At 34.7% G+C, this 72089-nt stretch overlaps 5 protein-coding genes and 1 pseudogene across 12 annotated transcripts in view; 4 read left to right on the top strand and 2 right to left on the bottom strand.

Annotated features, from left to right (window-relative positions):
- LOC107625467 (putative caffeoyl-CoA O-methyltransferase At4g26220) overlaps window positions 1-3510 on the top strand; it is a 3775-nt gene extending 265 nt beyond the window's left edge. For 4 of the 7 annotated variants that reach the window (XM_016328115.3, XM_016328111.3, XM_016328114.3 and 1 more), the window contains exons 2-6: window positions 1923-1974; window positions 2083-2162; window positions 2492-2636; window positions 2737-2868; window positions 3016-3510. In XM_016328115.3, the coding sequence (XP_016183601.1) occupies window positions 1933-1974; window positions 2083-2162; window positions 2492-2636; window positions 2737-2868; window positions 3016-3306 (690 nt within the window). In that variant the 5' untranslated portion in view covers window positions 1923-1932 and the 3' untranslated portion in view covers window positions 3307-3510. Of the gene's footprint in view, window positions 1169-1922; window positions 1975-2082; window positions 2163-2491; window positions 2637-2736; window positions 2869-3015 lie in introns of all 7 variants that reach the window. The other 3 variants (XM_016328113.3, XM_088503482.1, XM_088503483.1) reach the window with 3 other exon arrangements.
- A 750-nt stretch (window positions 3511-4260) lies between these two features.
- On the bottom strand, window positions 4261-6439 carry LOC107625466 (sporulation-specific protein). Of its 2 annotated transcripts, XM_088503484.1 has the most exons (4): window positions 6183-6439; window positions 5814-5916; window positions 5412-5553; window positions 4261-4572 (listed from the first exon to the last, which is right to left on the bottom strand). In XM_088503484.1, the coding sequence occupies exons 3-4, from the start codon at window positions 5538-5540 to the stop codon at window positions 4471-4473; spliced, it is 231 nt and encodes a 76-aa protein (XP_088359610.1). In that variant the 5' UTR covers window positions 5541-5553; window positions 5814-5916; window positions 6183-6439; the 3' UTR covers window positions 4261-4470. The 2 variants fall into 2 exon arrangements, with proteins under 2 accessions (XP_088359610.1, XP_016183594.1); XM_016328108.3 differs by lacking the exon at window positions 5814-5916 and having other exon boundaries at window positions 6183-6436.
- A 4262-nt stretch (window positions 6440-10701) lies between these two features.
- Window positions 10702-11249, top strand: LOC107627403 (protein FAR1-RELATED SEQUENCE 11-like). The gene is made up of 2 exons (XM_016330236.1): window positions 10702-10758; window positions 10866-11249. Exons 1-2 carry the CDS (start codon window positions 10702-10704, stop codon window positions 11247-11249), a joined length of 441 nt encoding a protein of 146 aa, XP_016185722.1.
- An 81-nt stretch (window positions 11250-11330) lies between these two features.
- LOC107627402 (protein FAR1-RELATED SEQUENCE 5-like) lies at window positions 11331-12926 on the top strand. The gene has a single exon (XM_016330235.3). The coding sequence runs from the start codon at window positions 11331-11333 to the stop codon at window positions 12924-12926; it is 1596 nt and encodes a 531-aa protein (XP_016185721.3).
- An 11962-nt stretch (window positions 12927-24888) lies between these two features.
- On the bottom strand, window positions 24889-27919 carry LOC148574850 (uncharacterized). Its single transcript, XM_088505972.1, has 3 exons — window positions 26978-27919; window positions 25129-26812; window positions 24889-25028 (listed from the first exon to the last, which is right to left on the bottom strand). Exons 1-3 carry the CDS (start codon window positions 27917-27919, stop codon window positions 24889-24891), a joined length of 2766 nt encoding a protein of 921 aa, XP_088362098.1.
- A 7281-nt stretch (window positions 27920-35200) lies between these two features.
- Window positions 35201-37722, top strand: LOC148574849 (uncharacterized; annotated as a pseudogene).
- Window positions 37723-72089: the final 34367 nt, after the last annotated feature.

Raw genomic sequence — 72089 nt, 5'->3', positions numbered from 1 at the left:
GAAGGTTTTGGCGATACACTCATACCCCTATGTTTTGGAACAACACGAATTAGCTATGACTTTTACGGTCAATCATTAATTCATCATTTGTGCTCTCTTGTCGGTGTCATGATATATTTTGGGATTAAATTGTCAATAAACGATTTATAGAGGAAACTATAAATTTAACCCGAAACATATGTGATACAAAAATGCTATGTGCAAAAAAAATAATATCAGCCACTAAATTAACTATTATGTATTTGTGTATAAATACATATGTTATTCAATCTATTTTATTTTATACAGAGATAATTTATTTAGTAGCTGATTTTTGTGTACAGAAAACATGAAAACATGGTTGTGATATTTGATAGGGTAAAGTACTAAATTAATTCCCTACATTGGGGCTTTGGGCATAATTTTATTTTGTTCCTTAAGGTTTAAAGTGTCTTATTTGAATAAAAAAAATTTAACTTAAATGTAATCCCACCGTGAGGTCAAAGTTAAATAATTAAGAGAATGTCCTACATAACACCAATAGTCGATAATTTGGAGAACAAATAGGAGCTTCATAGGCACAAAATCAACCGTGGATGTATCAATATATTTATTTATCATTTTTTTTAGTTCTATAGAAAATATTTCATTTAAACTATAAGAAGAATGATAAATAAATGTATTGATGCATCCACAATTGATTTTGTGTCTCTAGAGCTCGTATTTGTTTTCCAGATTATCGACCTTGTTTTTGTACTGTTGTCATTTAGGACATTTCGTTAATTATTTAACTTTGACCTCACGGTGGGACTATATTGAAACTAAATGAAATTTTTTTGAATTCAAATAGAACACTTTAAACCTTAAGGACCAAAATAGGATTACCCCCGTAGGGGACTAATTTAGTACTTTACCATATTTGATATGGACATTTTTAAGTGCCCCGGTATATCTATTCTCATTCAGCATAGAAACATACCTGGTTTTGATCCTTGGCTCTCATTTTGCCATTGCCAGGCAACATTGCAAGGCTTTGTTGAATTCAAAGTCTTGGAATAGATTGGTTAGGTGGTTTGGTGACAATGGCACGAGATGAGCTCCTTTCTCTACAAATAGAGCTCTCAAAACCACCGAGGGAGAAGAAGCAAAAATAAAAGCCTTTTTGTGAGAGTGAGCTCTCATAGTGAGTGTAATATCCTAAGGAATCTGTCGCACAACTAGAATGTACTGAATAATATATACTGGGTTTTTGGTATTCTCTAATGTTCATTAGATTTTATAAATTATATTAGAAAAAAGTTTTACTAGGATACACTATATTTAAATTGTAGTAAAAACACATCTAATATTAGCAGAATGTTCCATTGGTAGAAACTCATATAAGGTGGTTTGGACATATGGAAAGAAGATCGGTAAAACATAGAGTTAATAGAGTAAATGAGATGGAAGGTAGACAGAGACGAAAGGTAAAAGAATACCCGAAAGACAATACATGAGGTAGTCAAATAAGGTCTACGTACAAACAGTCTCATTGTATACATAATACATTATAGGACTTAATGATGTTATTAGATGGATGTAACTGATCTCACATAGTGAGATAATACTTTGTTGTTGCTGTACCTTTAAATACTGTGAATATCGGGTTGGCCCATGAATTTTTGTCCCACCAGAAAATTTTTCCATGTTAAATAATAAATATTAGTGTCTATTCTCTTTCTATTGAACCATTTGTTGGTATTACCAGTGTGAATGTGTCTTGATATAAAGTATCAATAGTGCGTTATTCTTCCCATCACTCTTCATGTAAATTTTTGTAGTATGCTCCCACTCCTGGCTTTGACTCTCTTTGTTTTTCCCAAACACCTAGAACATGCTATATGATGATTTAGAAATGATTACACACTCATGATCTAAACTTTCATATTCCTTGGTGTGTGTAGTTTGAGGACAATGGCATCAAAGGGTTTATTGCAAACTGAAGAGTTGTACAAGGTATTACTGCTTCCATAGTCCCATTGATCTCTTTTCCTAGTTGCTAGATATACACTATAGTTGTATGACTTCAATTCCATCGTCTGAATTTGTTTATGGATATGGTAGTATATTTTGGAATCTAGTGTCTTCCCACGTGAGCCAGAGCCTCTCAAGGAGTTAAGGGATGTAACTGCTAATCATCCAAGGTATGCCCTTTTTTATTTTATTAGAGATTGTTCTTTAACACTTCTTTACAACACTATTAATTCTTGCCATACATATTTTAAGACTAGTAGTAACGACTAGTAGTTCTATTAATTCTTAAAGAATATGACAGAAATATTTTACTCTTTTTTTATCAAATAACATTGACTTCTCCAATGTATTATTACCTAAATTCAAGGGAAGTCAAAGAATGTTTTTAGAAACAGAGGAAGCACGATTTGCTCCAAGATAACATAAAAATGTAATTCTGCATGTTTTACATATCTACATGCTGATTGTTGAATCACATTTCACTTTTTGTGTTTGCCAGGAAATTAATGGCTACAGCACTGGATGCAGGTCAGATCATTACCATGCTTCTACAACTAGTAAATGCTAAGAAGACTATTGAGATCGGAGTCTTCACCGGATACTCCCTTCTACTGACAGCGCTTTCGATTCCTGAGGACGGGAAGGTAGAGTGCAACTTTGAATTTTATGTATTATATTTGAGCCTTATTGAACTAGTTCATGGTGAAATTCATTTGAATTGACAAAGATGTTGTTTCCCTGCAGATAACCGCTATCGATATAGATCGAGATGCATATGAAATCGGATTACCGATAATTAAGAAAGCCGGCGTCGAGCACAAGATTAACTTTGTGGAGTCCGAGGCTTTGCCGGTTCTAGATCAGCTCTTGACTGATGTGAGAATCTTACATTTCTCCATTTTTGTAGGTTTTATGAAGGGTTAAACAAGTTTAGTTTTCATTGCTCTAAAAAATTTAGTGATTTGGGGGTATGGTTTTTGTTAAATGTTCTTTATGGTTAAAGTGATCCTTTTGTTATTGCAGCATGAGAATGAAGGGAGTTATGACTATGCATTTGTTGATGCTGACAAAGTTAACTATTGGAATTACCATGAGAGGCTATTGAAGTTGTTGAAGGTTGGTGGGATAGTAGTCTATGATAACACTCTCTGGGGAGGCTCTGTTGCAAAGAATGAAAATGAGACTCCGGAATTCTACAGACCTGGCAGGCATCTGACAATCGAATTCAACAAACAAATTGCAGCCGATTCTCGAGTCCAGATTTCGCTTGCTCCATTTGGGGACGGCATCACCATATGCAAGCGTATCATGTGAAAAAGTCTAGTGATGCCAAGGTTCAAATGTGTATAGTTTAGTTTATGATGAATCTAATAAAAAAGACCACATATGTGAATGTGGATGGTCTGCAGTTTATGGTAATAAGAATAAAGCAAAGATGGAGTATTCAGGATTGTCATTCATAAGAAAACATGATAAGAAAAATTCTCATCTAGAATGTTTCTATAAGTTCATTCACAATTTCCTGTAGCAAAGTCTTAAAAATGCGACGCTCATACACCAAACCAATCAAACCTCAGTTTCACACATACCCTTTTGTGTGAAATGTAAATCTCTCGTATCATTTTCAGTTAGGTTGCGAAGATTCATCTCTGATTCTGAGAGATACTCTTTTAGTTCCCTATTATGTTATTATTTTGTTGCATCAGTTGAGGGAGAATTTTCCCACTCTTTCTGTTCGTTGTAGAGAAAACGTTATAAAGAAAAGGATTACAATGTTAAAAGATAGCATTTTCTATAAAATTTTATTTTCAGCGCTCTTTCCTGAAAGTAGATATTTAGATCGTTGTTTGCAATCAATCTCTTATCTCCCGAAGAAAAAAATTGTAAGAACCTATTTAATTATATACTCACCCAAATTTCAAATATGGATCCCTTTTTCCCCATTAAATATAATTAGATACACATAGATAAAATTCACAAATTTTCAAATATCACATTAGTGGACTTTCATGGAGAAAGGTTCTTCCTATCCAAATATCTTCGACTTTTTCCAATAAATAACACCTATCACTCAACAAAAGTTATGAATAGAAGTCATTAAGATCTTATTCACTTTTTGTTCTAAGCTATAGCGGGCGCATTCCTTCATCTAATATGCAAAAGTAGTTCAATTATGAACAAGTTTGTTTGTATAATTTTCCATTAAAAACAAAACGATATTTTCATTAAAAAAATTTTAGCTATCAAGGCACATATTAAAATTACTACTAGTAGAAATTTTTTCAAACTTTTTATTTTAATAAATACACAACATATGTATTAGAAATTAAACTTTGCATCTTTTCCTATAAAAACCTTCTTATTTGATAACTTTAACATAGTTAAACCCTATAAATTATCACTACACAACCATATGTATTGTATAATAATAATACTACTGGGCCGTAACAAGTAGAGCACAACCAAATAGAAGGAGAATCATGGATTATTCCTTTTACGAGCCAGCTCGCGAGCCTTCTCCCTAAGTTCCTCTGGTGATGGCGGCCTTGGTGCCTCCGGGGGATATTCGATGTATGATTTCTGTAACATTACATTACATTACAAGACAAGCAAAAGATAGAACAAGTAGTCAATAATTTTTACCACATGGCATTCATGCTAGCAAGACAAAATGACAAGAAATTAAGAATTCAAAGGTATCATCATTTCATCATGCAGTGCAAATTATAAATAATATGACAAAGTATTGGCAGCTGCTCTGTCTTTAATAGCATATTGAAACAGAAGTGAAATGTTATAAAGATCTGAATTCACATCTTCAAATTTCAACCATTCAAAGCAAAGTAATCTCAACCGATTTTTATAGTTTACTCTAAAGTGATATAACTGTAAGAAACTAGGAAAAAGATCCTTTAAAGTGAGGAGAATTGTAAAGTGATAAAATCAGGGGTTAATCACCATTGAATTGTAATTTTATTATGTGTGGGCCCCATTATCTTGATTCAAGGATGATTAAGTTTTCACTTCCTCACTTTAGAGGAGCTTGATCCAATAAACTAATCACTAACCAGTTATGCCAATCATGCACCTACAATTTCCTGTCTGACCAAAGTATTGCTTATTGGGGCGGGCATGCACTGGCATGTCTGTGTTAGCATATATCATATATTTAAGATTACTTTGGTCCTTGGACAACAGGAAGGGAGCTATGAGTCCATAACTAAACCCTACTCAAACGGTAACCGTCAAAGATGCAAATCAAAACCTCTTCATCCCCACGACACCAACACCGAAGGTTTTCTACTTTCAAACAGTTCCAAACCCCAACTCAAGCAGTTAAACAAGAAGCAAGAAAAGTAAACATTCGGTGTCATAAGCATAATTTTATTGAAAAGCGCAGCAAGGGACAAGGAGATTACATTTCCCATGAATTTTTGAAGGTTCTTGGTATTGTTGGCGAAAGTATACATAAGAACAATGGGGACAGTGACATACACCCCAAACTTAGCAATCTCAAGAATCCCCTTGGACGTGCCGAGAGATGACATTGTTGCCGAAATCCTACGAGAAAAAGCAAAAAAAACAGAATGGTGAAAACTGTGCTTGCTGATGTAAGGAAATCCAAGCAAAGACACTTCAAATAACCACATGTAATGACTGTGCTTTGATTGAATATTATTAGCTACAAGACTATATAAAATTCGAACCGATAGTGCAGATTAAGTTACGAAGAGCTATTAAGTCAGATAATTAGAATACAAACATGAAATAACCAAGCACAGTAAGTTCATAGATAAATGATGAAACTCCATGTGAAGTACCCTGTTCACTTGTCGTTGATAATTGAAGAAGGCTCAAATCTGAACTGAATGTAACAGATGTTACAACAACACCTCAAAAAAGAAGGATTCTACAAAGACAAGACTGGAAAGAAAAAGAATAAGAAGTAGTATCTTCCGTTGCTTCATTTATCTAAATTAGATTGTACGTGGACTTAATATTTTCTGCGATTAGGAGCATAAAAAGCCAAATGAAAATAGCTTAAAGATAAACTGATAAAGGAGTAAATTAGATCAGGAAAATTAATTCAACACATAATTTGCATCTCTCTTTTTCTCATTCATTCATCAATCATCATCAATAAGATTGAAGTGAACATAACAGCTTTAGATAAAAATGAAAAAGCTAACCTAATTTGATCAGAGAGAGGAGGAGGTGGCGGAGCAAAGAGGCGCAGAAGAGAAGGAGGCGGCGGAGCAGAGGCACAAGCAGAGAAAGGAGGAGGCGAGGGCAACGGAACGAGCGAGCAGAACACAGAGAGGAAAGGCAACGTGCGACTGTGGAACAGATGCAACGGCGGTGAGCTTTGGGTGAGGAAGAGTGGGTGGGGTTCGGACTTTCAGTTTTGGTTTTTTCTATTTAAGAAAACCACACAAATCTTCAATTATTAAAGTTAGTGTATTTCAGATAAAATAAAGAGTACCGCACTCTTACAAATTAACTTATTATCAACTACGTAAATTGAGTTTATTTGTTATTATTGTTTTTTTATTATTAACTATGTAAATGGCCAATGAGTTATAGTTCAAATGGCATAGACTTTTCATATTCAATTAAGGAGTTGCGGGTCCGAGTCACATATCTTTCCAAATTTTATGCCAATGAGCTATTACTTATAAGTATAGAGTATTGCATACATACTTTGTTAAATTTAAATTTTTTATTTATTATATTTTATTTAAATAGTCTAAATTTAAAAAGATAACCTATTAATCAAGTTAACTATTTTTTTATAAAATTTAATTTTTTTTATAAATTTTAAATATTGGACTAAAGTTCAAAATAAAAAATAGCATATAATTAATTATAACATGTTTGTACAAAAAAAATATTGTGCTTTAGAATTAAAATAAATAATACATAAAAGATAAGTTGAAAATTCATGCACCAAATTCAGAAAAGAAAAAGATATATTAGAATCTTAGAAAAAAATATTAAATATATTTTATGTATATAATATTAAAATTTAAATAAATTTTATTTTGTGTGAAATAAATTATAATATTAAATATGAACACAATAATAAAAAATTTTGTGTTATATAAATTTAATTAATATATACTCACATAAAAAGCAAACAAATATATAACAATTTTATTTTGTGCGAACAAAATTATAACATTAAATATGAAGACAATAATAAAAAATTTTGTATTACATAAATTTAATTTAAAAGAAAAACATATATACTCACTTAAAAAGCAAACAAACATATAATAATTTTATTTTGTGTGAAACAAAATTATACTATTAAATATAAGGATAAAATGCATAATTAAACCAAACCTAAAATAATATTACACAATTTACCAAAAAAAAAATATTACACAGATCACCCAAGTGCATATTTCTATATAAATCGAATGAGATACATTCGGTTTATCTCATTCGATTTGTAGATCCGCATTGTAACTGATTGAATTTACTGGGTGGTTGACATGCATGCATAAATCAGACTCTGACATTAGATTTACATTCGTCATGGTAATTCAAATTTACTATGGGGATTTATAAATCAAATGCATCTCATTTGATTTATATAAAAATATGCACTTAGGTGATCCATGTAATGTTTCTCTTTTTGGATGAACGGTGTAATATTGTTTTAGGTTTGATTTAATTATGTATTTTACCCTAAATATAAACACAATAATAAAGAATTTGATATTATATAAATTTAATTAAAATATATATATATATATATATATATATATATATATACACACGTAAAAAGTAAACAAACAAACAAACAAACAAATAATAATAATAATAATAATAATAATAATAATAATAATAATAATAATAATAATAATAATAGGGAAGAGGGGAGTTTGGTGTTCAGTTTTCGCTTCCCATCTTAATGGCGAAAGCTAGTGCACTCCAGACAAAGTAGAGAGTGCAGCACTCTTTAAGAAGTAACATACTATCAAAAGTTATCAGGTAAATTAATTTATTTATTATTATTATTTTTTTTATTGTAATGAGCTGAACAAACAAATTGATACATACAACAAAAAAAACTAATCCTTTCTCTCAACTCTCAACCCTGGGTTATAGCCTCCACCACCGCCGTAAGGAGAGACTCAGCACTGCTGCCGTCCATTGTGCTCAGGGGCCACCGCCGCAGGGAGTGAGAAACTGCCATCGTTCACTGCATTGTGGTCGTGCTCCAAGTCTCCCCCTGTCCACTCTCACGATCTCAAAAAATCCCCAAACAAAAATTAAACCCTAGCTTCTTCAAAGGTTCTGCCGTCGCCGTCCGGGGTTGTCGGCGCCTCTGCGTCTCCGGCCTTCCCCCTGTCCCGAACCCAGACCCTGTCTCCTAGCTCGGCGTCGTGTAGCCCCTCGCTGCTCGCTGCTCGTCGTAGTCTCGCCACTCGTCGTCCTGTTGTCCGTCGAAGGTTAGTGGCACTGCTTTCACTTTTTCGGTTATTCCTTTTATGCTATGTTTAGTGATTTGAGTATTTGACTGATTTCTGAATGTGAATTTGTGAATGTAAATCAAATAATTGATTTTGTGTTGTTGAAATTATTGCTAGTTTTGGATTTGTTGAAATTATTCTGCTGTTTTCACTGATTTCTGCTTATTCTATTTTTTTCCCTTTAAATTTTGAAGTTTGAATGAAGTCTGATCTGATCTGCTACTTTTTTGAATTTTAATTACCTAAAGTCCTAAATAAATGTTTTCTTCTTTTTGGGTTTTCTTTTCAGTACGCTCATGTTTTTAGAATTTTGCTGGTTAGACTCATTAAACAGAAAGAAAAATAAACTTCAAGAATGTTTAGTGCATTTAAATTAATTTAATGTTGAATCTGTTGTGCTGTTGGTAATAGTTTTTTTTATTGGATTTATCCTTTGAGAGCTGCTGTTAGTGTCATTTGGTGTTGCCTTATTGATTTCAGTTGTGGTTTCAAGGATGATTATTTGATTTTTGGCTGTGTTGCTGCCTTATTGATTTCAGTTATGGTTTTATGGATGATTATTTGATTTCTGGCTGTGTTGCTGCTGTTTTTAACATTGTGAATGACTTATTGATTTCAGTTATAGATGATAGTATTAATCAATAAGCAATATGCTGGTAATAAGCAAATGATGCTGCTAATCCTAATCTTCCTAGTTCTAAGATACTCAGTCACAAGGTTCTAATTTATAGCTTGGAAATATGTTGCTCTGGAAGTAGTGAATGAAAAACTACAATATCAATGTTTATTTTGTCTACAACCATTTAATATTTAGATATTTCTTTTTACTATTTAATTTTTGAGTTTGTATTTTGATAATATCATATAGATTTGGTTGATGACATTTCATGTAATGTTTTAAATTTAGAAGATATTTTAAGATTTATATTAGACTATAATTATGAAATTTTGAATGGTTGATTTTCTTGTGATATGGGAGTGTTCAAATTGGTATTTTGCTTGCTCAAAAATGGTATAAGGCTAATGTTAGATTATCAACTTTACTTTTTTTTTTATAATTTCTATAACATTTTTATACAATTTGTCTATAGACATAAAGGAACAACTAAGATTGAGGGCTTGTCCAATTTACTGTTTTTTGAGTTGTTACGAATTTGTGGAAATGTGTCCCGGCTTTCTTGCTATGTGATTCTCAAATTTCTAATCCATTAAAAGAGAACATATATGGTGATACAATAAACTAATACCCCTTGTGATGGCAGGAGCTCTTGGATAATGTATAGTCAACAATTTTGTAGAATTATGATGCTAGGAGCTCTTCTTTCTTTATCTCTTTAATAAACTAATATCTCTTGTGTTAAACTTGAATTTTTCTAGCATTTTTGTTACAAATTTTTTATTTTCATGACCTTTTTTATTCTTTTTTACTCTTTATGTTTGATTCTTGTGGATTTAAAATTTTTCTCATTAAGGAAGACTTTTGTTTCGCCACGTCTTTAGTTCCACGACATTGCTAAATTTATTGTCGGTTATCTACTTTACATTCAAAATTTGAAGAATAAAAACTAGAGTTAGTTTTTTTATGTAGTTATATTTATTGTTTCGAGTCATATTTTGGTCTAGAGTTCAAGAACTTGTGCTATGTTATTTTTTTTTCTTTATTTTTTTTCAAGTCATTTCATTATAATAGTATTTTAAACTTGAAATATACAATAATATTGAATAATACAAAGCCTCTATTTTCAAAATATTTACTAGAATAATAAGTTTATTATTATTTTCATTCATTGCAAGAAGCTAGTAACAATATGAAAGTGGAGTAGCATTCATTTCTCTAGTAGAGTGCTAGGAGTAAAGGAAAGCAATACGGAAATGTATTTTATAGTAATATTGATTCATGAATGCTGTTTTTATGCTTTGTTATTATACTATTTGCATGATTTGGTTGTTGTACTTTAGAAGTGTGAATGTTGTGTTAGTAAAAATTTATTATTTGTGATATATCCTTGTGATTTATTTGTAATTGTTTTATTTTTTATTATTTTTGTATTTTGAAGAAGAGAATTTTGGACTTCATAGGTGTCTTGTGCCTATTTTTGTCATATGGTACTTACTTTCATAGTTGTGAATATGTCAAATATTTTGTACTTTTGTCATTTCATAAATATAAATATTTTTCGTTTTATTTTATTGTAATAGTATGCAGTAAATATAGCATTCGACAAAAATGGTTGATTTGATTGGAGAGTCATTGTATAACCAAATAGGGAATGTTTCAGTTGAGGTACATCTTTTTAGCTGGATTATTCCAACACTTAGGATGTTAAGCTTTATTATTGTTTGAAATTATGTTTAGAACGTTGAGGTCTATTGTTGTTTAATGTCTTTCAGGAAATGGACGAATTGTTAGTTGATAGCGATGGCAATGATGTTGAAGACCTGTTATTGAATAGTACAAGAAGTATCGGTCAGGTTAATTTCGTAGGTTTGAGCGTTGATGCTGCTAAGAAGTATGTATTTTCAGACCTTAATGTTGCCTATGCCTTTTACAATGCATTTGGGAGGGTCAATGGATTTTCAATTAGGAAGTTCAAGGTTGGGCGAAGTGAGATTGATAAGCACATACTCTGGCAAACATTTGTGTGTTCGAGACAAGAATATCATATTTTCAGAGGGGTTGATGAAACAAATAGGAAGAGAGCTCCAAAGCCAGAGACTAGGTGTGGGTGTGTAGCACAAATGCGAGTTCACATAGATGTTGGCAGGGACTGGTAGTATACAACATTATTTCAAAATGAACATAATCATGAGTTAATACCCCTAACTTTGAGCCGGATGTTGAGATCGCAACGGAGAATGGCTAATGAAGAAATTCGAAGAATGAACGACATGAGAGATGCTGGAATTTTCACAACCCAAATCTATATGCATTTTGCTGAGCAATCTGGTGGTTTTGAGAATGTTAGATTTCGAAGAAAAGACATGTACAACCAAATAGAAAAGCAAAGGCAATTGATGGAAAGTGATGTGACCGAAACGTTGAAGTACTTAAAGAAGCGGAAGAAATTAGATCCAAAGTTTTACTGGAGCTACGAGGTGGATAACAATGGTGTGTTTCGGCACCTAATCTGGATGGACGGGAAGAGCCGTGTTGACTTTGAAGTATTTGGTGATGTTATGGCCTTTGATGCAACTTACAAGAAAAACAAGTACAAGTTTCCATTGGTAGTTTTCTCAGGAGTGAACCATCACCTTCAAACACTAGTTTTTGGTAGTGCAATTGTGGCTGATGAAGGAGAAGGAACTTACATATGGCTATTACAAAGATTCGTGGAAGCAATGAATGGTAAACGACCAGATGCTGTGATAACTGATGGTGCCAAGGCTATGAAGCTTGCAATTGAAAAGGTCTTTCCAGATGCACACCATAGGTTGTACGGATGGCATTTGTTAAGAAATGCCACAGCCAATGTCTCCAATCCCAAGTTTACCCAACAATTCAGGAAATGCATGCTTGGCGATTATGAGATTGATGAGTTTGAGGAGAGGTGGGCGTCAATGGTTGATAGTTTTGGGGTTAAGGACATGGAGTGGGTTGAGACCACTTATGGGATTAAAGATATGTGGGCTACAGCACATATGAGAGGCAAGTTCTTTGCCGGGTTGAGAACTACATCGAGGTGTGAGGCACTACATTCGCAAGTTGCTAGGTTTGTAAAATCTGGCTATAGCATTAAGGAATTCCTCCATCACTTCCGCCGGTGGATGGGTTTGTTGCGGAATAATGAGGTTGAGGCTGACTATTACACCTCATACGGGTTTCCGATAATGCAAACACAGGTGCATGCATTGGAGCGATCAGGAGAAACTGTTTATACAAGGGAGATGTTCTACTTGTTTCGATCATTATTGTTGAAAGCGTCAAGTGTGATAATAGTTGATTGGCGAGAGACTTCATGTAGTGTGAACTATGATGTACGAAAATATTATAAGTTAACACGAAAATGGGTTGTATCTTATTGGCCTGGCAGCAGTGAGTTTAGGTGTTCATGTAAACGAATGGAGTCATTTGGCATTCCATGTGTTCATATCCTTCGTCTGTTGATATATCTTCAAATTACAGAATTACCTGAGTCACTGATATTGAAGCGGTGGACCATAAAAGCAAAAGAGGCACATATAAGGTTGGAGCAGTGGGGATTATTAGTTGGAGATGGAAGTTATGAGAGTAGGATTGCTGCTATGAATGATGAGCTAGAGGGCTTGCCATTTGCTGCTTACGGAGATTTAGGTGATTTTAAGGATGTTATGGAGTGGGTTAGAAACAAAAAGGCTGAATTATTTGCCAAACATGAAAAGAATAGAGAAGGAAGTTCTAATAGTGCGGGTGAGAAATTCAAAACACGGACGGATGCTACTTCAAAAGAAGCTGGGGACAAAAAGAAAAAGTGAAGGATTCGGTGCAGCAGATGTAACGGTATAGGACACAATCGGCAAAATTGTCGGCGTGGAGATGACCATAATCAAATGGAAAGTAGAGATGGAGGAGGTCCCGAAGATGATGACGATTGGTCTAGTCAAACCAGTGAGGAGGGGATCGATGAAATAGTGAGTATTTAACATATTGCTTCTTATTAATTACATGGTTGTCTAATTTTAATTTTTTTGGCTCTTGTAGGATTTTGATGTGACCATCGGTAATCAGAAAGGCAAATATCATTAGCTATTACTGTCTAGCCTTGGATGAAAGATGAATATGAATTTTATTTTTTTAGTTTTAGTGCAGGAAGTTTATTGGACAATAGTAAAAGTTTTTTTTATTTATTCTTAATTTACTCTTTCGATACATTTGTTTTATTTATTTGCATTTGCGGACTTAAGATGACTTCTACAAAAAAAAAAATAGTAGCATAACCATAATATATTAGCTAAATCTGGTTATACACATCATATGGTAAGTGAATATATTTTTATGGTTAACTCCCCAAATATTAGATGTGAAAATTATATTTGCTATTACTCTTAGGATACATTTGTGTTTAATAGTTACTAATGCAAGACATTATGAAAAGATATATTGATTTATACAATTTAAAATTATTTTTGCTTTTTCACATTGTAAAAAATATTTCAAAATTATGGTATTATTACTTGAACGCAATATGACGCAACTGGATACAAATATTAAGAATATTTCTAATCACGGTTTGGTCTAATCATCTAGGAAATACATTACAAGAATAATACATTTTAAATTATATGCTTCATACTATTTTGAATATTTATAATTTTTATATTCTTTTTATTTGTTATTTAAAAAAAGAATTTAAAATAATTTGTAAAAATTTTTTAGAAATTTTTATTTTGATTTAAATGTTGATTGATCTAAAAAAATATTCTTTTTAAAAAACACTTAACAAATTAGTAATTCTTAATTTTTGATTCTTAATTTCTGTTTGTATTTAATTTACTAAAGGTATTAAAAAAATATATATGTATCAGTATAAACTAAATAAAAGTTATCCAACAATGTAAGAAGAATTTTATTGCGAATCATATAATGGGACTATGTCAACTCAATTATGACGAAACAATAAAAGAAATCAGAGTCTAAATTTATTATTTATTAAATAAAATAAAACATTATTTTTTACATATTAAATAAAATAAAAAATACTCAACACTTTTAGAATAAACAAATTAGAGTCTTAAAAATGACTAAACAGATATTCAAAAACGGTTAGAACACGTGACTTTTGTAGCCGTTTTTACTATAATAACTACTATAGATTGTGAGTTTTGTATATGTTGTTCAGTGAATAACTGAATGTTTTTAAATTATAGTTTATAATAGTAGGGATGAAACAGTAAAATAGAATTGGGGAGTACATAATTGAAATTCAACGAAAAAATAATATGCTATATGAAAGATGTGTAACTAAAAAATCCTAAATATTAAGGAGAACATATAAAAGCTAAATAATAAAAGTAATTGATCTAACAAATAGATCTCATAACAAACAACATAAATACCAAACAATCAAATCAAATGCATTCTATCCTTTTCTAATAATAAATAGTGTGACCATCTAATTACCAACCAATGCTTTCCACCTAGTTGCAGAACCATGTCTGACCATGTCATTATATTATATTCATTGTGAGTCCCATTTAAAGTTGCACATGCCGCAAGCATTCGAATTTTAGAATCAGGGGCTACAAAACGTAAAAGTTAAATTAATTATTGTGTCAAAAGAAACGAAAAGTACACAAGGTAGAAATTTGTTAACTTACCCTAGCAGTGAGATTGGGTTGAAACATGTCTTCCATTGCCATCCACTCAAGCAACCAAACTGCGGAGTTATCACTATAAAATACAAGTCATTTAAATAATTAGGATCATTACTATTCATGATCTAGTTAACAAGCATATCACAATAAAATAGGCTATAAACCTTGTGTTGCAATCAGAGATGCCACCAGCATTACAGAGAGGCCAATTGTCTATTGGAATGCTTTTTTTGTTTAATATATTAGTGCTGTAGTACGGACCAGAGAAAATGAAATCAAATAGACTGAGTTATGGCTCAAAACAAAATGAATTACAAAAACATGCTAATGACGAATGAACTTTAAATAACATTTGCAGAAGAAATTTTAAATTAAATTAAAAAACGTGTTTAAAAAAATTATTTTCTATTACACATAATACATTTATAATAGCATCATATGAATTAGTAAGCAATAATAAGTAATATTTAAAAATATATAATTTACTATGCTATCAACAACTAAAAATACACCAAAGTCCAATACTGCAACTTGAAGAATGGCCATCTCTCTCTTCATATTGTTGTACAATCTCTCAAGGTCAGTTATTTTAATGTGCAAATCCTGCAAAACAGTATATGAATATTAAAGAAAATTTAGTTGCAATCGTGCATAACAGATACACTTAGATTGAAACACATTGCACCTTCAAAGAGGCAACTATGCCATCAACAACACTGTTGGAGTGGAGGGTTTCAACCTGACAAGATTGGTTTTCATTGATGCTTTTATCAACCCAGTTGGAGGTATTATTGTCAATTTCCATTCTTAAGAGGATAATAGTCAATTAACAACGGTAATGAAAATATTTTTCACGGTTAAGAGGTGTTTATGTATGCAGAGTTGGCATTGGATTCGATGGTCCCATAACGTTTGGACCATTAAATGGTCCTATAACAAAACATGTTTTTTAAGTTTTTTTAACAACTGCTAAATAGTTCTTTTCTAATTTTAATTACAAATTAACCCCATATATTTTATTTAATTATAAAAAATATTTTTTTATTTTATAAATTATTATATTATCATTCATCTATTATGTTTATTAACAATCAAAATAAAAAACAATAACGAATTAGATCTTCTATTGATCGTAATAAACTTTTTGGCCATTTCAATCGATTAAAAGTTTATATTTGATCCGTGACATTCGTCCTGGTATCGTGTTTCTTTGAAAATCAATCGATTGGATTATCAAAACAATCGATTGAATTTCAGGTTTCCCATAACTCAATCGATTAGACTACAGGTTATCACAAAACAATCAATTGAAAATTGCAAGGCATCATGGTTTTCGCAAAAATTAATTGATTAGTTATATTACCCAATCGATTGAACGATGACTAAAATGTTAGTTTTTTAAAATTCAACTACCCAATCGATTGAAATTCAGTCTTCCCAAACTTCAATCGATTGAATTTTGCAAGGCATGCGGGATTTTTCTTATTCAATCGATTGGTCATATTATCAATAGATTGAAATCATCAAAGCAATCTAGTTTAGTTAATTCAATCGATTAGTTCCGTTATTCCCTCAATAAATTCATCTCCAAAATCTTGTTCAGATTCATATTATTTATCTATCATATCTTGGTCACATATTAACTCTTCTTGTTGGTTAATGTCATCGTCCTCATAGTATTATTCATCCATTTCAATGTCCGTAAATATACCTGACATCTTCAAAATTTACCAATGAAAAAAATTCCAATACACTTCCTATAACACTAAAATCATTTTTACTTATCATTTAAAAAAATATCATTTTTCAAAATTTCATTTTTCAAATACGATTTTTTTTATTTAGGGCGAGTTAGCCGCACTCTATATTTTTTTTATAGAGTTCGTCTGACCTCCCGAACTCTATAATTTTTATAGAGTTTATCTAACCCCGACAAATTTCACTCGAATTTTTTTCAAAACCAACAAAACTCAAATTTTTAAGCCATTATCATCGTCTACAAGAGTACATAGGAATACACAAAAATACACCAATAACAAGCATGACTTTTTCAACATTAATGGCAACCATTATCATCATTTCCAGAAATAAACAGATACACGGGAATAAGGCATATTTAACCAGGATTTTTTCTCATTATAAATTAAAAAAAAACTATTATTTCCCCAATATTCTTGTGCACTCCTATGTACTCTGGAGATGATAATGGTTGTCATTGTCTATTGTGAAGTTTAAGAACTTGAGTTAGCCATTTTTTTAGAATTTGAAGTGAAGTTTGTCGGGGTTAGGCAAACTCTATAAAAATTATAATGCGGCGAATTTGCTTTGCATAAAAAAATTCGTATTTGGAGAATTAAATTTAAAAATGGGGTTTTCGAAAATAATAATTTACCGAGGGGTAACAGAACCAATCGATTGAATTAACTAAACCCAGATTGCTTTAATGATTTCAATCGATTGGGTAATATGACCAATCGATTGAATAAGAAAAATCTCACATGCCTTGCAAAATTCAATCGATTGTGTATCAATTCCAATCGATTGAAGTTTGGGAAGCCTGAATTTCAATCGATTGGTTTGTGCGTCCAATCGATTGAATTTTTAACAAAAACGATTTTTCCAACCTAATACGTATGTAATTGGATCAATGATAAAATTATAATCGATTAAGATTGTAAAATATTTATTACGATTAATCGAAGATCTAATTTATTATTGTTTTAGTTTTTATTCTCAATAAACATGATAGATGAATGATAAAAAAATAATTTATAAAATAAAAAATAAATTTTATAATTAAATAATATATAAAGGACTAATTTATAATTAAAATTAAATAAGGACTATTTAGCAGTTATTAAAAAACTTAAAAAACATGTTTTGTTATGGGACCATTTAATGGTCCAAACGTTTCTGAGACCATCGAATCCTTTGCCTGCAGAGTTATGATGTTGCCCACTAAGAACCCGCAACAGTTACACGAAGCGCATGACGCAGTCAAAGCATAAAATACATGACAGTTACAACAAGTCCATTATCTTTTATTTCAGATTATTCTCAACGTTCACGTAAGTAAGTGGATAACAGAATCAAAAATTAAAATGAAATTATATATAAACAATTATTCGCATTACGTTGTTATTAATTTATTCAAAAACTAATTAAAATTTGAAGCTATTTAATATAAAATAAAATATTACAGATATATAACTAAATAATTATTCTATTTAATATAAGAAAACTTTTAAATATAACAATACAACGGTATTTCAGTAATTTTTAACTATTGATTTATATTATATATATTATATATGTATTTTATTATTAGAATCAACGGTTAAAAAAATACTGAAATACCCACGTACCGGTTCACTTGCAAATTTTTCTTTAATATATAACTAAGAGTACTTCTTTCTTCTATGAAAAAAAATATATATGTGCAACATTGCATTTTATTCACTTATTATAATTTACTAAGATAAAATTAGGTAATTAACTTCTTTGAACATTAGTTGTTTATTTTACATGCAACATAGATATAAATAAATATAATATTTGTTTCGTTAGACGCAATTATGTAAAAAAAATTTGTTATCATATTATTTGATTAACCAAAGAAAAGAAAATGTTATTTTAAGAGAAACTAATAAATTATATTTATTAATTCTTTTAATACAACATAATAAATTTGTGTTGTTCTTTTGAATAATATATATTAATTAAAGTAATATAATTATTCTAAATACACTATTTTAAATATAGTAAAGTAACATATTTCAATACAAAAAATTGTTAAAAATTATATTAATATTTTTTAAATATATTTTTTTATTAAATTTATTTTTCTTTTGCAAGACCAATTATAATATCATCGACATATGATAAAAGTAAACATGAATATTTGGCTTTATTTTCTATTTGGTTCGAATTTGGTCAGTAATAAAATACGACATATATACATATATATACATATATAAAATTGGGATCATACACTATAAATTAATTAACATAACCTACCTTACCATACATATGGTTATATACATGAGATTACTTAAAATATTTAGAATATATATCATGTAAAAAACAGTTTTGACAAAACAAATGTATTGTGTGGGAAATAATCAATACTAATTCTTCTATTTTTATTGTTAGTTTTTTTTAAACGAATTAATTAAATATGTAACATACTTAATTGGCTTTATTTTTTTACTAGCGACTCAATAGATTCTACCACTTTTCTATTGACTTTAAAAAAATAATTTTATATTTTAATTCTTAAAATTACAAATTTAATATTAAAATTGAAAATAAATTTTAAAGAATAAAATATTATAAATTATTTAACATGTAAAATGTATATAATAAATAAATTTAAATTAAAAAAACAAGATTAAGAAAATAGGTCGTTATTATATGAACAAAATCAATATTAAATTTGACTAATATTATTTAAAGATTACGTATTTATAAAGTTATTAAATGTATTTATTTTCTCAAACTTATTTCGTTAGAAGAAAATTTAAAAATTTATATACAAAATCCATCCATATGAAAATACTATTTATATACGAAATACTTGTGAAATATATATAAAAATATAATGATTATTAATTAATTGTGTATTTATTTTATTTCTGTATTAACAAATTAAAGAAAAAACGTATTGCTTCACTGCTACAAAACGTTAGTATCAAAATCCTGTTTATTTAATTTATTTAGCTGTGTTTCAAAAATAAATATTGAAATAAACCACTATTTCAATTCTTTTTAATTTTTAAGCCATTTTAATATGTATATAAAAACTAAATTATCAAACATACTATTAGAAATATTTGAAGTATCAATAGAAAAATGTAGTTAAATTAAGTACATAAATAATTAAACATATGTTAAGTTCCAAGTATACTTTATAGCTGAATTAATAAAATATTATTATTATTATTATTATTATTATTATTATTGACAACAATATATATATATATATATATATATATATATATATATATATATATATATATATATATATGATGAATTATAAGATAAAGCGTTAAGTTTGTGTCAAGTATACAGATATTCTCATCTAGTTATTATTGTACTGCAAGGTCTTGAAAGCCAATTTAAACTGCCTGATCGAATCATAAACAAGTGGAAACAACAAATCAGTTAGATACTATAACTCGATTCAGAAACCACAGTCGGTCGGTCAAACCGAATTAGAATCCGGCCGATTTTCTCCCAAAAGTCCAAAATTCCGCTGTTTGGTTTAGAGGAGAGGAACCCTAACCAAACAACCAAAGTCCAAAATGCTCAGTATCACCCTCGTATATTAGAAATAAAAAATTCAAATTTGATTTAAAGAAATCTTAATTACACTTTTAGTTAAAAAAAAAACCAAAATACCTTCTTTATAACTCAAATAAAGTTAAACTTTAAAGAAATTTTAAAGTTTTTCCGTAGATTCTATTTCAAGAGACTAAAAGATTCTTATAGTCTTTAAAAAACAAAATAAAAAAAAAATACTCTTGTAGTTCATATTTAAAGTACGAGTAATTGGTCAATTAGTCCCTGAAAGATCATTCGTTTTTCAAATTGGTCTTCGAATTTTTTTTCAATTAAACTCGTTCTTTAAATATTTTAAATTACTCATGGTAGACCTTTCGTCACTTTCTTTGTTGATGGGATCAAAATTTGCTAATGTGACAGGTTAAGTGACACTGCAACACACACCTAAGGGTGCGTTTGTTTACAGGCACGGGACACTGAGACAAAAATACAGAGACACAAAATCGTGTTTGACAGATAAGACATAGATAGAAATTTTGTGTCCAGAGACACTAAATTAGTGTATTTTATGTTCATCCAACCAGGAAAGACATAGAGACACTAATAAGAGGCACAACTTATTTTTTATGTTTTCTTTCATTATTCTTGTTAATTTTTTATAATCATAACTCTTATAATTATATTTTTCTTCATGTATGAGATGTCTCTGGTACGGGTTGAAGGGTGGATCGGGAACCTGCGAACAGGGTTGAAACTGGGTCGCTTGACTGGAGCGATGGGGGGAGGTACCTGCAAAGACACTCCGACGCTCAAGTCAGAATGGATCTAAGAGGTGTAAAGTGTGAGGAATGAATGAATACCTGAAGGGACCTGGGTCCTCTTATTTATAGGTGATTGTGAATATCTTATCTTATCTTATCTGGCTAAGATAAGATAAACGTTTGAATTCAAAAGTCGGTTTAGGATTTCCAGAGGGCCGGTTTTGGGCCTTCTAAGAGAGAGAGGCGGGTCGGACCCGAGGTGCTGGGTTCGGGCTCAACCTCTGGTCCGGGATCAGCGGGCTGGATAGGTAACAGTTGCCCCCCGCAGCGGGAGAGCGAGCGAGGTCGGTCTGTCGCTGGGAGATGCTGTTTTTACTACGGGTTTAGGCCTTTAGTTTTTCTAAGGTGGCCGTTTGGTTCTTCTGAGGTGAGGTCGGCGTCTCGGTTTCGTCTCGTGGAAGATTCGTCTGACCGTTTTGGTCTGACGTGACTCTTCCATGTCTGCTGTGCCCGTTGCGTTCTTCGAGGCGTGATTTATTAATTGCTTTTTCCAAGGGGGCATTTATTGTGAGGGGGCTTTTTCCTTTTTTGCCCTTACTTTGTTTTTCTTTCCGGGGGTGTTTGCGTTATTTTACTTTTTCAAAACCTTTTTGGTTTTCTTCCTTCAGTTCCCTCGTTTGCTTCATTTCTCTATTTGCTTTCTTCTTTCGAAAGAACATCTTCTGCTTTCCTTTCGCACTCTGTGGTTTTGGTTGGTCTTCTGCTGCAGCATTTTCTCTTTGGATTTACTTCCTTCGCATCATCAGGTTGGTGTTCTTTTGTTTTCTCTGCTTTGTCTTTCTTTGCATTTTGTTTCGTCTTTGCTTCGTATAGATTTAGGATTGTTTTATGGTGTATGATGGTATTGCATAGTGGTAGATAGTTCTGTTGGGGTAGTAGATTCCGTAAGGGGGCGAGCGCCATCGTACAATTGGTGGTGTATGGTGGTGTCTATTTTTGGTTTCATCCGCCGTTTTCTGCTGCGGGGTTTGGCTGACGGTGGTGCTCGTCACTATTTTAGGTATGGCTCGTCGAAGGACTGAGGGTGTGAGGGCTCCGGTGGCCCCGGCGGGGGGTGTCCCCGGTCTTTTCTCTTGGGTTACTAGTGATGTATGGGGGACGCCGTCGCAGATGACGGAGGCGGACCTCCAACGGCTCCGCGATTAAGGAGCTGTTTGTGGGGGTGGTGATGCTGAACGCCATTACGAGCTTTCTCTTCCCGGGGTTGATGAGAGGGTTTGCTACACCAATCTTGACTCCCCGACTGTGCCGGATTGGATGTGGGTGTATGAGGCGATGTTTACCCGGCTTGGCATTCGGCTTCCCTTTTTCCCGTTTGTTCAGCAGTTATTGAGCCGGTGCTCTGTGGCGCTATCCCAGCTGCATCCGAATAGCTGGGCGGCGATATGGTCTTTCGAGCTTGTTTGTGAGTATTTGGAGCTTCCTGCCTCGGTAAACGTCTTCCTTTTTCTCTTCTTGTGTGCCCTTCCAACTAAGGAGGGGAAGCATAAGAAGGGGTATGTGTCTTTTAGAGCTCAGCCGCATCGTCGGGTCTTCGGGTTTATGAAGACTCTTTTCATGGTTTTAAGAGCGGGTATTTTAAGGTTCGTCCTGTAAGGGGACATCATCCTTTTTGGCTGACGTTGGAGGGTGAGCGTCGGTTCCCCAATTATTGGAACTTTAAGGCGGGTCCGTCCGTGTTTACTCGGGTCTCGAAGGAGTTCTTGTCCCCGGAGGAGCGAGATATCGCTCTTGTTTTGTGGCAGTTGTTTGGAGAGCGTCCTCTTAATCCTCGGGATGTGATGGGTGATCCGGTTGCTTGCCAGTCGTATGTTGGTGTGTGTCTGTTCTTTTCTTGGTTTTTATGTTTGTTTTCCTGTTTTTGTAACTTGGATTTTTGTTTTCTTTCAGTTGTGATGGCTGGTGATTTGACTTCCTTGGCACGGTTGAAGGCGGCGATGGCCCAGGAGGAGGGGTCGTCGTCTCCGGCTACTCCTATTTCTAACCCCGCCGTGGGGTCGCAGGCTGTTTCTCAAGAGGTGGTTTCTTCGGGCGCGCGGACCGATGCTCAGGTTTCCCCTGGCCCAGCGAATTCACCTGAAGTCGTCGTGGTGACGGCTGCTGAGGCTTCTCGGAAGAGAAAAAGGCCTGAGGAGCCGAGCAGCGAGACCTTTGAGGAAGAGGGACTTGTGCCTAGCGTGATGGACTGACGCTTTGATGCCCCGGGGTTCATTGATCAACACTTGATGCCTGGTACGGAGCCGTTTTTTGATGGCTGCGATGTTTCGTTCCAGGCCAAGTCGGTGTATCGTGCCCTCCTCCGGTCTGCCGTTGTCGTTTGGAAGGCTGAGCTCGTGATGGCTCAGGTTGGTTTGTTGGATAAGAAGCTTCGCCATTCTCAGGCTGAGGTAGCTAAGTTGAAGGGGAAACTTGAGGCTGCCGATGCTGCGAAGGAGAAGGCAGTGAAGTCTTCTGAGGAGGCCGGGGCGGAGATTCTCCGACTTTCCGAGGTTGAGACTTCGCTTCTTTCCCAATTGGCAGAGGAGCGGCAGCGGGCGTCGGATGCGGGTTCTCAGGCTGCCGTGCTTCTCACTGAGTCAGAGGCTCTGAAGGCCGAGATTGCTGCCTTGAAGAGGGAGAATACGGAGTTATTAGGTGATGCAAAGGATGCGATTGCGGCTACCGAGGAGACAATGAAGGCTCAGGCTTTAGTGCTGGCTCCGGGGGTGGATGTGTCCGTGATGGGAGCCTTCAAGACTGTTCGTGACGGCCGGATTGTCGACCTTGAGTAGCTTTTTATCTTTTGTAATTTTGTTTTGAACTGTTTGTTTTTGAATATTTTGGATGGCCAAGGGCCGTGACATTGGATTCCGTTTAATGGTATTTTTGGCCGTTCGGGCCTTTGTATATTCCGTTTTATGGTATTTTTGGCCGTTCGGGCCTCCGTTTTGTGGTATTTTCGGCCGTTCGGGCCTTTTATATGTTTTGTTGAGCTATTCTGTTTGTTTTCTTGGACCGTCGTTTGGTCGGGTTTTTGTGGATATCCGTGTGTTGGGCTTGGGGGGTGATCAGTCCTCCAGTCGTGGCCGCGTCTTTGTTCCGTATTTGGGACGTTTAGAAAGGTGGAAATAGCTTTTAACGAAATATTTATTTAAGGTTGGTCCTCGTTAAAACCCTCCGTCTTTTTGGGGGGAAAGAGTACCCGGGATAGATACTTAAGCGAAAATTAAAATTCAGGATTTGTAAAATAAAATAAAAAAGGGGTGGCCTAGTTAGGTCGGCCTAAGTGTAGTATCGCCGTAAATTGGCGGCGTTCCAGGTCCTTGGGACTTCGTCGCCGTTAAGTCGCTCGAGTTTATATGCTCCCTTTCCGATTACCGCCTTGATTCTGTATGGTCCTTCCCAGTTGGGGGTGAGTTTCCCTTCTCCTGGGGTCGGGGGACCGATGTCGTTTCGTCGTAGGACGAGGTCGTCGCGAATTCTCGTCGGACGACGCCATGGTTGTATCTTAAGCTGATTCTCTGTTTTAGGGCTATCTCTTTGATGTGAGCTATGCTTCTTTCCTCGTCAATGAGGTCTCGTTCTGCTTCCTCGTCGTTACTGCCGACCATTTTTCTTGGGATTGGGTCTCCGATTTCTACCGGGATGACTGCCTCCACGCCGTATGTTAATCGGAAGGGGGTTTCTCCCGTGGTCGTTTGCGGCGTGGTTCGGTATGACCATAGGACCGATCCGAGCTCGTCGGCCCATAGTCCTTTGGCTTCGTCAAGCCGTTTCTTGAGTCCCTTGACGATTATTTTGTTTGCGGATTCCACCTGTCCGTTTGTTTGGGGGGTGTTCTACCGAGCTGAAGCGGTGAGATACGCGTAGTCCTTCTAAGAATTCTCTGAACTTTTTGTCAGCAAATTGGGTTCCGTTGTTCAAGATAACGATCTCGGGGATCCCGAATCGGGTGATGATCTGTTGCCAGAGGAATTTACGGCATTGGGCTGCTGTTATGGAGGCTAGGGGTTCGGCTTCAATCCACTTGGTGTAGTAGTCTATGGCGACGATGAGATACCGGAGTTGACCGGGTGCCGTAGGGAAGGGTCCGACGAGGTCGATCCCCCAGGTGCCAAATGGCCGTTCTGCCGATATGATGCTGAGCTGGTGTGGGGCGGCTTGGTGGATATTGGCGTGCCTTTGGCATTTGTCGCAGCTTTTAACTATTTGTATGGAATCCCGGATAACCGTGGGCCAGAAGTAGCCTGCCCTGATTACTTTTTGGGCTAATGTTTTGCCTCCGATGTGGTGGCCGCAGCAACCTTCGTGGATTTCGCGGAGTATATACTCCGTGTTCTCGGGTTCGACGCATTTGAGCAGGGGTTGCGAGAATCCGCGTTTGTATAGCTGTCCTGCCACAACGGTATAGTTGGCGGCTTCCCGTTTTATTCGTTTTCCCTCTTTGGGATCTGGCGGTAGTGTTTCGTCAAGGAGGTACTGTAGGATAGGGTAGGTCCAAGATCCTTGGTTCGAGAGTGTCATATGAGCGTTGGTTGTCGTTGACACGGCGGGTGACTTGACGACTTCCTGGATTAACGATTTGTTACCGTGTCCTGGTTTGGTAGTGACTAGTTTGGAAAGTAGGTCTGCCCTGGCGTTTCGTTCCCTAGGGACGTGCTGTATGGTAACTCGCTCGAATCCTTCTTTTAGTTTGTTTACCTTGGCGAGGTATTGTTGGAGTAGGGGATCTCGTGTCTGGTAGTCTCCGTTAATTTGGGAGCTAACTACCTGTGAGTCGGTGTTTACCTCTAGGACCTTTGCTCCGACTTTCCGAGCTAGGGCTAGGCCTACCAGGAGGGCCTCGTATTCTGCCTGGTTGTTTGAGACTGGAAATTCGTATCGTACTGATTGTTCGATTACGACTCCATTCTGACTTTCGAGAATGACTCCGGCACCTCCAGAGGTGACGTTCGATGAGCCGTCAACATGTAGTTTCCATGATTCGGGGGTGGAGTCTCCTGGTGTCATTTCGGCGATAAAGTCGGCCATAGCTTGTGCTTTGATCGCGTATCGGGGCTTGAACTTGATATCGAACTGGGATAGTTCGATGGACCATGCTAGCATTCTGCCCGCTAGGTCGAATTTTTGTAATACCTGCTTGACCGCTTGGTCGGTTCGGACCGTAACGGAATGAGCCTGGAAGTATTGTCGTAGGCGCCGGGAGGCTGTAAGGAGTGCGTAAGCTAGCTTTTCTATGCGTGAGTAGCGAGCTTCCGCGTCCTGTAAGACTTTGCTTATGAAGTATATGGGTTTTTGATCTTTTTTCTCGTTTTCACGGATTAGTGCTGCTGCGAGTGCCTCCTCCGTTATGGAGAGGTATAGGTAGAGTGTTTCTCCTGTCTGGGATTTGGCGAGGATTGGTGGTTCCGCTAAGGCTTTCTTGAAATGTTGGAAAGCCTCTTCGCATTCCGTCTCCCATTTGAAAGGGGCCCCTTTTTTCATTAGTTTGAAGAAGGGGATCGCCTTTTGAGCCGATGCCCCGAGAAAGCGTGATAACGCTGTCAATCGGCCGGTGAGCTTTTGGATATCTTTAAGGTTTTTTGGGCTCGTCATTTCGAGGAGGGCGCGGCATTTTTTCGGGTTTGCTTCAACTCCGTGTTGCGTGATCATGAAGCCGAGGAACTTCCCTGCCTCCATCCTGAAGGCACATTTTGCCGGGTTAAGCCTCATTTGGTGCTTTCGCAGGGTGTTCATGATGACCTTGAGGTCGTTGGTGAGTTGTTCGCCGGATTTGGTCTTGACGAGCATGTCGTCTATGTAGACTTCTAGCTTGCTTCCGGAAATGTTTTGAAATATCTTGTTGACGAGTCTCTGATAGGTGGCTCCCGCGTTTTTCAGGCCGAAGGACATTACTGTGTAGCAGTATGTCCCGTCGGGAGTGATGAACGCTGTTTTTTCTTCGTCTGGTCGGTGCATCGGGATCTGGTTGTAGCCAGAATATGCGTCCATGAAGCTGAGGTATCGGTGGCCGGATGCGGCGTCTACCAATCCGTCGATGTTTGGTAAGGGAAAGGCGTCCTTTGGGCAGGCTTTGTTGAGGTCCGTGTAGTCAACGCACATTCGCCATTTCCCGTTGGATTTTTTCACTAGTACGACGTTGGCTAGCCATGTCGTGTAGGGGAGCTCTCTGATGAAGTTGGCTTTGAGTAGGGCTTTAACTTGCTTTTTGACCTCGGCGGCTCGGTCTGATGACATTTTTCGTCTCCTTTGTGCCACTGGTTTAGCTTTGGGGTCCACGGCTAGCCGGTGGAACATTAGGTCGGGGTTTATTCCCGGCATGTCGGCTGGTGTAAATGCAAACAAGTCTCTATTTTGTTTTAGGAGTTGGGAGATTTCTTCTTTGAGATCGTATGGGAGGTTCCTATTAATGAAGGTGTATTCATCTTTGGTTGGCCCTATTTGTAGCTTTTCCATTTCTCCTTCTGGTTCTGGCCTGGGTTGGTCGTCTTGTCGGGCATCCAGATCGGCTAGGAATACCCCGGCCGCATCTCGAGATTTCTTCCTTAGGGCTAGGCTGGTGTTATCGCATTCGGCTGCGACTTCTCGGTCCCCGTGGATGGTACCGACGGAGCCGTCGTCGGTTCTGAACTTCATGAGGAGGTATTTGGTAAAGATGACTGCGGAGAATTCATTGATTGTTTTCCTTCCGAGAATCACGTTGTAGGCTGTGGAGTCTTTTAGGACTACGAATTTAGATAGGATTGTCTTCTTCTGGCTGCTCGTTCCTATGGTGATGGGAAGTGTGATTGAGCCATCTGGTTTGAGGAAGTTGTCTCCGAGTCCCGTGACGCCGTTGTGGTGTGTTTGGAGGTTGTCGTTGTGGAGCCCAAGTTTATCGAAGGCTCCTCGGAAAAGAATGTTTGAGTCTGCCCCGGTGTCTACCAGTATCCTTCGCACTAGTCCTGTTCCGATTCTGGCCGAGATGACGAAAGGGGCATCCTCGGCCGAGGTGCCGTGCTGGCAATCCTCTGGTAAGAAGGTTATCGTGTTGTCGGCTGTAACGGTTGGGGTTTGGTTTCTGACAGCCATTACTTTGAGATCTTTTTTCATTGTTAGTTTTGACTTACTTGATACGTCCTTGCCTGTGATGACGTTTACTATGATGGTCGGGTCTTCCTCCGGGCTTTCCCTGGGGGGTTGCTTTTGGGTTCTTGGGTTACGCCCTTCTCTTTCCGGCGACCTATCTCTTTTCGTGCGTCTTGGTTCTCTGATGATTTTGGCAAATTCTGAGAGTTTGCCATCTCGTATGGCTTGTTCGAGGGCGTCTTTAAGGTCAAAACAATCTTGTGTTTTGTGACCGTAACCCCGGTGGTAGTCACAGTAGAGGGTTTTGTTGCCTCCCGTCCTTTCCTTGAGTTGTCGGGCTTTTGGAATGATGCCTCGATCTGCTATTTGGTGGTATATCTCGGTAATTGGTGCTGTCAGGGGCGTGTAATTAGAGAATTTGCCAATTCTTGGCGTTCGGCTTGTATTTGCCGGTCTGGGGTGGTCTCTTTGATTCTCTCTGGGTGGTGGGTTTTGGCGAGAAGCCGAGTTGCCGTGTTGGGTGTTGCCGTGTTGCCGTTTGTTGGCGGCGACGACCTGGCTGACTTCTTCGTCATTGATGTAATCTCTGGCGACGTTCTGGATCTCGTGCATGGTCCATACTAGTTTGGTGGTGAGGTGTTTGCGAAAATCTTCGTTCATGAGCCCGTTGGTTAGGCAAAGGCTTGCGACGGAATCCGTGAGCCCGTCGACCGTCAAGAATTCGTTGTTGAAGCGGTCGAGGTATTTCCTTGTGGATTCTTCTTGTTTTTGCGTGATCCCCAGTAAGCTGATGGGGTGTTTGGCTTTAGTGATTCTGGTTGTGAATTGGGCCATGACTTTTTGTGTCACATCGTGAAAATTGGCTATGGATCCGTTTGGGAGGGCGTTGAACCATTTGATCGCCGGTCCTGCTAGGGTTACCGGGAAGGCTCTGCATCGGACCGCGTCGGCCGCTCCTTCCAGGTTCATTCTGGCCTCGAAGGCCGTTAGGTGTTCCTGGGGATCTTTGGTTCCATCATATTTCAAGTCGGTAGGTTTGTCGAAACCTTTGGGGAGTTTTGCTCTCAAAATTCTTTCTGTGAAGGGTGTAGCTCCCATTATTGTATGGTCGTTTCTCGTGTGCTTGGTGTTTCGGTATCTCCGATCTTCGTCGGAGTAGTGTTGATGACTCGGATCTCGGGAAGCGCTGCGGTTGTGTTTCTTGTTGTATCGTCGTTCTGGCGATTTCTTGTGCCCGTGGTCGCGTGAGGCACTACGACCGTCTCTTCTGTCGTGTCGTCAGGTTGGCGACCTACCGCGGCGTGATTTTGATCTGGAAGTTGCATGGCTTCCGTGTTCGTTGTTGTGTTTTTCTCTATTGGTTAATTTTCCTTCGAGTTCCTGGACCCGGAGGCAGAGATCCTGGATGATCTGTGCTGCTTTGTCCCTAGCTTTCTCAGGATGTCGTTGGTCCGTGACGACGTGGTCGTTCGAGTGGTGGACAGTACTTGCTATTCTTGCTTGGTTTGTGACCTCCCGGTGTTCTGGGGTTGGGTTAAGCGGTCGGGAGTCATCCTGGCTTGAGGGGGTTTCCTCCAGGACGTCCCCCATCCGGCTCGGCTGGCGGAAGGTCCCCACAGATGGTGCCAATGTACGAGATGTCTCTGGTACGGGTTGAAGGGTGGATCGGGAACCTGCGAACAGGGTTGAAACCGGGTCGCTTGACTGGAGCGATGGGGGAGGTACCTGCAAAGACACTCCGACGCTCAAGTCAGAATGGATCTAAGAGGTGTAAAATGTGAGGAATGAATGAATACCTGAAGGGACCTGGGTCCTCTTATTTATAGGTGATTGTGAATATCTTATCTTATCTTATCTGGCTAAGATAAGATAAACATTTGAATTCGAAAGTCGGTTTAGGATTTCCAGAGGGCCGGTTTTGGGCCTTCTAAGAGAGAGAGGTGGGTCGGACCCGAGGTGCCGGGTTCGGGCTCAACCTCTGGTCCAGGATCCGCGGGCTGGATCCGTAACACTTTCTAAATTCTTTGAATGCAAAAAATTGATAACAAAATAGACTTTCATAATTTGTTCTAGTTTATTACAAAACAAAATAGAAGAACACTAATTTATGTGTTTCTGTTCTTTCTGTCTAGTTCTCTATATCTTGTCTTGTCCTATTTTCAAAATCAAATGCAGCCTAAGAGTCTTAATTGACTATTAATATTATAAATTTATAAAATTATATTAAATCAATGTCTAATTGAAGGAGAACTTGAGGTATTAGAATTTCTCAATTAATTTGGTGGTTCATTTGATCTGCTGTCATTAACTAATGATGTTAATAGTTAATTAGAACCACAAAAATGCCGCATATTTAATAGAGATAAAAAAGAAGTCTTTAGCACCCAAAATCTCATATAAAAAACAAGGACTTCATCATCTTCATATGACTCTTCAAAATTAGCAATCAAATCAACTGACAAATTCAATATATTTAATCTATTGATATAAAATATGAAGAGAAAAATTACTCCTCAAATCACCTTTGATTGCTTTAAGTTATTAATTGAAATGTAACTTTCGGTGTTCAATCAATTGACAAATCCAAGAATCTAAATAAAAAGGTGAATAAAAAAATGAAACCCGAGTAAAGAAATAAAAGGAAGAAGAAAAAGAACCTGAGAACTGAGATGGTGCTGGTGGCGACGGAGGTCGGAGATGACTGTGGCAAGAAACACGTGCAGCTGTAGCAAATCGAACCACAGATAGAAGAAAAGAAGCAGGGAAACATTGGTCAGGGCCAGCAAATGTAGCGCCAATCGAAGCTCATGGAGAAAGGGTTAGGGTTAACAAGATTCGGGGGGGCTCATGGAGCAATGAATTTCATAGTAAAATTAGACAAAAATCAATTAGCTAAAATAAAAATTGGACTTGTAACAAACACAATTAGCTAGTATAATTAGACAAATTTCAATAACTCACCTCGTTTTGCTGCTCCAGCAACGTAAAAAAATAAAATTAATGACCTAGGAGGAAAAAGAAGACAAAATAAGAAAGTGAATACCCAAACAAACAAAGAAAGGAAGAAAGAACAAAACCAGTGATAGATGGTGACAGTGAAAGGTTGGCGGCGACATAGATTGGAGGCGACAAAAGCAGGACGCTCATGCATCTACAGCACATTCGAACAACGCACATGTAGAACGAGATGGCGAGCAGATCTGGAGGAAGAGACGAAACAGAGGAGCTGGACAAGGTCGAATCCGATAACGACCAGGGACGATGGCGAGAGAAGTTGAGGAATGAGCAGAAGTGAAAAATAGAATGAAACAGAAAAAGGACAAGTTGAGGTCGAACCCTTGATGGATAGAGTCAGGTTAGCAGCGGGTTTGTAAAAATCGCTACAAATCGAATCATACAACTGCTCTTCTTAAAACCGCAGTCAGAATCACCGTTAATTTGGCAAATTGTGGCGGCTGTCAAAACAGATACTAATAATCTGCCGCTATCTTTCGCTTTTGTTGTAGTGGTATTATATCAACAAACTCTGACGTCGTTAATAATAGAAGTGATGGAATGACTAATATGATTAATTTAAAATATTTAAAGGACAAATTTAATTAAAAAAAAACTCTTCGAAAACTAAATTAGAAAACGAGTGATCTTTCATGAATTAATTTGACCATTTACTCTTTAAAGTACTAAACTATATTTTACACATTAATTTTAAAATACTAATTTATACTTATATATTATTTGAAATTCTTTGATTGTATTAAAAATTATAAATACTAATTTAATATTAAAATAAAATTAATCTTAAAAAAATTAAAATACCCTTTTAGAATAAAAATTAAAATACTCTTTGAGAATAAATATTTTTTAATTTTGGTAAAAAATTATAAAATTAAACTTAAAAAAATACTAAAATACCCTTGTAACTAATTTTTATAAGAACACAACAAAGTTTGAATGTTAGTAAAAATACTAAAGTAATTTTATAAGAACTAATTCGTATAATTTAATTTTTAAGATATTAAAATAGTCTTTTAGGATTAATCTTGAAAATAATAATAGTACTCATTTCAGTTTTTATCTTCCAGTCTTTCTCTCAATATTAGTCTATCATCCAGACGCAATGTAATAATTTTATTTATATTTAATAAGCTACGTTTAGCTTTAGATATAGATAAATAACTAATGAGATTATTATTATTATTATTATTATTATTATTATTATTATTATTATTATTATTATTATTATGTTTGCTTTTTACGTAAGTATATTTATTTTTTTAATTAAATTTATATAATACAAAATTTTTTTATCATTGTGTTTATATTTAGGATAAAATATATAATTAAATTAAACCCAAAATAATATTACACAACTCACCCAAAAAGAGAAACGTTACATTTGAATGTATCTCATTTGATTTATATAGAAATATGCACTTGGGTGATTTGTGTAACGTTTTTCTTTTTTGGTGAATTGTGTATTATTATTTTAAGTTTGGTTTAATTATGCATTTTATCCTTATATTTAATAGTATAATTTTGTTTCACACAAAAAAAAAATTATTATATGTTTGTTTGCTTTTTAAGTATATATATATATATATATATATATATATATATATATATATATATATATATTAATTATATTTATATAATAAAAGTTTTTTTATTATTGTCTTCATATTTAATGTTATAATTTTGTTTTGCACAAAATAAAATTATTATATATTTGTTTGCTTTTTGCGTGATATATATATATATATATATATATATATATATATATATATATATATATATATATATATATTAAATTTATATAACACAAAATCTTTTAGAGAAAGTATAGGGAGCCAATGGAATATTTGTACAATGTGTACAATAGAGGTTTAAGGAAGTATTAGAGATATAACCATTAGTGTTATCTTTTACCATCAGCTAAAGTTTTTGGGATGAGTGGTATGATGACATGGTATCATTTTTTAATATGGTTATTCTGGATAGTATGAGCGATGTTCATTTTTTAACTCATATAACCCATTATACACATTGTACAAATATTCCACTCCCTAGCCGGACTCAATCTTTTATCATTGTGTTTATATTTAATATTATATACATAATATATATTTAATATTATTTTTTCTAAGATTCTAATATGTCTTTTTTTTCTGAATTTGGTGTATGAATTTTTAACTTATTTCTTATTTCTTATGTATTATTTATTTTAATTCTAAAGTCCAATAATTTATTTTTTGTACAGACATGTTATAATTAATATTTATATGTTATTTTTTTTTTTGGACTTCAACCCAATATCTAAAACTTACAAAAAAAATTCAAATTTTATAAAAAAAAGTGGTTAACCTTATTAACAGTTTGCCTTTTTAAATTCAGACCATTCAAATAAAATATAATAAATAAAAAGTTCAAATTTAAAAAACTAACAAGGTGTGCAGCACTCCCTACTTAACAAGTAGCGTTTAAGGATAAGCCCATCTTAACGCTATTAATAAAGAGTAACTGATATATCCTTTTATTTTGAAAAAGGTCAAAAAAGTAAATTATCAATTAATTTTTTTTCATTTATATTGCAGTTACTTTTTACTTTTCATTCCACGCATAACTTCCAATCACTTTGTCTTCTTTAAAGTATTTGTCTACTTTTATTAATTTTTTTTTATCTTTTTATATCTTTCTTCATTTATTAAATTAATTATGAATTACTTTTATTTTTTTGTTTCTAAAAAATTGAAAGAAAAAAATGACTCATAATTGACTATGCCAAAAATTCTTCCATTTTTACGATAACTATGAGAAAAAGTGGTTATAACCTTTTAACAATTTGTGATAGTTTGAAAGATGTTTATTTATACTGGATTAAAGTACCGTCAAAGAAAGATTGAGAGTAGATAAAGTATATATTTTTTGCATTCATATGGTTTAGCGATTTTTAAGGAAAAAAAAAGTATACTTTAGAAGGGATGAAAATAAGGAAAAAAAAAGTCTTAATTCATATAGTTTAGTATTACACTATTACGTACTCTATGATATACTATACTCTGACTTGCAATTCGGTCTCAACTTTTAACAAATATAAATAGAGAATTCATTATATGCATACATGCATTTTTTTTAAAAATGATATTATAAAATAATATCATTTAAATTTTTTATTTATAATATTATTTAATTAATATATATCTAAATTTTTCTTCCTCATTCTTTTTACTATTTCAACTCTTAGAATTTATAATTTGTTTTATTCTTTTTTATTCTTCCGTAATTACTTATTGACTATCCTGATGTTTATACTTATCTTCATATAATATTTTATGTACATGTTGATTCACATAAGAATTTTGAATTTTTTTTACTTGTTTTTAAAGTGTTATTCACTTTTAAGTGTAACTAAAATTAATAATTTAATATAAATTGATAAATTATTTTATTTTATTAATTAAAATTATGATGTGATTGTTATTATCTCTCCATTCAACTAATTATAATAATACAAAAAAAATTTATTTTTTTAAAATTTTAGAAAATATGAATGCAATGATCTTTGAATTACATGGCTTAGGATTCAAAGATGATCTTTTAAATGCATATTGATTGCAACTAAAAAAATTGTAAAAATATTGCATAAATAATAGAAAAGGGGTAAGTATGGTTTTGGTCCCTAACGTTGAGGGCCAGAATCGAAACCGTCCCTCATCTAATTTTTTATTTAGAATCGTCCTTAATGTTGCATTTCTAATTAAATTCGTCCTTTCTGATTAAATTTTTTTCTTAATGACAAATCTACCCTTTTCAACGTTAGTGTTTCGCGCGAAACACTTCATGTCTTAAATTGGATGAAAACCCCTGAACGTTAATTAGAACACCCTTTATTCACAACGCTTCGTTAACCAAACCCATTGCATTGTGCCCTAACCCAGAAGCGAAAAGGACCGAAGCTGTTCATGGATTGAAACTGAAGAGAGGAGGCGAGATCGAGCAACTGGAAGGAAGGGACGTCAAGAGTCGCTGAAGCAGTACTGATAGGGTTTGCGTAGGTATGATTTTCCTCCTCGTTTTGACTATGGTAGCTCTCCTTGCAGTGGTTAGTTTCGGGTTAGATGGTTTAGGTTTCGGTGGTCTGTTTATTGTTGAAAAGAGGCCTTGTGTGTGGAGACTAGGGATTAGTGTGGCTGTGAAATAGGATGGTCTGTGTGTTTCATGTTTTTAATTAATTTCTTTGTGTTGTTGTATTTTGATAGTAGTTTATTCAGGGTGTTGTGGAAGACAATGGGTTATTTTAAAGTGAAGGTCTACCATGGAGGATGGTTTACTTATAAGAACGGTCCATTAGAGTATGTGGGAGGAAAAACAATAGTGATTGAAGAGATTGATGGTGATCGGTGGTCTGTATTTGAAGCCTATGTGGAGCTAAAGCAATTTGGTTACGTGGAGGAGAATATCCCATCGTTGTGGTTCAAGGATCCGACACATGAAGATTTGGAAAAAAATTTGAAATTGTTTAAAACTGATGTGGATTCCATTGAGATGTGTAAAATACCAGAGTTGAGAGACTATGTAGAGTTGTATGTTGTCCACAAGGTTGAGGAGGAAGAGGTGTTTCCTGCTGCTGGCTACATTGATGTTGGGGAGAAAGATGGGATGGGTGACATTAGTAGTGAGGGGCAAGAGCTGGTTCTGTATGGTGGATTAGATGAGGGGCAAAACCAATCTGGACCAGGTGGTTCTGATTCTGGGTTAGAGGATGACAATGAAGTTGAGTATGGTAATTCTAGTGATAGTGACAGTCTTGATTCAGAGTATAAACCATCTGGAAAAGAGGACGACAGTAAAGATGATCTGCACTTTACTGACAGTGATGATGAGCTTGATCCTGATGTAAGTGGGTTTCAAGATGTGAATGTCATGAGTAAAAAACGCAGGGATGTGAAAAAGAATGCTGTAGGTAATGAGGACTTTGAAAATGACGAGGGAGGAAACAGTGATGACTTAGATTTGGACCACGAGGTTGGGGCTGAGGGGTCTGATTCAGAGCATCAGGGTGTGAGGTTTCCAGTTCACAAGGCACAAAAAGATATGAATCAATACAAATGGAAAGTTGGTACAGTGTACGCATCTCGGGAGGAGTTCAAGGACACTGTGACTGCTTATGCTGTGCATACCGCAAGGGCAATCAAGTTTAGGAAGTGTGATCTGAAGAGGGTTAGAGCTGTTTGTTCGACTGATTGTCCTTTTTGGTTGTATGCTTCCAAAATCGGGGATGAGGATACTTGGCAGCTCCGCAGCATGAACTTGACTCACACATGTACAAAAGCACACAGGGTGGGGATTCTGCACTCGAAATGGCTCGGGAAGGCGTTTAAGAAGAAGGTTGAAGCAAATCCGAAGGTGAAGATAAGGGAGTTGGTTTCAAAGGCACAAAAAAAGTAGAACTTGACTGTCACTAAGTCACTGGCAAGTTAAGACCAAACAGATTGCACTGGATGAAATTCAGGTAACCTTTCGAGAGCAATATAAAATAATTTATGACTACGGACAGGAGCTCATGAGGGCAAATCCAGGCTTCTCTGTTCGCATACAAGTTCAGAGGTCCCCAGATCTTGATAATGAAGCACCAGCATCATCCATGACGAATTACTGCATCTTTTAGAGAATCTATGTCTGCTTGGAAGCATGCAAGCAGAGCTTCCAGCATTGTAGGTCATTCATTGGTCTTGATGGTTGCTTTTTGAAGACACCACAGGGAGGACAATTGCTCACTGCAATTGGTTGGGATCCGAATGATCAAATGCTGCCCATTGCATATGCGGTTGTAGAGGCTGAAACGAAGGACTCATGGACTTAGTTTCTAAGTCATCTTGCATATGATGTTGGAGTTGAGAAGATGGGAAGATCTACCTTCATGTCTGACCAACAAAAAGTAATCATAATACAATTCAGTTACAACATAAATTATAACAGCTCAATACTCCTTACTTATATGCTGGTTGATTTCATGAATGCAGGGTTTGTTGCCAGCATACGATGATGTTATACCAGGAGTTGATAATCGGTTCTGTGTGAGACACTTGTACAGTAACTTCAGGAAAAGGTTTCCAGGGTTACAATTGAAGAAATTGATGTGGAAGTGTGCTAAGGCGACTCACTGGAAGGCTTGGGAGAGGCACATGGCCGAGGTGAAAGCTGTGAATTAGGAAGCTTTTCGGTACCTAAATGCTATCCCTCCTAGGTATTGGTCTAGATCTAGATTCACCTATAACTCTAAAGTAGATACACTGGTTAATAACATGTCTGAGAGCTTTAACTCTACCATAGTTGATGCTAGAGAGAAGCCTATAGTTACGATGTTAGAGGAGATAAGGGTTAAATTAATGACTAGGTGGGCAGAAAATAGGGAACTTGGACAGAATTATTCAGGGTTAATCTTACCTAGGATTAGATTCAGGTTGGAGAAGAGATCTAGGTTAGCTGGGGAGTGGCGGCCATATTGGTCTGCAGCTCAGAAATATGAGGTTATTAACGGTTTAGACAAGTTTTCTGTTGACTTAGGCACCCATGAATGTTCATGTAGAATGTGGCAGATGAGTGGCATACCTTGTGTCCATGCTATTAGCTGCATCAAGTTCAACGGGCTTGAATTAGAACCTTTTGTGGATGGCTGTTATAAGATAGAAGCGTACTTGAGGTGCTATGAGTCAATCATACAGCCCTTGAATGGACCAGATCTTTGGGAGAGAACATCACACCCTGATGTTATGCCTCCCCCTATCGAAGGCCTAGTCACAAGCTAGTGAAAAAGAGGAGAGCAGCTGCTGGAGATGAAGAACATAGCAGCCGCACTCACTTATCAAGGAAGGGAGAGAAACAAAGGTGCTCTATAGGTAGATCTGTTGGACACAACAAAAGCAGATGCCCTAAACCTATTAAGGACTTGGTATGATTTTTTATGTGTCTTCCTTCTATTTTTTGTTCTGTCTTAAGCATAATATTGGTATGGTAAATGTTTACATGTTTGTGTGACCCAGTAATCAAAGAACAAAGGCAAGCAGCAGATGGGAAGCACCAAATCAAAGCCTCCAACTGCCAAGGGAGGAAGGAAGACTACTTCTTCCTAGCCCATTCCTAAGCTATCTATCAAGAGGAAAGCTGGTTCAACAACTCAGCCACCATCTTCAGCCCAATCCAATAATGCAGCCCAACCAAAAAGGCCTAGAGGCAGGCCCAAGGTGTTGGGCTCAACCCAACATGATCTACAGCCCAACAAGGTTGCCAGCCCAACAAGTTTAGCACCTCCTTCATCCTCATCACAGCCAACAACCAGAAATCTTCCCTCAGCTCAGCCTCCCCTTGGCACATCTTCAAGCCAACCTGTTGGTCACTTCTCTGCCAGGCTTTCTGGAGCACCTCACATTTTTCCAAAGAAACTGAAGTTAATGGCAAAGTTGCCTCCGAGAAAATGGGGCCTGCTTTAGGGAAATGGAAAACTTAGCATCCTATGGGGTTGATTGTATATGATGCATTTTGTCTATTTTGAGTTATGTTTGTGTTAACTTTCTGGTACTTTCAGTGTGACTTATTAGCTACTTTTTGTTAGTGATATTTTGCCTTTGAGCATCTGAACTGTTGTACTTAATTACTGGCTTGGACCGACCAGATGTTTTAGGATTAACTCTGGGTGTGAAACACTTTTTATTATGTATGTTAGTATGACATTTACCAAAGCTTGAGTTAAGCTTGTATTTGTTTTAAGTTTATGACATTGTTATGGAATTATTCAGTAATGGAAACCAGGCATTTGCTAACTAGAAATGATACTCAGATTTCAAAAACCAACCATACTTACATAATTCTCATTCATACATGTTAAAAACCATTTCAACAGAACACATTCAGGGAAGTTAGAGCCTAATAACTAAATCCTAACACAAATTACCAACAACAACAACAACAACATCATACTCGTACACCCTTCTCACACATGGTTCAATGGAATTACACACTTAGCCCTAGACATAGATAAATTCTGCAGCAACAAATACAGGAACCCAACCCACCCAAAAATCCCTAACACAGCAACGACCATTAACTTCCACTCTGCCGCTTTCGTACTTGATTTCAGCGAGGCAACCTTCCTCCTCATTCTTGCAATTTCTAGGTTCTCCACCTCTCTCTCTGGATCTGTCCAACGAAAGAAATTGCAGCCTTCATGTACCTACACAGTATCACAGCCTTCACTTTCCAATCCTCAACCCAACAAGCTCAACTCAGAAAGAAAGAAAATAAAACAAACCTCATAGTAAACATAGCCCCAGAATCTACGACCAGGGTTCTCTTTCGTCCCCGAGGTTCACAGCACCGGCCTCTCACCATGGGAACAAAGCAGGAACCTACCATGCGAGGAAGATTTGCTTCGAGACGAGGTTGAGCTATCGGCATCCATGGCGTTCTCCTTCCACGAGGTCGGCGATGGTGGAATCTGTAGCAGTGGGAGATTCAAACCAATTAACCCCTTTTTTTTGCCGTTTACATATATATTTATAATGCTTTTCATTTTTTTTATATTAAACATTTTTTTATTATGCTTGTCTTCTGCGATAACTACCCCTAACGATGAAAAAGGCATTTTTGTCCGAAAATTATGGAAAGGACGAATTTAATTAGAAATGCAACATTAAGGACAATTCTAAATAAAAAATTAGATGAGGGATGGTTTCGATTCTGACCCTCAACGTTAGGGACCAAAACCATACTTACCCCTAATAGAAAATATGTTGATCATATACATGCTAATTTAAATAGCCAAAATAAAATAAAATAAGAAACAAAAAAATATAAAATTTTACCTTTTAGTTTGTAGTACAAAAATAATATATAATAATATAATAAACCATAATTCTTTTATTTAAAAAAATATGAAATTTTTAATATAAAATAAAAAAATGTAATATTTTATGCATTAGATAATTTAAAAAAACACTTACTATAGATGAAGTTAAAAATATTCTGACCTGAAAAAATTATTTAATAAAATTAAGAGAGAGAAAGAAAGAGAGAGAGGGTGTTAAAATTTTTTAACTAATAAAAATAATCACCACCATCAACCTATTAAATTTGAGTAATATCAAGTGAGAATTAAGAAACAAACCAAAATGATAAATTTAAAAATTTTCTATCTTTCTTTATATAGTATTTTACTTTAAGTAATTATTTTTTATGGATAGTATTTAAATGACAAATAAAATAGTAAAAAGATTCGCATTAGTTATAAAAACTAATGCCATCCTTATAATACGATCGCATTATTTCAAAACATACAAAATAAAATAATAAATTATAATTTAATTAATGTGCACAATAAAGCAAACGTAAAACTTATATAATAGCAGTCAAATATGAAAGTAATAACAACTTTCTGTTCTAAGGTATTATATTAAATTGTAACTTAAATTTATAATTATTAGTTAAAAACTTACAATAATATACTATTTTTATTATATTAGTTTAAAATTAATATATTTTGATATTATTTGTTAGGATTACTAACATTAAATTTTGATAATTTAAACAAAATTTTTTAATGCTTTATATCTTAAATTTTTTATTAATAGAACAATAAAATTATTTAACACGTACGTCAATAAAAAATTATTATTTTTATACATCTAGATATTCAAAAGAGACAAAAATAAATTCTTTTAATAACACTTTAACAACTCATAAAAGTTAACATAATGGATGGTTATAGATCAAAGTGATAGATCAAATTGAAAATTGTGATAATAGTACTTGGTGATAATTAATTATAATCTAGTGAAGAAAAGGTGGGAGGAGAAAAAAAAAAGAGAAAGGAGAACAAGGCAATATAACAGTTGCGCTGAGATAATGACAGATATGTGTATAGAGAATAATAGTAAGAGAAATAATAGTATGTGATATAATGAAGGAATATAATAAAAGTATAAATTAACAATTTGAAAAAAGTAATAAAATTAAAGATAATTTAATAAATTGAATATAAAATTTAGAATTATTCATGAAGATAAAAAATGTTTTGAATATAATGTTTTATCTTTGCTTTTTAGTTCAAATAACATAGTCTCTCCATCTTCAGTTAGAAGTTTTGGATTCGAGTCTCAATCCTAACCATTGAAAAAATAAATAAATAAACTTATATAATGTTTATAAATAATTACTTTATAAATGTTTATCTTGATTTTGTTACACATAATAATGATATGATAAATTTTTTAATATTTTATTTAATTTAAATTTATAAATTTTATATGTTCTAAAATTTAAATAACTTATAAATTTTTATATTTATTTTTAAATATTATTTATTTTAAATTTTTAAATTATTTTATTAAATTTATAATTTTAAAAATAAAAACATAAAATTAATCTCTTGAAAATAATAGAAAAGCAGCTGAATAGAGAAGATAGTGCTTATTGACCCACTAGTCTATATAAAGCTAAACGTAGCTTTTTAAATATAAATAAAATTATCACACTGCATCTAGATGATAGACTAATACTGAGAGAAAGACTGGAAGATAAAAACTGAAAGACGACAAAGACTACATAGTTCTTTGTATTATATTTAGTGTAAAGTGTATAAGATTGAGTTATGTCTTAATATTTTTTTTATTTAAGATAAATATAAATACTGAAACAAACAAAAATAGTTAAATATTTTTTTTTGTAAAGAGATATTTTAATATTTTAAACATAATTAACCCACTTTAATTTTAAACGAGTATTTTATCATTTCCAAGATTAATCCTAAAAAACTATTTTAATATCTTAAAAATTAAATATAAGAGTATTTTAATATTTTAAAAATTATTTTAAATTTTTAATTCCTAATACAATTAAATAATACGAATTAGTACTTATAAATTACTTTAGTATTTTTAGTAACATTCAAAACTTGTTGTGTTCTTATAAAAATTAATTACAAGAATATTTTAGTTTTTATTTAAAGTTTAAATTTATAATTTTTAATATAATTAAAAAATATTAATCTCAAATAGTATTTTAATTTTTATTCTAAAAGGGTATTTTAATTTTTTTAAAGACTAATTTTATTTTAATATTAAATTAATATTTTTAATTTTTAATACAATCAAAGAATTTCAAATAATTTATAAGTGTAAATTAGTATTTTAAAATTAATGCGTAAAATATATTTTGGTACTTTAAAGAGTAAATGGTCAAATTAATTCATGAAAGATCACTCGTTCTCTAATTTAGTTTCTGAAGGATTTTTTAATCAAATTCGTCCGTTAAAGATTTTAAATTAATAATGTTAGTCATTCCGCCACTTCTATTGTTAACGACGTCAGAGTTGGTTGATATAGTACGTTAAATAATATAACAACACACACATAGTACTCCTAATTAATTATTAACATTATTAGTTAACGATATTAGATCAAATGAACTCCAAATTAATTGAGAAATTCTAATACCTCAAGTTCTCCCCTCAATTAGACTTTGATTTGATATAATTTTATAAATTTATAATATTAATAGTCAATTAAGACTCTTAGGCTGCGTTTGATTTTGAAAACAGGACAAGACAAGACATTGAGAACTAAACAGAAAGAACAGAGACACACAAATTAGTGTTCTTGTATTTTGTTTGGTAATAAACTAGAACAAATTATGAAAGTCTAATTTATTATCAATTTTTTTCATTCAAAGAATTTAGAAAGAAAAATATAATAATAAGAGTTATAATTATAAAAAATTAACAAGAATAATGAAAGAAAAAATAAAAAATAAGTTGTGCCTCTTGTTAGTGTCTTTATGTCTTTCTTGGTTGGATGAATACAAAATATACTAATTCAGTGTCTTTGGACACAATGTCTCTATCCATGTTTTATCTGTCAAATACGATTTTGTGTTTATGTATTTTTGTCTCAGTGTCCCATGCCTGTAAACAAACGCACCCTTAGGTGTGTGTTGTAGTGTCACTTAACCTGTCACATTAGCAAATTTTGATCCCATCAACAAAGAAAGTAACGAAAGGACTACCATGAATAATTTAAAATCTTTAAAGAACGAGTTTGATTTAAAAAAATTCGAGCACCAATTTGAAAAACGAGTGATCTTTCAGAGACTAATTTGACTATTTACTCGTATTTTAAATATGAACTACAAGGATATTTTTTATTTTGTTTTTAAACTAATGCTATAAGGATCTTTTAGTCTCTTAAAATAGAATTTACGAAAAACCTTTAAATCTTCTTTAAAGTTTAACTTTATTTGAGTTATAAAGAAGGTATTTTGATTTTTTTAAATGAACTAAAAGTGTAATTAAGATTTTTTTTAAATCAAATTTGAATTTATTAATTTCTAATACAATCAAACAAGATGAGTTAATTTTATAACATCTTATATTTATTTTTTAAAAAATAACGGTAAAATATTGTTGTTCCGAGTTGTTATCTGAAATTAAGGTGGGGCTTGAATGTGGACGTGAAGTCTTAACAATTAAGGTTAAGGGTTTTAACTTGTTCGTCGATATGGTAGTTAATTCCAACCCGTATGGGCGACGCCATGTAGACTGGACTTATCGTTGTTGAGTCGACTTAGATGCAGCTTATTTTGTGGTTTATTTATTCTTTATTCAGAATACGGGTTGGACCCATGTTTAATGGGTATAGGTATGAACAATTACTTTGTTCTTTTCAAAATTAGTTATCAAGAGAATTTTAGTTTTTAAAGTTCACGTTTACTATGTCTAATACAATTAAACAAACATTATTCTAAAAACGTAATTTAGTGTTTTTAAAATTAATGCTAAAAAAATTGTTTTTTGAATGAATTTGGTGGGTATTTTGGTCTTTCTACAATTAAATTCAAATATTAATTTGTAATAAATTAAAAAAGCTTAAACATAAAAGAGCATTTTAATCTGTTTAATATTAAAAAATGTCTTTAACCCTTTTGAAAAATTAATGTATAATTATACCTAAAGATTCACATAATATGCTATCTTCGTAGATTACACACGTATCTTGTTATTTTTCATCACAATTATGTTTTTAATGAAGATAAATTTATTTACATTTGATTATTTTTAATATGAACTTAAAATTATTGGTGATATTTTTATTATTTCTGTCATTTAAAATTATTTTTGTTAGCACTTAAATTCTTGAAAATATTTTTAAGAATTTATTTTTATTTTTCTGCTTCTTGGTGACATAACTTGCTTTTATTAGATAGACTAATTTTTTTATAATGTTTTACAAAATATTATATAGTATATTTTGATTATTCAAATTTTTCTTTAAATTGATTAAGAGACAAATTAATATATTTTTTATTTAAAAAATAAATTTATATTTTAAATTAATTTTTTTCATGCCTTTTGATAAAGTATATTTTATTCATGTAAATGTTTTTTACTTAAGAAAAAAAAAAGAAAAATTTCAATCCAATTTATCTCAAACAAACCTAAAAATGTCCAATTTCATCGCATAATGGCATAAAGCCATGATGAAAACTATTTTTAGAAATTTGCACTGTTCACTCTGAGTTAGCCAATTAGCCATAATCACTCCTGCAAAGCTGCTCCCTGATTAAAAACAAAGGCTAAAAATTACTATACCTACGATACATGTGTCATTATAGCAAGGTTCTGAAACTGAATCGGATATCGAATCGCTTTAACTACTAATTTACTGGTTCAACTGGTTCGACCGTAGTTCGACCAAAATCCCATTTTTAATAATATACACATAGTAAAACATAATTATAGTCTAATATAAACTTTAAAATATTATCTAAAGTAAAAATATTACATAAATTACAATGTTATAATCTCTTTCAAATACAAACTCAAAAGTCAAATTATAAAAGAAAACCCAACCAAAAAATGCCATTTGATAAACTATTCAAGATTATTCACACTCCTACACCACACAGTAATGAAAAATCAGAGTTCATGGATTGACTAACAACAATGAAAGTTAAAAAAAATACCTAGAAGAGAGCAAACTAAGCAGTGAACACACAGGAGGACAAGGCACGACTGGAGGAACTAAAGCGGCTGAAGGGGAGGAACGTGGTGGAACAGAGTTGGCGCTGGCAGGACAGTGCTACATGAGGGAGGAAGGAGGTGAGACTAGTTGCAGCAGCGACAATGGCTGCGCAATGAAGGCATCATCTAGAAGTTGCGATGGCAACCGTAGTAGGGTGGTGGCTAGACGGAAATGATGGAGTGAGGGAGGAGCTCGATGAGAGGAAGGAGATGGAGAATGAGACTGTGAGATAGACGAGGCACGAGGGTGTTACTGAGCGTTTTGGACTTTAGTTGTTTGGTTAGGGTTCCTCTCCACTAAACCAAACAGCAGGATTTTGGATTTTTGGAAAAAAACCGGCCGGATCCCAATTCCGTTTGACTGACCGACTGTGATTTCTGAATCTTTTAGTTATAGTATCTAACTGATTCGTTGTTTCCACCTGTTTACGGTTTGATCAACCGGTTTAAACTAGTTTTCAGAACCTTGCATTACAGTAATAACTAAAAGAGAATATCTGTATATTTATACAAACTTACCTCTTTATCTTATAATATTATTGATAATGATAATAATAATAATAATAATAATAATAATAATAATAATATTTTATTAATTCAGCTATGAAGTATACTTGAAACTTAACATATGTTTAATTTCATGTACTTAATTTAACTACATTTTTCTATTGATACTTTAAATATTTCTAATAGTATGTTTGATAATTTAGTTTTCATGTTAGTACACATATTAAAATGGCTTAAAAATTAAAAAGAATTGAAATGGTGGTTTATTTCAATGTTTATTTTTGAAACACAAATAAATAAATTAAATAAACACTATTTTAATACTAACGTTTTGTTAGTGAATCAATATGTTTTTTCTTTAGTTTGTTAATAGAGAAATAATTTAAATACACAATTAATTAATAATAATTATATTTTTATATAAATTTTATAAGTATTTCGTATATAAATAGTATTTTCATATGGATGGATTTTGTATATAAATTTTTAAATTTTCTTCTAATGAAATAAGTTTGAGAAAATAAATAAATTTAATAACTTTATAAATAAGTAATCTTTAAATAATATTAGTCAATTCTAATATTAACTTTTTTCACATAATAACAACTTATTTTCTTAATTTTATTTTTTTAATTCAAATTTATTTATTTTATACATTTTACATGTTAAATAACTTAAAATATTTTATTTTTTAAAATTTATTTTTAATTTTAATATTAAATTTATAATTTTAAGAATGAAAATATAAAATTAATTTTTTAAACTAATAGAAAAGTGGTAGAATCTATTGAGTCCCTAGTAAAAAGATAAAGTTAATTAAGTGTATTACATATCTAATTAATTCGTTTAGAAAAAAAAAACTAATAACAAAAATAGAAGAATTAGTATTGATTATTTCCTACACAATATATTTGTTTGTCAAAACTGTTTTTTACATGATTTATATTTTAAATATTTTAAGTAATCTCATATACTCATACGTATGATAAGGTAGGTTATGTTAAATAATTTATATTGTATGATCCCAATCTATATATGTATAGATATGTATATATGTATATTTTATTATTGACCAAATTCGAACCAAATAAAAAATAAAGCCAAATATTCATATTTACTTTTATCATATGTCGATGATATTATAATTGTTCTTGCAAAAGAAAAATAAATTTAATAAAAAAATTCATATAAAAAATATTGATATATTTTTTTAACAACAAATTTTTTATTGCTTCTCTTAGTGGGCAGCATCATAACTCTGTATACATAAGAACCTCTTAACCGTGAAAAATATTTTCATTCTCGTTGATAATTGACTATTACCCTCTTAAGAATGGACAATAATACCTCCAAGTGTGTCGATAAGAGCATCAATGATAACCAATCTTATCAGATTGAAACCCTCCACTCCAACACTGTTGTTGATGGCATAGTTGCCTCTTTGAAGGTGAGATGTGTTTCAATCCAAGTGTATCTGTTATGCACGATTGCAACTAAATATACATTAAAATAGCTGACCTTGAGAGATTGTACAACAATATGAAGGGAAAGATAACCATTCTTCAAGTTGCCGTATTGGACCTTGGAGACCGCCCCAAAAGCTCCTGATCAAATGTCACAACGGCATGTTCCAGAAACACGGTCAAAGGGAAGGAAGTACTTGAGAAAGACAATACAAATGTAGAAGAAGACACTGATGTCATTCTTGGTATAGCACAATCAGAAAATGTCAACTATACTCGTACCTATCTTCGTGAAAAGGTATATCCTTATATTAGCTACTTGTTTTCATTTGCAGTATTCATATATTTTAATTACTAATTTTTTAATTTTTTTTATAAGATTCGTGTAGGCAAAAAAAGCATCCAAAACTACCTTGAACTCGTCACCCAAAGGTCACAACTCAAGTAAAAATTTCTGTTCTGGGTGAAAGAGGGGCAAACTAAAGGGATCCAATGGACTTAGAATACTATCATCTGAAATTAACTGTGTACTCTCAGTTGAACTGAAGTCTAAATTCCGTCCAACTAAGGAAATGCAGTTGACACTACAAGAATGTCAAATATTACTTTATGTATTTGGCCACAACCTATATGAAGGCTAAAAACATTCAGTTAGCTTCTTAACAAAAATAAAACTTATAAATATAATTAAGTTAATTATTGATGTCAAATATTTATTTTTACATCTTTTTTATTTGTAAGTTTTTACACAACTACAACTTTATTGTATCTACATAGGAAGACTCTGTTCAAAAATAGAAATATTGAAATGAGTCGAGCAGATTTTCAATGTCTCATTTCTGGCAATGAAGTACACTCTAACGTAAGTAAATAATGTAACTTTTATTAGGTTTGTGAAAAATATGCTTTAGTTATTAACATATTCATTTTCATGTAGATTTTAATGCTGACTGCCCTCAAAACAACAATGGCACAACATATTGATGATGCCTTTGAAGATATGTCTAACAAAATAACAACTTGGTCTCTACCACCATAATTTGGGATAAGAAAATTTGGTAATGGACCCTCAAAAAATATATAGTCTTAATGAAACTAACGATTTATAATAAAAAAATTAGGTTGATGCCCTTAACCCAGATATGCTACGTTAAGAGGTGTATGAAAAGTACAAAAACATCTGGATGTCGAAGTTTTCTGCGTAAAATATGTATTTTATTTTCACTCACTCTCTATTTGAATTTTTAATATTTTTTTAGTTTAATTGTCCATAAATCATGTCCACACAGATATATGTTTCACTCATTGACAACATTTTTCACTGGTTCTTGATGGTAATATCCATTGACGAGGGAAAGATCTACAAACTTGATTAATATCCAAACCCAAAGTGAGATATCTCCAAAAAATTTGTCATGAGATGGACGGTGAACTATTGAATCTTCCTAGTGTATTTTTAGTTGTTGATAGCATAGTAAATTATATATTTTTAAATATTACTTATTATTGCTTACTAATTCATATGATGCTATTATAAATGTATTATGTGTAATAGAAAATGCTTTTTTAAACACTTCTTTTAATTTAATTTTAAATATTTTCTGTACATGTTATTTAAAGTTCATTCATCATTAACATGTTTTTCTTATTCATTTTGTTTTGAGCCAAAGCTCGGTCTATTAGATTTTATCTCTAATTTGTATTCCGGCACTAATATATTAGACAAAAAAAGCATTCCAATGAACAATTGGCCTCTTTGTAATGCTCGTGGCATCCCTGATTGCAACACAAGGTTTAAAGGCAATTTTATTGTGATTTGCCTATTAACTAGATCATGAATAGTAATGATCCTAATTATTAACATGTTTTGTATTTCATAGTGATAACTCCGTAGTTTGGTTGCTTGAGTGGATGGCAATAGAGGACATATTTCAACCCACTCTCACTACTAGGGTAAGTTAACAAATTTCTATTTTGTGTACTTTTCGTATCTTCTGACACAATAATTAATTTAACTTTTTTGTATTGTAGCCCCCTGATTCCAAAATTCGAATGCTTGCGGCATGTGCAACTTTGAATGGGACTCACAATGAATATAATCACATGGTCAAACATCGTTCTGCAGCTAGGTGAAAGTATTGGTTGGCAATTAGATGGTCACAGTATTTATTATTAGGAAAGGATATAATGCATTTGATTTGATTATTTGGTATTTATGTTGTTTATTCTGGGATCTATTTGTTAGATCAATCACTTTTTTTATTTACCTTTTATATGTTCTCCTTAATATTTAGGATTTTTTAGTTGCACATCTTTTATATAGTATATTATTTTTTTCGTTCAATTTCAATTATGTGGGGTTAAGAATTTAAAAATTAATAATTATGTGGTGCCCAATTCTATCTTACTGTTTTATCCTTACTACTATGATTTAAAAACATTCAGTTATTCACTTAACATATATAAAACTCACATTTTGTAGTAGTTATTATAGTAAAAAAAGCTACAAAAGTCACATTTTCTAGAAGTTTTTATAATTACTGAAACTTATATATGAATATCTGTTTAGTAATTTTTAAGACTCTAATTTGTTTATTCTAAAAGTGTTGAGTATTTTTTATTTATTTAATATGTAAAAAGTAACGTTTTATTTTATTTAATAAATTTAGACTCCAATTTCTTTTATTGTTTCGTTATAGTTGAGTTGACATAGTCCCATTGTATGATTCACAATAAAACTCCTGTTACGTTAGACTGAATGTTAGATAACTTTTATTTAATTTATATTGATACATATATTTTATTTTTTAAATACCTTTAATAAATTAAAAGAAAAATGAAAGTTTGGTGTTCAATTCTTTCTTTCTATTTTACTCTTATCACTATAATCTATAACAACATCTGTAATTACTTTGTTAAGTTACACAAAAATCACGTTTGGTAGAAAACAAATTAACATTGAACTTTTCTAAATAAATACAAACAGGAATTAAGAATAAAAAATTAAGAATTTTTTAAAAAAATTTTACAAATTATTTTAAATTATTTTTTAATAACAAATATATAAGAATTATAAATATTCAAAATAGTATGAAGCATATAATTTTTTAGAAACACTATATATTAATAATTAGGTAGATGGAGTATGAAAATACGAGCTTAGTTTTAATTTAAAATATATTATTTTTGAAATGTATTCCCTAGTTGATTAGACCAAACAGTGATTAGGAATATTCCTAATATTTGTATCCACAGTAGTTGCGTCATATTTTGTTCAAGTGATAATATCATAATTTTGAAATATTTTTTACAATGTGAAAAAGCAAAAATAATTTTAAATTATATAAATCAATATATCTTTTCATGATGTCTTGCATTAGTAACCATTAAATATAAATGTATCGTAAGAGTAATAGCAAATATAATTTTCACATCTAATATTTGGGGAATTAACCATAAAAATAGATTCACTTAACATATGATATGTATAACCAGATTTAGTTAATATAGTATGGTTATGCTACTATATTTTTCTGTAGAAGTCATCTTAAGTCCGCAAATGCAAATAAATAAAATAAATGTATCGAAAGAATAAACAAAGAATAAATAAAAAAAACTTTTACTATTTTCCAATAAACTTCCTATACTTAAACTAAAAAAATGAAATTCATATCCATCTTTCATCCAAGGGTAGACAATAGCAGCTAATGATACTTGCCTTTCTGATTACCGATAGTCACATCAAAATCCTACAAGAACCAAAAAATTAAAATTAGACAACTATGTAATTAATAAGAAGCAATATGTTAAATACTCACCATTTGATCGATCCCCTCCTCACTGGTTTGACTAGACCAATCGTCATCATCTTTGGGACCTCCTCCATCTCCACTTTCCATTTGATTATGGTCATCTCCATGGCGACAATTTTGGCGATTGTGTCCTATACCGTTACATTTGCTGCACCAAATCCTTCGCTTTTTCTTTTTGTCCCCAGCTTCTTTTGAAGTAGCATCGGTCCGTGTTTTGAATTTCTCACCCGCACTACTAAAACTTCCCTCTCTATTCTTTTCATGTTTGGCAAATAATTCAGCCTTTTTGTTTCTAACCCACTCCATAACATCCTTAAAATCACTTAAATCTCCATAAGCAGCAAATGGCAAGCCCTCCAGCTCATCATTCATAGCAGCAATCCTACTCTCATAACTTCCATCTCCAACTAACGATCCCGGCTGCTCCAACCTTATATGTGCCTCTTTTACTTTCATGGTCCACCGCTTCAATATCAGTGACTCAGGTAATTCTGTAATTTGAAGATATATCAACAGACGAAGGATATGAACGCATGAAATGCCAAATGACTCTATTCGTTGACATGAACACCTAAACTCACTGCTGCTAGGCCAATAAAATACAACCTATTTTCGTGTTAACTTACAATATTTTCGTACATCATAGTTCACACTACATGAAGTCTCTCGCCAATCAACTATTATCACACTTGACGCTTTCAACAATAACGATCAAAACAAGTAGAACACCCCTCTTGTATAAACAGTTGCTCCTGATCGCTCCAATGCTTGCACCTGTGTTTGCATTATCGAAAACCCGTATGAGGTGTAATAGTCAGCCTCAGCCTCATTATTCCACAACAAACCCATCCACCGGCGGAAGTGATGGAGGAATTCCTTAATGCTATAGCCAGATTTTACAAACCTAGCAACTTGCAAATGTAGTGCCTCTTACCTCGATATAGTTCTCAACCTGGCAAAGAACTTGCCTCTCATATGTGCTGTAGCCCATATATCTTTAATCCCATAAGTGGTTTCAACCCACTCCATGTCTTTAACCCCAAAACTATTAACCATTGACGCCCATCGCTCCTCAAACTCATCAATCTCATAATCACCAAGCATACATTTCCTGAATTATTGGGTAAACTTGGAATTGGAGACATTGGCTGTGGCATTTCTTAACAAACGCCATTCGCACAACCTATGGTGTGCATCTGAAAAGACCTTTTCAATTGCAAGCTTCATAGTCTTGGCACCGTCAATTATCATAGCATCTGGTTGTTTACCATTCATTGCTTTAGTTTTTGATTCAGTACTTTTACTTACATATATATGGTCAAATTGTTTTAGTTATTGATTCAGTACTTTCAAAATTCAATTAGTTCAACTTTGGTCAAATAAAAGAATCAAATTATAATAAAATAATTTATAAAATTATAAATAAATATACAAAAATGACAACACGTAAATATAAATTTTAAAAAAGCACAAACATAAGTAATTAAATTGTATTATTAACATTTAAATAAATAAGTATGAATGATTATTTAAAATATTAATATTTTATAATTAACTTTAATTTATTTAAGTATCATTTTAAAAAAAGATGTTATATTATTATTATTATCATCATATTATGCTATATGATAAAAAAATAAAATAAAATATTAAATTAAAATATAGGATTCTATTATTTTTTTGTTCTTTGGACTATTTGGAATCCAACAACAATAATACAAGTCCGAATATACACTCTTCTCTCTTCATGGCAAAAAAATAAAAAGAAACACATCTCTCTTCTTCGAAGATGTGTAGTGCCTTTTTCCGTTCTTCTTCTTTTTTTAAAGGGTTCTCTTTACCATGTTAAGCTAATCTTTTGGATGAGTCCAGAAAATTGCCACACCGGTGAGGAAGAAAAACATTTGAGAAGAGCACAAATAGGTGATTGATCTTTTAATATTTAAGTCTTCGAAGATTTGAAAATATATTTTAAGTCCTTAACTTTTTTAAAATTTGAATATATCGATCCCTCATGTTCTTATGAATTTGTCAGACTCAACGAAAAAATCAACGTGACTCTCATTATACTGACCTAGTTGACACGGATATATATATGAGAGAGTTTTTAAAATTGGACAAATTAGAATTAGGGATCGATATGTCCAAATTTTAAAGAGATCAGAGAGATTAAGATATTTTTAAATCCGGGATTTAAATGTTCACGAACAAAAAAGTCAATGATCAATGTCTTTTTCTCTAAACATTTTGATGGCAGAAAAGTGGTACATAGTGACCACTGACTAAAATCTTGTCAAAACCAATTTTATTTTGGTTTAATTACTCTGTAGGTTCTTATAGTTTCATCGAATTTTCAGTTAGGTCTCTATACTTTTTTTTTTCTTTTTAATTGGGTTCCTAGACGTTAAATTTTTTTTCAATTTAGTCCCTATCGTGACAAAATCATTTGAGATAACAGAATATTTGGTTAAAAGATCGAATATTTTCATAATTGGGTTAAAATAGCAAACTGACCCACCTCCAATTTTATAAAATTTCAAAACTACCCTTGACATTTTGTAGAACCCTAGCCAACGCTTGTTCTCTCAAGTGAGTGGCGTTTCTCCTCTGTTCGCTGGTGTCGTCGTCCATCTACGTCGTTGTCGTCGTTGTCTGTCGTCCTTGGTTTTGTTAGTGTTGCAAGTGTGAGGTGTTGAAGTTAGTCCCACATCAAAGAAAGTAAGGAAGAGTGAGGAGTTTATAAGATGAGAGACCCATTTACTTGACACCTTAAGGTTTTGAGTTGGATGTGGTGTCTTCTCATCTTATGTTCTCTCGCTTGATTTCTCCCCGAAATCTCCCCGGTAGGGGTGGAAAAAGGCTAGGCGGCCTGCCAGGGGCCTGCAGCCTGGTTTGTGTTTGGCCTGACTTGGCCTGACCTATTATAAAATAGGCACAGGCTCAGACTGTTATAAAAGCCTTATTATGTTAATAGGCCAGGCTTAGGCTCACTAATTAGCCTAGCCTGGCCTGTCAGGCCTGTTTGGGCTTTTTAATATATATATATATATATATATATATATATATATATATATATATATATATATATATATAAATAACTTTTTTATTATTAACAAAATAATGAGATATTTTAAATTTACTATATTTAATTATAAATAATTTTATATATTTTAAATAATTTAAAGTTTAAAAATTCTTATAAATATTAAATATGACATTTTATATATAAATATGTTTATTAAAAAATATTTTTTTAAATAATATTTTTATTTTTGTAAAAAAAAAAAAATTAGCAGACCTTTTAACAGGCTTCAGGCCAGGCCAGGATGAATAACAGGCCAGGCTTAGTACTTTGAAAAAAGCCTATAGTAGACTGCAGGCCAGACTCAGGCCAATCAACTACATGACAGGCCAGGCCTGTTAAGAGCAAAGCTTGGCCTAGCCTGGCCTGTTTCCACCCCTACTCCCCGGTAGTTGAGAGCTCCCCACGGTTGGCCCAACAAAGTGGTATCAGAGCCGATGGTTTAATCGGTCTGGTTTTAAGGGGGTATTCTAAGGGGTATTCAAGGTGAAGCATCGAAAGTCTTCCCAGCAAAGGTGGTCCGGGCGGCATGTCCCGTAGTGTTTTGCGGCGGTGTGATGGACGAATACTCATATGTGGTGGATGAGCTAGAGGGGAGTTGATACTTGATGTGGAGGCTCACACTTAAGGGGGAGATTGTTAGTGTTGCAAGTGTGAGGAGTGTTGAAGTTAGTCCCACATCAAAGAAAGTAAAGAAGAGTGAGGAGTTTATAAGATGAGAGACACATTTACTTGACACCTTAAGGTTTTGAGTTGGATGTGGTGTCTTCTCATCTTATGTTCTCTTGCTTGATTTCTCCCTGAAATCTCCCCGGTGGTCGAGAGCTCTTAGTGGCAACTCCATAACACGGACGTCACTATCAAAGTCTTGGTTACCTCCATAACTTTGGAGGAAGCTCTTCAATTTCTCTTAAATTGAATTCATTGAGAAGAATTTAAGAAGAAAGAACATTCTCGAATATTTCCAATTCGCATCCTTTCTCACTTCACGTTCCAACATCAACCTCAAGGTGCAAAATTTTTCGAATGAGCCTTTTCAATTTTACGTCTTATCACAATTTAGGGTTTTAAATTTCACCGTAATGTGCCTAGTTTCCATTCATGTATTCCGCTTTCTGGATAATAGTAAAATTTGAGTGTGAGAAAACTGAGTCAAGGGTTTAGGGTTTTTATTCTTTTGTGGTAATTTAGGATAAGTGACAAAATTTGAGCGTTAGTACTGGAACTCAAGGATCCAAAGAAAAATTCTAGGGTTCCTAGAATCAAGGCTCCCCCTGTTGCTGCTACCCGAGTTGCTGTTGGTAATGCTATTGTTGTTTATGGGGAAGATGCTACTCCTCACCACTATGATTCATCAACCTGATCCTTCTGTTGTTGTGGGTGACTCCTCTCAAAATGACGAAGATGCTAAGAATCCTCTGTGGTATGCGAATTGATGTCACTAATTCTATATGGATTATTACAATTAAATGATGTGGAGTAAGACTGTAGTTCTGGTTAAAACTGTTGTATGCCTCAACAAAATAAAAAGGTATTTTGTTATTTTTGAATTGTTCTAAGACTTGGTTATTTTTGTTTATCTTCTCCCAAGGTATAATGCAATGATTTTAGAAGCGTTGTCAGCTCTGAAAGATGCTAATGGATTTGACCTGAATGTCATTGTTAACTTCATCATTGAGGTTAGATTATAAACTTATAGCAAGTGAGGTAGCAGTGAAATGTAAGTTAGTTTACTTGTCAGCTTACCACTGTACTTCCAAGGCATTTCTGTGGATTTTTTTCATCAATTATAAACTTGAAGGACTATAAGATATGTAAAAAAATTCTTTTATTAAAAGCTTGTTATAAAACATCATAACATATCATGAGGCATAGTGTTAATCTAGGAATGTGCAGAGAAAATTCTGTCCTGTTGTCGTATATGTCTTGTCTTTTGTTGATACTTGAGAAAATATGTATTGCTTGTTCTAGCCTGAACATAGAAAAAATTCATACCTTCAATATACTTGCTTTTGAATTTTTGTCAATCACATTGGTTCTCTTGTTTGAAGAACTATATAAAAATCAGTTTTTTTAAACAATTCTAGTTATTACTATATCAATGGTTCTTGTTACTATATGTCATATGCAAGTTCTTTCATATGTTGATATGATCATATATGGCTGCATATATTTGTTTTTATATGCAATAAATTGCTCTTGCAATTGTGTGATGATTAATTCTTTTTTTTTTTTCAATCCAAACTAGTTACATGTGGTAGCGATTATTTTCAACAATAGAGGTGTATATGGAGGTGACCGGAGAACCCTCAAAGAGATGAATAGACCTTGCAAAGATGATCCTACTCCAACTTTCTTTGTTCCAAAAGCAGGCTACCATGCTTTGATTGAAGTTTTTGGTGGAAAGGGCTATCTTGTTGGAACATCTGATGAACTCAAATCTAATCTTTCTCGACTCGAAAACCGGCCGTTATCAATGTTATTATTAATCCCTATGCTGGTTCAGAAAGTGGGAGGATGCAACACAAGAACTGGTTTCCAGATTATCTGTATTATACTGAAACTACGTTTTCTATAGTTTCTGTCTTTAGGTTTCAAATTTCAATAACACAAATTACATAACTTTGTGGTTTTCTATGGTGTACCATGATATGATAAAGACACAAACTATATTCCATGAATCCACACAAATGTAATATGTTACATGATCATAATGAATACTTGAATGATAAAAACTGAATTTTATATATACTTATTACTATTATTTCTGTTTCATTTTATCAATGTTATAGGAATATCTTTTGTTGAATATTTATAGTTTTACCGAATTTTCAATTAGGTTCCTATATTTTTTTTTCAATTGAATTCCTATATATTATTTTTTCTTTTCAGGAGTATACAAGTAATTTCATAATTTACTAATATTTTTTTGATGTTTAACGTTAACAGGGACTAAATTAAAAAAAATCATGTATAAAGACCCAATTGAAAAGAAAAAAAATATAGGGATTTAATTAAAAATCGATAAAATTCCTACCGAATAATTAAACATTTATTTTTTATATTTGTCAAGACCTGGCCAATTTTCGATTTTAGCGGGTTCTCGGTCGATTTTTTGGTCCAATTCGCTTTTTAAATGTTGCGGTTTTTACTACAGAATCAAAGTGGCCACCAGTTCACGGTTTTTCGATTCGGTTGGGCAGTCCAATTCGATTTTCAAAACAGTGATTAGCACTTAGTCTAAGTCTTAGAGATTATAATTTGAGTTTAGATCCCAAGCTTCTTTATATATCTAGTTAGAACATTGTACATTTTAATTTTATTTGATATTTTCTTCTTCGTCTTGATAGCTTGATCGCAATGCTGATAGCTTTCCAGGGATGGGCCTAATCCTTAATTTTCTGATGGCTATGTTGATTATTGAAAGATTGGGTTTGGGATATTTTCGTTAAAAAACAAAAAAGTAACGAAAGTCAAAACCCAAACTTACTCCAGATAAGAATATGCATCTTTATTTGTTTGGTTGCTTATTATCTTATATTTCTAACTTATTTATTTATCAGATAAAATCCTAACAATTGTGAAAAGTTTTAAAATTAGTAAAAATTTATGTGCAATCAACTTTACGTAAAGTTAATAATTGAGAATCATTAAATGAAAATTTAATCAAATCATTCAAATTATTGAATAACCCTCAAATATCAATTTTACGTGAAATTGATTCTATTTGAGTTTTCACTTTTAAAATTACTTTCAACATTTTATTTGTTCAGGCTTACCATTAAATTTGACAGGTCAATTTTTTTTTTTTTAATTTTGTCCCTGTTACTTATATCACTTCATCGTAAACACCAACGCTAATGGCCTAATATCATCCCATATTTTTCATTTTTTCTCTCCAACATCATAGCCACCACCATCCCCCATAACCCTCCAATGTATTAGAAATTAAAAATTTAAAATAATTTTAAAAACATTAAAATACTCTTATATTTTTTTATTTAAATATATATTTTTTAATTAAATTTATATACTACAAAATTTTTTATCATTGTATTCATATTTAATATTATAATTTTAATTTATTTCACATAAAATAAAATTTATTTAAATTTTAATATTATATACATAATATATATTTAATATTATTTTTTTTAAGATTTAATATATTTTTTTCTTCTAGGATTCAATAAGACAAATGTCCCACATACATATATATTTAATATTATTCTTTAAATATTTATCATTAATTTTTTGATGTTGCTACGATAGGTTTGAGAATTTTTTTCTTATGTTTACAGTTAAAAATAAAAAATCTTATTACATTATTAAATATTTTTTTTTTTTGGTTTCATGTCATATATCAAATTATGCATTGTGCTTTCTTTTAAAATAAAACAGGCGGCGAAAGGTCTGCCTAATTCACTCTAATTCTATTAAGTAGCCCAACAAGATAGAATTCCGTTACATTATAAATATGTGAGTAAGGCTAATTACGCTAGCTTTTTGAGGAGCATGTCATCCTGCCATTTTTGAGTATTTGCTTTTTGTAAGAATTAAGTGTCATTCAAACTTTCAACTATAAAGAATATTTATATATCTGTATCAACTTATTTCTTGTATTTTTTTTTTTATATTTTTGATTCTGCTAGGTTTTTATATTTTGTTATGGCTGGCCTGACTGAACAAGTTGGCATAGACCAAAAAAAGAAAAAATACCAAGCCTTTCATTCAACACGACCCAAGACAGAATGACAATTACACCACTAGCGAAGCACTTAATAGAACTTGATGGAACTCTTCCATTACTCTATTGTTGCTGATCTAATGTCTTTAAACATCTCCATCCTACTTTAACTAGTAGCTCATCTTTAACATGATGGTGCTCTTCCATTGAAGCCAACCCAAAGTCGCCAACATCTTTCTTTATCAAGCCTTGTCGTCATGACTTCTCCCTTCCTGTCTGAAACAACACGGCACTGCTCCTTTGCTTCTTTAGTTTATCTCTACCCCAGTCTCTTTTGTCGAAGATGGTGTCCCATCTTCAAGACCAGATGACTATGATGGTAACATTCTTCAAATAAGTTTGATAAAGTTTTTTTTTTTAATCTCTAGTTGCTAGTTGTAAATGTTTGCAGTGATGAGATTCTGGCAATTGCATGAATGTAATTCTTCTGAATTTGGTGCAGAGATTTTCAACTCATTTTTTATGCATTATTTATTTTAATTCCAAAGCCCAGCTGTTTTTTTTTTACAGACGCACTGCTTTTAATATTCATATACCTTTTTTTGTCAGCCTAATATCTTAAACATGCAAAAAAATTTAAACCTTATAAAAAAAATGGTTAACCTGATTAACATTAACATGTTACTTTTTTAAATTCAAACTATTCATATAAAATATAACAAATAAAGAGTTGAGATTTGATGAATTAACAAGGAGTGTAGCACCTTATACTTAGCAATGAGCGTTTAAGAATGAGCCAGAATACGAATAAAGTTATTCTTTTTAATCAGAAAGAATTTAGATCCTCTAAATTTCGGATTTTTACTTGAGAGGGTAAAGTATAATCTCTTACCCTTAAATATTTTCTCTCTCATATTTTTTTTGTTCCACTTATGAAATAAATGGTGAGAGATTACACTTTATCCTCTAAAGTGAAATCCAAAATTTAGAGAATCCAAATCCTATATAAAAACCTAGCCATCATTCAACGAGCAAGTATTTTTATACCATCTTAATACAGAAAATCTCACGCATGTTGTTGAAAAGATACAGTAATATAAACAGATCTCTCTCACGCTCCTCTCCAAGACACTAGGCAAATCTCTCAGCTTCTAGCCTCCTCGCGCGACAGTTAGCATGGTTTTGCACTCGTAATTCCGTTAATAACAAATATTTTTATACCATCTTAATACAGAAAATCTCACGCATGTTGTTGAAAAGATACGGTAATATAAACGGATCTCTCTCACGCTTCTCTCCAAGGCACTAGGCGGATCTCTCAGCTTCTAGCCTCCTCGCTGACGGTTAACATGGTTCTGCACTCGTAATTCCGTTGACAAAGGTTCTGAAGCTTCACCTATTTAAGATCGTGGCTCCTCTACTTGATTTGACCAATTTTCAAATCGTCGGTGCCACTGCTCTTTCGCACTCTTCCAAGAGGAGAATGAAGGTCTAGATTAATGGAGGGTGTGACGCTCTCACCGATGACTGATTTTCTTTACTTTTGTATATAAATTCTCTTCTCTGTCACTCATTCCTTCTCAGCTGTAGGACAACTTAGAATTTTACTGTCTCGTCCCATGTCAATGGTGGAATCAGTTTTAGAAGAACAAAATATTGAAGTAAGCAGTTTCTCCCTCTTCTAATTTTATGATTTTTGTAATAATTTTCATATTACATCAATGAATACAATGATGATTATGATTATAAATTTTTGAGCTTGTAAAGCATGCTATTTCTATTTTTCATAATAGAGTTTAAATTGAATGTACATAATCCAAATTATACATTATTTAATTTTGATTTTCATAATGCAACAATGCACAGTTAACACAGACTAATTGTTTGATGAAATGACTAAGACAAAAAGTATAAAAAAGGTTAGTGTTTGTTGTTTCTTATTTTAAGTTTTCAGTGTAAGTTCAGTTATGTACTATTGTTATCTTTTCCTCTTAGTCAAACAATAGGCATATATTTCAGTTTCCAAGTTCCTTTACCATAATTCATGGAAGTTATGGGAAAACTATTATCCTTAAATTGCTACTCCTTTTCAAAGGCAGTATATGTTGGCCTTCAGTAGGCAATTGGGATGGAAACCCTGTTGACTGTGGATAGTGTTCATACCTTGGGTCGAAGTGTCCGACCCGGGATGTTTAAACGACAAAGTCAATCGACCTTTTCAGGTAAGGACTATCCAACTCTTCTTAAAGAGCTTGGCCAAATCGCCAAGAAAGCCCAAAAAGGGCCCAAATAGAGGAACATGACCCAAATCCAGAGGCAGTCCAAAGCCTATAGAGATAAGGGCGGTTCCCTTGAAGATAAGATGACTTCACTCAAAGATAAGATAAGATAAGATAACTATCTTATCCTCAGAAAGATCACTCTACAACCATTATAAATACACTGGAGCACCCAGGTATAACTCATACTCTGATTCTACATAAACCTGCTTAATACCCTTGCTAACTTAAGCATCGGAGTCCCTTGCAGGTACCACCACCCTCCGGTGAAAAAGGATCAGCAGCGTTACCAGTCCAACAAGTCGGACACGTTAGCTCCGACCCGTACAGAAGATCTCGTCCGAGATCGACCTACAGTTTCAGGTAACCCTCGGAACATTGGCGCCGTTGCCGGGGAACCTGGAAGTCATCCCATCACCATGGTGGATAACCTGGACAATGACCACAACTCTGATTTGGAAAACTGAATGCCACATAAGAACGCGGAGGTTACACTAGATGATACTTCTCAACCTAACAAGAACAAGAACTCCCCGAGCACGGGAGCCATGGAGGCACTTCAGGATAGCCTAAAACAACTCGAAAAAGAGGTTGAATATCAGCGGGAAGCCGAGAGAGATTTACAAAGAGAAGCTAGGCGACGTTGTGAACTAGAGGACAAGCTCCTAAAGATCGAAGCCGATCTTAAAAAAACTATCAGATCCAGCCACGAAGATAGCTCCCGCAAAGACCAAGACCCGTTCACCAAAGAGATCATGAAGGCCAAAATCCCAAAAGACTTCAAACCTCCCAACATGACTCTATACGATGGCACGATAGACCCCGGCCATCATCTCAGCAACTTCCGAAGCAGAATGTATCTCACCGACGCCTCAGACGCAACTCGGTGCAAAGCCTTCCCAACTACTCTGACAAAAGACGGCAATTAAGTGGTTCGACAACCTGTCCCCCAGGTCCATCTCAAGCTTTGATGACTTAGCCAAAAAGTTTCTAGCCAGTCTCTCCATCCAGAAGGATAAAACTAAACATGCCCCAAGTCTACTAGGAATCAAACAAGGAGATCGGGAAAGCCTTCGCAATTACATGGAAAGATTCAACAAGGTATGTATGGACATACAAAATCTACCAACAGAAGCGGCCATTATGAGCCTCATCAATGGCCTACGAGAGGGGCCCTTTAGTCACTCCATATCGAAAAAACATCCCACATCTCTAAATGAAGTACAAGAACGAGCAGAAAAGTATATCAACATGGAGGAAAACTCCCGATTAGGAGAGACCTCAAAATCTGGATTCTCCTATAAAGATAAAGAGACCAAGAAAAAAGAAGATCAGCACGGGGAGAAGATAAAAAAATACCACAATTATACCCCTCTTCGGGTGTCCCTTATGGATGTCTATCGAGAAGTATGCCAAAAGATCCCCCCACCTCGCCCACTCAAAAGCAAAAAAAAGGAGGAGGAAATCAGACAGAATACTGTAAATACCATCGAATCTATGGACATCCCACTAACGAGTGCTTCAATTTAAAGAATATCATAGAAAAATTGGTAAGAGAAGGAAGACTAGATCGGTATTTAGCCAACAAATCAGATGAGCTAAGAAAAAGAAGAAGGGACGAAGAGGTCGGACGACCTGAACGACCACCTCGTACCCCGGAGCGACATGTTCACATGATACATGGAGGATTTGTGGGAGGAAGAATCTCCAAATCATCTCGCAAAAGACATCTGAGGGAGGTATATCATGTCGAAGGAGGAGAAGCAGCACCCAAACTCCCCACTATCACCTTCACCAAAGAGGACGCAGCTGGTGTCATCTCAGGACATGACGATCCTATGGTCATCACTATCATATTAGCCAACACTAATCTCCACCGCACGTTGGTGGACCAGGGAAGCTCAGCTGACATACTATTCAAAACCGCCTTCGACAAACTCGGCCTAGAAGAAAAAGAGCTCAGAGCTTATCCAAACAACCTATTCGGGCTGGGAGACACTCCAATCCAACCACTTGGATACATCTCCCTGCACACCACCTTTGGAAAAGGAAATCGGTCAAAGACAATCAACATAGACTACATAGTGGTCGACGTGAGTACAGCCTACAATGCCCTGATAGGTCGGACAACGCTGAATCAACTCGGCGCAGTAGTCTCGACTCCACATCTGTGCATGAAGTTCCCAACCACAGAAGGAATTGCTACAATAAGAGCAAACCAGAAGACAGCGCGCCGTTGTTACAACGAAAGTCTGAACCTAAGGGGCAAAGGAGAAGAGATCCACACCATTGAACTCGGGAGAGTTCGAGGGCAGGAAGAACTTCGTCCACAGCCTGAAGGCGAGACAAAAAAAGTCCAAATTGGAGATACTTCAGAAAAAACAACTAATATTGGCACAATCCTAAAAGGAGACATAAAAGAGTCCCTCATACAGTTCTTAAGGGACAATGTCAACCTCTTTGCATGGAAGGCCGCAGACATGCCAGGCATAGACCCTAAGTTAATGTGCCACAAATTAGCAGTTTACCTAGGATCTCGGCCAGTACAGCAGAGACGTAGAAAGCTCGGACCAGAACAATCCCAAGCTGTGGAAGAGCAAGTACAAGCTCTACTGGAGGAAATATTCATCAGAGAAGTCAAATACCCACTATGGCTAGCTAACGTCGTCTTGGTGAAAAAATTAGATAGGAAGTGGCGGATGTGCACCGACTACACTGATCTCAACAAAGCCTGCCTAAAAGATCCTTATCCACTCCTAAGTATCGACGCTCTGGTGGATGCCTCCTCTGGATACAAATACCTCTCGTTTATGGACGCCTATTCGGGATACAATCAAATCCCAATGTACCCTCCTGATCAAGAAAAAACCTCATTTTTAACCCCGAAAGCAAACTACTGCTACATTGTCATGCCATTCGGACTCAAAAACGCAGGAGCTACTTATCAAAGATTAATAAATAAGGTCTTCGCAGACCACATCGGAAAAGTCATGGAAGTCTACGTGGACGACATGTTAATAAAGACACAAACTGAAGAGTCGTTACTATCCGACCTCACTCAAGTGTTCAACACTATAAGAAGGCATGGCATATGACTTAACCCTGCAAAATGCACCTTCGTAGTAGAAGCTGGCAAATTCTTGGGTTTTATGCTCACACAAAGAGGAATCGAGGCAAATCTGGATAAATGCCAGGCCATACTCGACATGAAAAGTCCGACTTGTGTCAAAGAGGTACAATAACTCTAAGGAAGGGAAAGAGGTTTGAATGGACGATGGAGTGCGAGCAGGCCTTCCAAGATTTCAAAAGATTCCTGGGACAACCACCTATTCTAACTCGGCCACGAGAAGGAGAACCACTTATATTGTACCTCACAATAGAAAATCGGGCAGTAGCCTCAGCACTGGTTTGAGAAGACGACAGTGGACAACAACCTATATACTTCATCAGCAAAGCACTACAAGGGTCCGAACTGAACTATCAAAAAATAGAAAAATTTGCCTATACTCTCATACTAACATCTCGAAGACTTCGCCCATATTTCCAAGCCCACATCATCAGGGTTCGGACCAACCAGCCCATAAAAGGCATTTTACAGAAAACAAACTTAGCAGGAAGAATCTTGCAATGGGTAGTCGAGTTGTCCGAATTCGACCTTCAGTATGAAGCTCAGAAAGCCATCAAATCACAGTATCTGGCCGACTTCATTGTAGAGTTTATGGACACCCCATAAATCCCTACAAAATAGAATCTCTACGTAGATGGTTCCTCAAACAATACCGAAAGTGGTGCAGGCGTGATAATAGAAAGTGATCAGAGAACCCAAATCGAACTTTTCGTCAAATTCGGGTTCCCTGCTTCAAACAACCAGGCCGAATATAAGGCACTACTAGCTGGTTTAAAGCTGGCTAAAGAGGTGGGAGCTCAAAAGCTTATCATCTTCAGCGACTCACAAGTAGTCACCTCACAAATAATAGGGAACTACCAAACCAAGGATCCCACCATGAAAAAGTACTTGGACAAAATTAGGGAATAGCTCGGACAACTCAGGGAATACAAGGTCCGCCACATGCCTCGAGAACAGAATGCTCGAGTTGATGCACTCTCAAAACTAGCCAGCACCAAACCAGGGGGCAACAATAGAAGCCTTATCCAGGAAATGTTGCAGAACCCGTCAATCTCGGAAGTAGAAAAGGTCCTAGCCATAACAGGTCTGGATCAAGGATGGATGACTCCTATAATTAACTACCTCAAAACAGAAACACTCCTTATGGATAAGAAGGAGGCAAAGAGGTTAAAACGGGAGGCACAATACTACACCATCATAAATAATACTCTATACAAGAGAGAGATTTCAACACCACTGTTAAAATGTGTGTCGACTTCTAACACAAAGGAAATTTTAGAAGAAGTACACAGTGGCATCTGTGGAAACCATCTCGGAGCACAGGCTTTTACCAAAAAAGTATTCCGGGCCGGATTCTATTGGCCGACTCTACAAAAAGAAGCAACAGAATTTGTAAAGACATGTCCACCATGTCAGAAACATGCCAACTTTCACATCGCCCCACCAGAGGAGCTTATCAGCATAACCTCACCTTGGCCATTCGCAAAATGGGGACTCGACCTTCTCGGTCCTTTCCCTCAAGGATCCGGACAAGTCAAATTCCTCATCGTGGGGGTAGACTATTTCACAAAATGGATTGAGGCGGAACCTCTAGCTAACGCCACTGCTCAAAGAAGTCAAAAATTCCTATATAGAAACATTGTCACAAGGTTTGGGGTTCCATACTCCATCACCACAGACAATGGCACCCAATTTACAGATGCATGCTTCAGAAAATTGGTGGCTGATCTGAACATAAAACACCAATTCACATCCGTAGAACACCCCCAGGCCAACGGACAAGCAGAAGCTGCTAACAAATTCATATTAGCCAGGTTAATACGGAGATTACAGGATGCAAAGGGAGCGTGGGTTGAAGAGCTCCCGCAAGTCCTATGGGCATATCGGACAACTCCACACTCCACCACAAAGGAATCACCTTTCCGATTAGCTTACGGAATGGAGGCAATGATCCCAGTGGAGGTCGAAGAAGGATCGCTCAGAGTGATCCACTACAGTGAAGAGGCCAACTCCCAACTTCAAAGGGAAGAACTCGACCTACTTCCAGAAATCCGAGAAAGAGCTCGGATCAGGGAAGAGGCATTAAAATGTCGAATGGCTTCAAGATACAATCAAAAGGTAGTGCCGCGAGATTTTGCCGAGAACGACCTCGTCCTAATCCGAAATGACATCGGAACAACTCGACCTGGAGAACAAGAACTGGCAGCAAACTAGAAGGGACCCTACCGAGTCATAGAAGTACTCAGAAGAGGCTACTACAAGCTATCCGAACTCAGAAGGCGAGAGCTCCCAAGGTCATGGCACGCCTGCAACTTAAGGAGGTACTACAGTTAGGAGGTAACAAAGATCTTAGGATGAGGTGCACTCTTTTTCCTTAAAAAGGTTTTTTAACGAGGCACCAAACCAAGATCCATGAAATACCTAACTTAAAGGGGGTAAAACTCCCACATGTATATATTTGCATATTTTCTATTTTGAATAAAGTTTTTTCAGATTTTCTACAAATCCTTTATCAAGACGCATTAATCTAAAACGCAAAATTTCATCGCCCGATTATAAAGCTACAGATCGGCAAAAGTGAAAATCAAATTCGCTGCCCAATCACGACAAAGACCAACAAATATGAAAATTGAATTCATCAAAGGTCGACTAACCGAGGATCAAACCCAATTTCTACAAAATCGGCAAAGATGAAAAGCGACAAAAACAGATTAAATGCAAGAAGTTATCGAAAGTAACCCATAGGAAAGGACCTGACGAGGTCTTAAATAAAATGGGTTGCTAAAAAATAAATTAAAAGACGGACCGACATGAAGAAGTCGGACCAGTCGACCACAACAACAAAGTTATAAAAAGTAAATCCCTAGAAAGAGGCCTGGCCAGCCCTAAAAAAGAGGATTACTAGAAATAACTTAAATGGGACCGATATGATGAAGTCGGCTTCCCGCAAGACAAAGTTATAAAAAGCAATCCATAAAAGAGATCTGACAAAAGATCCCAAAATGGATTACTAGAAATAACTTAGAAGGGACCGACATGATGAAGTCGGCCCAACGAAATCACACAAGCTACGAAAAGTAATCCACAGAAAAGGCCTAACAAAGGTCCAAATAATATGGATTACTAGAAATAGCTTCAGACCGAGATAAAGAAGTCGGCCGACAAAAGGCACACAAGTTAGACTCAGAAATCTACGAGCTCAAAAGAATCAAACTACAAGTATGAAAATACGAAGGCAATCGAAAGAGGCCGGAAAACAAGATTCTAACACCCTGAAGATGCCTGAGAAAATACTAAGCAAAGCAACCAACAATCAGGAGCAAATTTTCTATAATAAACAAGACCTAAGAGGCCACCTGAAGTCGACCTCAAAAGGCTTAAACCTTTGAATTTTCAAATTAAAGTTGCTAAAAAAGCAACTAAAAAGTATCCGGAAGTCAGAACCACAAAACTACAAAATAAAAAGAGTTCAAAGCCCACAAGCCAGGCTATACACAAAAACACCAAGAAATAATCATAGAGGATCCAAAGATTTTTCAGTTGCAGCATCACGGGGTGAAGGAGGACGAGTCTGAAGAGGCACCGCATCTATCGTCCCATCGTCCCGGTTCAGGATCTGAACATCAGGATCTGACTCGGGATGATCGACCTCAGCTGCAGGAGTTGAAGAAGTCGGCGCAACAGAGACTTTGGCAGCAGGCACAGGAGGAGGCTCGGCATCGTCATTATAATCAGGATCATCAGGGATAATTTTACCATCCTTCAAAATATTGTCCAAGCTGAAGAGAGTAAGGTCAAGCTCGGGCACAAGAACTCGAACCTGCTCCCTCAAATTCTCATAAGCAGCATGGACACTGCCTACAAGATGACCTTGGAGTTCGGCATAACCATCTCGGACAGACTCCAAGCTCTCCCTGAGACCCATCATCTCCCTATAAGTGGTGACATAGCTCTCCTTATGCTTCAACGCCGTATCCTCAGCCAACTTTGCAGAGGCCGCCAAAGCAATAGCTCTAGTCTTTTTACTCTCCAACTCTTTCTCCAACATGGTCACTTTCACCTCGAGCTCCTCCTTCAAACCCTTAATCCGGTCAAACTCTGATTTAGCCTCCTCCATAAAGGCCTTCGTGGCATGGATAGGAAGATCTTGGGCGGTTCGATACAGAGCTGCCCCCATATGTGCCATCTTGATGCTACTCCAAGTAATAAAATCCAAATGACGAAGAAGAGAGACATCGTCAATAGGAATGACACCATAAGGAGCAATTTGCTGGTCAACAAACCCAACAACATCAAAATCAGGAGCATCTAAATTAAAGGACTCAACAGTCCGAGGTCTTTTTGAAATGGGAACGGCCGTAGGAGAAGAGACAGCAGTAGAAGCCTGGGGAGGATCGAGCAGATGGACCCGAGGGGTAGGGATCATCCTTCTCAGTCCAGGAGAGCTCGGCACAGGCTGTTTGAGAGGAACATTAGAAGACCCTTCCCTAGCCACTTTGGCCGAGATGTTTTGGGCCGCAGTAGCCTTCCTCGTCTTTTTAAAGGCTTTCATAGAGTCATTATTCTTGGCCATCTCTGAAAAATAAAATCAACCATAGAAACAGGTTACAAACTGGAAAAAGAAGGAAGCAAAGTAAAAACTGAGCAAAACATATTGATTAATACCCAACGCAGTTCGAACAAGGGATGGATCCCCCAAAAATTTCTTGGTGTCAAGATGGGGAGGTTCCCCCCAAATATCCTCCAAAACATTTACAAAAGCCTGCTCGACTTCGTTAAGCATCTCCCATGTGTACCGAGACACCACCACATTCTTTTGCCAACACAAGGGGAAGGCAGATTCATTATTCGCTTCTAAGAAAAACGGTCGAGCTCCCTCAATAGCTCGGACCTTAAACAAGTAATTCTTAAAGTCCCTAAAGGACTCGTCATACATAGCAAAAACTTTATGTCCCTAGACAGATCTAAAGGAAATCCAAGAGGCTTTCTTTTTCGAAGAAATCCCGGGCTTAGTTAAAATAAAAAGGTAAAGAAAGAGAGTTTGAGAAGGTGTGACGTCCAACTCTTGGCAAAGCAGCTGAAAGATCTTGATAAAACCCCAGGCGTTCGGATGGAGCTACGTTACACGACCACAACAAGTCGGTCTCAAAGGAAGTGAAAGGAAAAGTAATATTCAACTGGCTGAAAAAATAGTCATAAGCATAAAAGAAAGGGCGTTCCCCCTGAGTCAGAGTAGGAAAGCAAACCCTCTCCTCAGAATCAGGCGCTACCAATTCATAGTTCTTTTCCTGATCTCTATTCTTACAGAGTCGGTGATGTTTTCTAAGCTCTGCACAGAATTCAGAATTAACTACAGAGTTGCACATCAAGACAAGGGAGTCCAGCCAATCAGACATGCCCTCGGGGACTTTGGAGGAAGTCTCGACAATATTTTTGCGAGAAGACATGGTCAACTAATCCTACAACAAAGAAAAGAGAGATGAATTACTAAATAAATAGCTCGGGCACAACAAAGAAAACAACTCAGACAAAATAGATATAACTCGATCTAGGGCACACATGACAAAAGGAAACCCCAAGACACAACCCACTGGTCCAGGGCATCCTTTGGAGGCAATAACAGAGCAAGGACTTAAGGAAATCATCAAGAAAAACCTTCTTTCAATCAACACTCCGAGAAGAAAATTACAAACCAAATAAGTCATCAATAACCACCTCTCAAACTACAGTTTCAGTCTATCAGCAAAAGGAACTACAAAGCAACAAAAACATGCCAAGTGGAAAATCATCAAAGACGCGACCTTTCTTCAGAATCAAACAAGCCATTGTCCCAAAAAGCTACAAAATCAAAACTCTACCAAGAAATAAGAACAATGCAAGCACAAGGGAAGAACGACGAAAGAAGTAAAGAAACGGAAAGAAGAACCAACTTGAAAAAGGAGAAAGCTCCGAAGAAATTGAAGACGGAGAGACGGAATCCGGAATTACCTTCAAGCAAATAAAGCACCAACAATCACCAATGGTGTCACAGAAAGAAGCGTGAAAGACGCGAAAACTAAAATCCCAAAGGAACAAGGAAGTACAAACGAAACGGAAGAATAAGAGAGAAAAGGGGGAAGTTACAGCAAGCAACAGTGAAGAGAAACAGAAAAGAGAAAGTTTTGATGCAATTCAAAAAATAAAACGAGAAAGCGGGAGACAAAGAAACGGAACGTTAAGAAATTAATGGGGCATTAAAAACCCTTGCACATTCCCAAGACAGGGAACACCTGTTTTCGAAATCAAAGAAGAAGAAACGCTCTGTATTCAGAAGGGGTCTCTACACAAAAGAAGTCGACAAATGCTCGAGTTCGGCTTCTCTAGAGAAGGATCGAAGTCCTAAAACCAAGGACTCGACCTCAAAAGGAAGACCACGCTCGAGCAGGGGCACTGTTCATACCCTGGGTCGAACTATCCGACCCGGGATGTTTAAACGACAAAGTCAACCGACCTCTTCATGTCAGGGCTATCCGACCTCTTCTTAAAGAGCTCGGCCAAATCGCCAAGAAAGCCCAAAAAGGGCCCAAACAGAGGAACACGACCCAAATCCAGAGGCAGTCCAAAGCCTATAGAGATAAGGGCGGTTCCCTTGAAGATAAGATGACTTCATTCAAAGATAAGATAAGATAAGATAACTATCTTATCCTCAGAAAGATCACTCTATAACCATTATAAATACACTGGAGCACCCAGGTATAACTCATACTCTGATTCTACATAAACCTGCTTAATACCCTTGCTAACTTAAGCATCGGAGTCCCTTGCAGGTACCACCACCCTCCGGTGACAAAAGATCAGCAGCGTTACCAGTCCAACAAGTCGGACACGTCAGCTCCGACCCGTACAGAAGATCTCATCCGAGATCGACCTACAGTTTCAGGTAACCCTTAGAACAGATAGCATCAGTAGAAATGAAGGAGAAACGAAAGAAAGATTGTGCGAGTGTATCGAGAAAGAGTGTGTGATTTTGCAAAGAGCGTGAGATAAAGGAAAGAGCGTGTACTGACGCTCTTGGATATGCATTTGGGCTTTATTTTATGTTGGTGTATAAAATGAGGAGTGCTAGGGGGCAGCACTTGTATTAAATTTTGGCCAGCACTTAATCATCAAAAGGAAATCGAATGATTCTACACCATTAGATGTAATCTCACACCATTAAAAACATCATTGATGGCTAAAATCCACAAAATCTGCTGGCCCCTAGACTTTCTCGTATAAAATTACTAATGCCGGTTGTTTGCCGGCCCAAAATCTAAAAGAAAAAGTATATGGAATCAAGAAGTGATCAGGCAAAAAGTAAACAATTTAACTAATTTATAATTATATTTAATTAATTTTATTTGTTTTTAATTTATAATATTTAATATTAATTGCTTCTCACTCCAAATTAAAATTCTAAATGATACGTTGGAGAAATAGGGGCGGGAATCACGGAACTTCCAACAATCCCGATTCTTAGTATATAAAAAAATTTATAAAATATATAAAAGAACATCCATTTTGTATGAAAAAGAAACATTCTGATACTTAGTAGAAGAAACATCCTAATGCCTATCATAAGCACCATCCACGTAGAGGTTTTGGATTCACCCAGAGGCATTTGGCTGATTTTTGGCTGGTATCCTCTTGGTTCTCTAGCATTGTTGAATCTAAAAATGTGTTGGCCCCTAGCACTTTATCATGAGTTACAAACGGGTGTATGTAACACAATAATATTGCCAAATAACTAATTTGGATTGGTCGAATGGTTAACTCACTCGTTTACTTAAGCAAGTATTAAGAATTTGAATTCTGCCTTGTACATACATCAACTCATTGATCAGTGACAGACCCAAGCTCAGATCTACGACGAATTAATATTTAGGCTATTGAGTTAGAAAGTATTGTAAACAAGCGAAAAAATAATATTGCCAGTTTTCGGGTTTTAAATTAATATGTAGTTTATTTATTTTAAATTGTAATTAAACAAGTTACACGATGCGATTTCATATTTTTTGTAATTAAAGAATTTAGAAAGAAAGAAATAAGTTAGTCGGATATTTATGGAGCATGATTTTCAAAAATTTATGAACAGTTGTTTTTAGAGAAAATTCGACTTCCTTCTATTTG

The sequence above is a fragment of the Arachis ipaensis genome, chromosome B2 (genome assembly GCF_059453495.1).
Source record: "Arachis ipaensis isolate K30076 ecotype BB chromosome B2, ASM5945349v1, whole genome shotgun sequence".
NCBI classification, from domain to species: Eukaryota; Viridiplantae; Streptophyta; class Magnoliopsida; order Fabales; family Fabaceae; genus Arachis; species Arachis ipaensis.
The sequence above is the reverse complement of the archived record's forward strand: the minus strand, read 5'-3'. Positions and strand labels throughout refer to the sequence as shown.

Coding starts and splice junctions, on each gene's coding strand:
- LOC107625466 (XM_088503484.1), bottom strand. CDS start 5,540: ATGTCATCTCTCGGCACGTCCAAGGGGATTCTTGAGATTGCTAAGTTT. Junction 4,573..5,411: donor TTCAAAAATTCATGGGAAAT/GTAATCTCCTTG, acceptor GTAATGTTACAG/AAATCATACATCGAATATCC.
- LOC148574850 (XM_088505972.1), bottom strand. CDS start 27,919: ATGGCTGTCAGAAACCAAACCCCAACCGTTACAGCCGACAACACGATA. Junction 26,813..26,977: donor GGCTAGCCAACGTCGTACTA/GTGAAAAAATCC, acceptor GGCTACAACCAG/ATCCCGATGCACCGACCAGA. Junction 25,029..25,128: donor CTGCGGCCACCACATCGGAG/GCAAAACATTAG, acceptor CAAATGCCAAAG/GCACGCCAATATCCACCAAG.
- LOC107627403 (XM_016330236.1), top strand. CDS start 10,702: ATGGTTGATTTGATTGGAGAGTCATTGTATAACCAAATAGGGAATGTT. Junction 10,759..10,865: donor TAGGGAATGTTTCAGTTGAG/GTACATCTTTTT, acceptor AATGTCTTTCAG/GAAATGGACGAATTGTTAGT.
- LOC107627402 (XM_016330235.3), top strand. CDS start 11,331: ATGGCTAATGAAGAAATTCGAAGAATGAACGACATGAGAGATGCTGGA.